Source organism: Netta rufina, assembly GCF_964035555.1.
Source record: "Netta rufina genome assembly, chromosome: 9".
In the NCBI taxonomy this organism is placed as follows: Eukaryota; Metazoa; Chordata; class Aves; order Anseriformes; family Anatidae; genus Netta; species Netta rufina.
In genome coordinates this window covers 24,481,477-24,548,960 of record NC_140132.1, presented here as the reverse complement: position 1 = coordinate 24,548,960, position 67,484 = coordinate 24,481,477, and the positions used below count along the sequence as shown (strand labels likewise).

The window sequence follows — 67,484 nt, the reverse complement described above, 5'->3', positions numbered from 1 at the left end:
AAAACCTGTGCATTACATCATCGAGCTTTATTGCAGCACAGGTATCTGTGGTTTAGTTTCCTCTAACCAGGTAATATGTTGCATAAATCCGTCATATAGCACGTATTTGGTCTGGTGCCGTTCAGAATCGCAGGGTTTACTTGAATAATGTTTAAGAGAGCAGCACAAAAATGGGTCATTGCTGCTGTTTGTCAGCAGAGGGGGATAATTCTCAGTCTTGCTCTATGTCGAAGCTGTGTGGAGCTGTTCTGCGGTGTGGAGATGCTCCAAAGGTCTTGGTTTTCTGCAAACCCTGTCCTGCTGCTGTAGCCAGAGGCCCAGTGGATGCCTATGGCAATTTCATGGTGAAAGGGACCCAATTCTCTCTAAATTCCTGGGCCTTTTATGAGTCGCTGCTACCCCTGTTAGGGGGTTAGCACCAGATGCTATTTTCCAGTAGCCTTTAATATACAAAATAACCCAAATCATGATGCCACTTGAATCAGGCTGAACGAGGAGACATCCTTGATTCATGAAGTAGGATCCTCTTCTGGGTATTACGAGGGAATGTGCTCCTCATGCTAACTTCTGTTCGTTAACGGCTCCCGTTTCATGTTTATCAAACATCACAGGTTATTGTTGCTTGATAACCACAGAAACCAAAGCTTTTTCCTTATCGTCAGGACAACCTCAGTAGCTCAGCCTCTACACGGTCTCACAAATGTGCTGTACTGTCAGAGAAACCCTCTTTGCTGATTAAATCTCCGTTGCTCTGTGATGCTTGGCTTTTCTGCACCTCTTTTAAAGAGGGGTGGCAGACTTTGTGGGGTACCGGTGGGGTACCAGCACCTGCCTGTCTATCCCTGAGCCTGTGCAGGAAGAACAGCCAAGTCCTACAGGTCCATCCAACTTATCAGTCTCTTGTACTACATATTTTCAAATTTCCTTTTATTTTTATTTCTTTATTTTTGCGTGTGTGTGTAAAAGATCATGTCTGGTCATGCTGCTCAGTTCAGCCTTGTTTACGAGGGCTGGGGAACAGCCATGCCCAAGATTTCCCTTGAAGCCAAAGCATGGCCAGGAACCAGGAAGCCTTAATTTACTTCTGGTATGTTTGTTACCTGTACCAGGATGCACTGAAGTTCAGACTCAGAAATAATTGTTTTATAAAGGTAAATATTTGTTTGTCAGGTCATGATAGGAATCTTAGAGGTTATTGTACAGTAGCTGTTTGCTTTCCCTTAGTTTTGTAATTTGTCCCGTCTCATTTAAAAACCTCTGGTTCCATTAGTTGGCTAAAGGAGACACGGTGAAAGGTGCTGCCAGCAGAGGAGCCACGGTGGTGTAAACTCTGGGCACTGGCATCAGCAAAATAAATATATTGTAGAATTTATGTTTTCACATATTAGCACTTTGAGTTCTCCTCTGAGAGAATATGAGGATAGCAATATGCAGGTACAAATGGTTTGCACACCGAGTCTGTTAAAAAGCTGTACATAAAAATTGGTGTTGACATTTCCTAGGCTTTCCTCACTCTAGCTGGCTGGAAACAAAACCAATCAGAGAAAAAGCCAGAAACAGTTCAGTGACCTTGCTCCAGAAGCAAACTTGAATTCCTTGTCCTTCAGTTGGGATGTGCACTGCTCCCCCTCCCTCCATCACTGCTTTTGTGGCTGGAAGCAGAGAGCAGGAGTGCATTGGAGGCACGTTAGGTATTTCAAAGTGGATGGAGGAGACAAAGATTAATAGTTCATAGAGAGAAGGAAACTCAGGAATGGAAGAGATGGAAGGAGGATGGCAGGAATGCTCCGGCCTCCCAGGGCTCTGCCAGACCACTTAAGTATTTTACCAATAGGTCTCACACCAGTGGTAACATAGGACATTACTGAAGTAGCAGGTTTGGCAAATGCAATGGCACTTAGTCATTTATTTATTTATTTATTTTTTCTTTTTGCTTGTGCCAGTCCTCTCTGATAATATATGCATTTTATAATTATTCATCAAGACAGATTCTCAGGAAGAGGTGTTGCAATTTCAGTGGGTTGAATTTTTCTTCCCACCGCTCCCATCACGCTGGCACAAGCATGACAGGGAGATCTGACACATCCCTATTAAAAGATGTCTGTACAGGTATTGCTCTGCTATAAAATTGCAAAACTGGAGCTTATCATACATACGATAGACTTTTGATGTAAAGGCACAGACTGTAGACTGCTCTTTGTGCGTGGAAACTTCCATGGCTGCTATGAATGCTTGCAGCTCATGATTTATTTAAGAGTGCATGCATTTATATAAAAGAAAACCTCAATGATGCTGGTTTTGTTATTGAAGATTTCTTGGGAAAAACAGGTCAAATAATTGTTGCAAAAAGATGCTTACGCCAGTGCTCGAGTCCTGTTTTCTTGTATTGATATTTGAATTGAGTGGCTTTTAGAAGGTACAATAATTCCGGATAGAAAGCTGATGTAGAACTGAACTCTGAAGTATTTTGGTGCCACCAAAATATGTTAAGCTTTTGGATACTAAGATACCTGGACTATTGGAGTGCGAATTAGCCACATCTATCCAGGTGTGAACGTTTTAATGCAAGGAGGACTTGGTGTTTCTCGATGTGTCCCCACAGTACGTGCGCCACAACACTGCAGCTGACCAGAGTGCTGACTGTAGGCACGCTCACCATGATAGTGAACTAATTATGCTTGATTTCATCATGTTGTGATTTTTGTTATATGAGAAGAGATACAGGAAAGGGAAGCAAGAAGTATTCATCTGTGATTTGGAGAGGTTTTGTCAGGATCTGAGTATTATCTAACTGCAGTGAAATATATGCCGTGTACATGATATCTACGTGATATGTACTGCCTCTGGCAAGCCACCAGGATCCATGGAGTTGGATGTGTTTCCTTGCTTTGCACCATCATTTTTCCAGCTGTTACTTCATAAATCAGTCAATTGTTGCGCAGGTGGCAGATAATTAAGGTATATGGGCTAGCAGGCTTCTGTTGTGCAATTCGTGGCTGTGGGGAATGCAAAGAACTGATACAAGCTCTTTCCTCTGCCAGCCAGAAGATGGGTGAGGCCATGTGCTGTGCCTTGTCACCCTGTCCTTTAATTACATTGCTGCAATCCCATTACAGCCCTCTTCAGTGTTAGGAGGCTTTATTCTGAGCTTGGCCTCAGTTGTTTTGTGTCAAATACTCCTTGATGTACATTTTACTGGCAATTTATCTTCCTGTTCATTTTTTTCCCTTTAACATCTAAACCTCATCAAGATTCATGGCATGTAACTCATCCTTGAATATGACCTTGAAATAATGAGCTATATCTGATCTACTCCCTGATTATGAAGCAAAGATAGGAGCTGTCTGAAAAAATAACTGAACCATCACCCTGGCTGACAATGTCTATTCCTGACACTGCCACTGTTTGACATCCTTTCCTCCCCTCCTCCCTCTTTGCTCAGTCCTTGTAAAAAAGCAGACCGATTTTTCTTATAGATTTTCCAGATTTACCCTGTTTCTATCTCATAGATATTTCTGCTCTCCTTTCAGTCCTGCTGCTTAGTTTTTCTCTCCTGCCTGCCTGTTTATCAGCAGCAGGCTGGACATGCTTCTGATGCAAAGGGTACACATGCATCCTTTTCATTTCACTTTTAAACCAAGACAAATGGCTCTTGGTAGCTGAGGAAGTAGAGCTTATATTAGGCCGCATGAAGTGATTTCTACAGCCTATTTCTAGCTCAGAACTTCTTTGTCCAATCTAAGGTGGCCTTCATTATCCCAGGCTCCAGGACTGCTTCACTTTGGGCTCTCTGGTGGAACACCAGACTCAGCACAGTTTATCAGCTATAAACTCCAGTGACGTAGCAACTACTGCCAGCAGCTTCTGAAATAAGGGTGGAGCAGACACCAACGATGACAGGAGTCTCGGAGTTAATTCTTACCTCTGCCTGTGAATCACAGCCTGAGAGCCAGGGAGTTCCCATAAAATTGCCAAAAGGTATTTTCATAACCTGGGCTCTACGAATTCAGTGGCAAAGTATTGCTTCCTCTGAGGAATAAATAACAAAATTGGTCATGCCTTGAACTGAGCTATCTTCATTTAGCCCAGGCCAAGATTTCCTCAGTGTGTGTTGGGAACAGGAGTGAAGAGGAGGCTGCTTTGTTTTGGTTCTTGATGCTGGCTGGAGCCATGGGATGAGGCCTGTACCTCTGCCATGTGCTCACACCCAGCCCTTCCTGCCTTTGGGGACCCTGCAGGTGTCCCACGTTCCTTGTCAGCTGGCAAACACTGCCATTACACTGAATTTTAGCCTCCTGAGATATCGACCTAACAGGTCGGTAACTTTGACTCCCGATTCCTCGGCTGCCACAGGCCTGAGGCAGGCTGCTCGCTGTGTGAGGCTCCGTGTGGGTGGAGCAGCTGAGGTGGAGTACTTCAAAAGAAGCCTGGCTTTCCTACTGAATCCCGTTTTTCACTTTCTGATCAGGCTTTGGTCAGAGGGAAAGGCTGATACGGTCTCTATGAGGCACTGACCATGCTGCCAGCAGGGCCATGGGCACCGGGTGTGCTGTGTCCTGCAGTCCTGCTGCCACATGCTCTTGTCCCTATGGGTGGCCTTGGCACTATGGGTGGCCTGTACTCTAGAAAGGAGAGGAGTGGCTCTGCTTGTCACATTTTATCACTGAATTCTGCTGCTGTCAATACCTAGATGCACACAGAGAGCCCAGATTAATAAATTACCTTATCTTGGCTAGGAAGATATCTGGGGTTGCCAAACAGAGGGAAGTAGATTCCATGCAGAAAGCAGTTTGTGGTAGGATAAGAACGGTGGCTTGCTGATATAGTGTGGGTTTGGTATTTTAGGAGTAAATAATGAAGATAGCTCAGGTAGGAGCTGACACGCGAGGGGCAGCACTGCTTTCAGTACAGCATTGGGTATTGATCCTTTTGTGTGAACGTGACAAAGTCCTCACAAGGTCAGTAGTGTTTAATTTGAAAATTAGCCTTTTCTGCTTCAATTTCCAAATGGTCAGCCTGGCATGCTGCCACTTGTCCACATCTCTGCCCTGGGGAGTAGTAATCCAGCGGTGAGATTTGGCCAGATTTTGGCAACCGCATCCTGATGCCGTGTGAGTGTAATTTGGTTCTTACGGCTCTATTGCCTGCCAGCACACCTGGCTGCTCTTCTTGTGCTTAGAGAGCCACTTTCACAATGGCTTAAATATTTATTTTCCTAGCTTCCAAGTAGGTAAGGAAATTAAACTCTAGAAGTGAGGCATTGCCTTGGTAAGAAGTGAATGGAGACAAACACAAAATGTCGTGTTCAGGGTCCTCCTCAGCAGGCACTGTGTGATCACAGAAGAGTCATTTCACAAACAGCTTCCCAGTGATATCCCACCAAGCCTCTACAAATCTGCTAACAGAGCACTGCCAGACCACCTTGCATGATTAGATGATTTACCTTTTTGCGACAGTTTTGGATGATAAAACTTTAGGGAAAAAATTTACTTGAATATCCTTAGAATTTCAGAACTTCAGAAACATGGGGGTCTAGTTTTTCAGGGAATTCCATGTAGATAAAATCAGATTCCCACATGATGATGATGGTGATCTGTCTCCACAGGTGACTGCTCTTAACCCAGATTCCCTGAGGATGTGTAGGACAGTAAGCACTTCCTCACCTGCTCCTTTGGGCTATTTTGCATCATCTGTAGAAAAATCAAGAGGAAGGATGGGAACATCGCATTCACCACTGAGTTCAGGGATTTCTCTTTCATTTGTTAGGTTATTAATGAGACAGGAACCACTGACGACTCTCTAGGGGTGTGAAAAGAACTGGGAATATCACACTTAATATACATTAATGCTACATGTTACTGCTGCTCACGTTAGCTGAGTTTGCTGGCAGCTGGTTATCAACGACATCTACATCCCATGACCACCTTCTGAGCCAGAATCTGCTGCTACCCTATTTCAGGCCCTGCATTTTAATTCACATGATAGAAGATACACAACAAAATAATGTAGAAGAAAACCCAGCAAGATATGCAGTGGTAATGATGCTGATCCCTATGTGTCTTGTGTAAGGCCACAGCTAAGCAAGAGGTCCAGGGAAGCTTTCCTTACTAGTCTTAATAGCAAAGGCTGCCTGGAAGGGCTTCAGGAAGCTGCTTCTTGGGGTTCGTTGTCTGGACACGTGCACATGTAGTCACCCTCTGCAATGGATTTGGGAGCTGAGCCATGAAATTGGCCGGGAAACTTTTACAGCAGGATAAATGCTAGCTTTGATTAAACGAAATTAAGAAAATGAATTTTAAACAAGGGAGGTATGGTGCTGGCCAGCTGAGCTCAAAAATTTCTTGGTGCTTAATTTAATGATGCATTTGTACTTTCAGGGTGAGTGCAGCTGGAACGGGTTCATTTTCCTTTCTGCTTTTGTTTCATTTATTGCTGTTGGTTCTGTCTGCTCTCAACGTATTGCCTTTTTTTTGTGTAAAAACTTCCAGCTGCTGTGATCAGCCTGAACTACAGCTAGCATAAGGTAATAAGGGAGCAATTAACTACAATTAGTGTGGAGAAATAATGAAGCAGGAGAAATGAGTGTCCTGCCAAGGTGTTTTCTATGGAGCCCGTCACTCTTCACAGCACAGTAGTTGCCCGTGTGCCACACGTACCGAGCTGTGTGCTGGTGTTACTGGCAGAGCTCTGAAATGTGCACCCTCCTGCCATGGCTTCTTGCTCTTACAGCAAGAGGTGCTTCCATGCTAATGCTCAGATGCAATCTGATGAAAAACACTTTTCATCATGTATGAACGGCTTCACCTGTGGGGAAAACGATTTCAAAACTGGAGCAGCATTTCCTAAGGTGTGGTGTGGTCTCAAGCTGTGGACAGCAGTGTCCTGCCTTCTTCTCTCTTTCAGTTGGGGAAAAAATGGTTCTGTGCTCTGCTGTGGCCAAAAATGCTTTGGGAATCTCCTTCTGGAACCCACTAATTTCGGATAATAAGTAGGTGTGTATATATATATATATATATATATTTTTTTTTTTTTTCTAGTAGAAAGGAGTGAAAAGGGTTGGAAAAATCTCAACAGGCTTTTCAGCAAGGAGAGGTTATTTTCAGCCATCTCTCTACATCCTTGACTACCTCCTGCCCAAAAACTCCTTTGAAATCTAGTAAACAAGTTGAAAAACACACACAAAAGAAGTGTTTTCAGTTAAGTCATCCCAAAGAGAAGCAGCTGCTGCTTTCCTCTTTCTTCCCAGTACCTCCTGCAAAGCTAAACACAGATAACAGGAATAATAAGGAAGAGAAGTGCTTTACAGGACTCCCACCATGAGAGGTCAGTGGAAATTCCCCCTTCTTGCCTGTTTGCTTGTTCTGTTTGCTTTAAGTGTTTAAACTGCAACATTACATCGGGGTGTGTGCTCCTTAAGATATGAGACCCAACCTTTGCATACCTATAAGAAAGTGTTTTTCCTTGTACTGCTGAAAGCAGGCCAGTTGGGTTTGATGCCGTTGGGAACAAACAACCTTTCTGGGAAATGAGAAAAATAGAAGAAGGAGGCAGTGGAGGCCGTCTGGGCTGCAGTTACCACGCCCAGGATGAATTTGTGATCTCGAGGAATATGGGCCTGGCAAAGAGCACAGTCAGGACCTTGAACTTCTGAAGAGCGAACTTCCAGCTATTTAAAGACCTGGGGGATGAGATCCCCTGGAACTGAGCTTGGCAAGGGATACAAAACACAACAAGAAGGAATTCTAGACGTACATCGCTCAGAAAAGAAAGGCCAAGGAGACTGTACCCCCTCTGATGGATGAGAAGGGGGAACTGGTAACAACAGACACAGAGAAGGCTGAGGTACTCAGCAACTTCTTTGCCTCAGGCTGGAGCACTAATGAGGGTGACCATTGCAGTCCACACACAGATATATTTAAGGAGCTCTGAAACCTCACCCCAAAACACCTGCAACAAAATGATCTGTTTGCCATAATACCAACCTGGATTTGCATCACGGTGCCTACGAGTAAAGAGAAAACAAGAGATAAAAGTCATGCACTGAAGTATTGTTTCCAAAGAATAAAATTTTATTGTTTTCGGAAAAAACTGCATACACATGTTCAGATCTGTTCAACCTTCAAAACATGTCTTCGTTTCCAAACAAATGTAGGAAGGCATCGTTCTTTTAAGCACTGCAGCTTGAAAAATATATATATATTTTAATCCTGTAAGTGTGCAAACATCATTTGAAAGCTATTTACATTTTACACCTCTCATTTTAATAACAGCAGCATCAGCTGTTAGATACATGCACTGTGTAATTCATGTGATTTGGCATTGGTATTTGATTTGGATGTAGAGTGAAAAAGCAACAAACCTTCCATTGTTTGAGAAACTTCCCACAGGCAATTAAAATAAACCTCATTTCTTCTTTATAAAGGGGATGTCTTTAAGCACTCAGACTTCCCTGCAGTTGTTAAAATGTTACTTCCACTCTATTTACTGGATCATCTTCCCCTGGTGCAGCATGCACTTTGCTTGCCTTAGTGAATGGGAGCAGAAAGAAAAGATGTCTCGGATTTTCTCGAAGGTGGCAGGAGTGCAGTGACACAGACACAATTCCGTTTCTTTCTGTCCTTTTCAGTAAACTGCAAGATTACCTATAACCTGTTTTTCTTTTTACTATCTTAGACAATCTAAACAGATGCAGCAACCTGCACACAAAAAGTTGGATTCAAGTTACTCTCTTCTAATTTCCTCTCCCACCCATTAAAAACCAGAAGTCAAAAACCAGATATTAGCACTCAGACCACGCTCTGTTTTACTCATCTTACATCCTCTCAGCACAACTTATTTTGCCCCAGCACTCTGTTGGCAGAACTTCTTTCTGTAAAAGCAGCACAATGCTCTTCCTCACAGCCATCACAAGCAGCCTTTGCTGCTCCCTGGATGCCAGCACAAGTCAGTTGGGGTGCTGGAGGTGTATAAAGCCATACAGGTAAAAAACATGCAGTCCTGCCTGCCTGCCTTCTGTTACAACAGAGAAAGTCCTGGAGATGTTAGAGACTAGAAGATGGTCTTGAAAGCAGGGGACTCCTCATCGTACATGAATATTTTGCTTAGAATGAGCTGGTTTAATACTAGGTAAGTGTTGCATTCCAGATGACGTGTTCCAGTATCGCACAACAAAAGCAGGCCTGTGTTTAATTCAGCTGGGACCGTGCAGCCAGCAGTCAGTGCATTATTCTGGTTGTCAGCTATGGTAATCAAGCAAGCCATATTGTGTAAGATTGAGTAGGATTTTCACAACTGCAAAACTTCTTCAGAATAAATACACAGAATCATAGAAGCCATTGCATTTCACACGCTGCTAATCACTACTCAGACAAGTTCAGTTCACGATGTTCACCGTGCTGTCGGGCTGGCCTCCGAATATCTGGGAGAAGAACTCAAAAGCCAGGCGGACGTGGATGGGGACGAAGACGTAGGCAGTGTACACCACCATAGCGAAAACAGTCACGGTGATGGTGTGGAACATGGACTGCTCCCAGGGCTCCAGCACGTAGCTGCAGGTGATCAGCAGGTACTGGTAGTACAGCCAGTAGATATAGTCCTTCACGTGCTTAATATCCATCTTCAGCTTCCAGTGACCCTGAGAAGATGACCTGTAACGACAGGGAAGTCTAGATTGCACCCGCAGTGGAAACAAGGACCTGGAAATAAAAACTGGTGGTGTGGCCATATTTCAAGTCCAATTCCATGTGTAATTGTTACATAAAATAAAGTTTGAAAGGAAACAAGGCATCGGTACCACCGACAGCTTCTACTGCTCTGGAGGCAACCAACCTTTAGCTCTGGAACTGCTGCCTGCAGTTATTAAAGTTGTATCAGTTGGGCTCTGGCTTCTGGCATTCCACTTAGGAGTATGTTTGGCTATTCATTCTACGTAAGAATTAAAACCCCATTAGCTTGTAAAGGCGCAGGGTTCACGTGGAAGTCAGGGCAATATGCATTTAAAAAGGGAAGGCTTTGGGCCAGCTTGCATCCCTGTGGATGGCACTCTCACGCTCCGGACGAAGGATGAAATGAAAAGGGCAGCTCTGTAAAATCTGCTTACTTCTGATAACCGTTTGGTAGTGCTCTGCAGTTGTTGCGGGTGAAGACAAGCTAGGAAGGAGGGGAAAAAGTGATCTCAAAGAGCATAAGAAGTTTTTTCAGCTCTTTCCAAGGCAGTAAGATACATTACAGATTAGAAGAGTGTTTAGTGGAATTTACACATCTAGGAAGGAATTTCCTCTCAGTTAACAGCTTTATGCTTTCGTTGTTCCCATCTCCACACACAAAGGAGAACGGCTGAGCAAGTATTAACTAGGAAATGGGTTTTGCCTTCCACTCTTAGAGAGCTTGAGGCAATGGGAGGTTTCTGTCCCTCAGGGCCATAAATACTAAGCTAACACCGAGAAATTTGCTGCCTGTGATTGCAGTAATGATGGACCACTGGCATAGGCCAAATAAATTACGGTGTTCAGCCATTTGCTGCTGGTAGGGGCTGTCTGGTGTATTCTCTCCGCAGTAAGGCACTATGTGGGTGTTTACCAAAGGGAAGACGAATTACAAAAACCCCCAAACCACGTTTGTTTTGCAGCAGCTTCCCTCTGGTTCCCTCTGGGCACCACCTGCCCCAGCGGATGCACTGCTGCGTGCAGCACCTTGACAGCTCAGCTTCGTCCTGGCGCTCAGCTCACCTCGCAGAGAGGCTGTACGACAGATTTTTGCCCCCTTTCTCTGGGAGGGCAGCAAGCACAGGCTCACCTGAGCTGGCAGCCTTTCGGGTTGCTCTGGCTCCCCACTTGCCTTCCCAACGGTGCCGACTGGGGAGCTTCCTGCCTTGGCTGCCTCCTTCACCCATCCGCTGGCTTCTCTCCCAGCGTTTCTCTCCCCCCTTGGCTTCCTATCCAGCCCTCCTCCATCTGCTCCCTGCTTGCTCCTCAGCTCTCGACACCCCCACGAGCACGACCTCTCTGCTGGCAACAAGTGCAGGAACGCAGCAAACGCTGTGCCCGGAGAGGGGGGAGGCTGGTTTGCCTTAGCAGATTTCCACGCGGAGAAGTTTCTGCCCTTGCCCTGTCCAGCCTTTACTTTCCACCCGCCCCTCTTCTTCGGTGTCCTCCAGCCCTAACCCATCTTTTTCCCCTCCTTCTCCCAAAGCAGCCCCTTTCCTTCCTTTCCCTTCCTTCTTCCCCTTTTCTCCCAGACTACATCTCCCTGACTGAGATCCCGCAATCCTTCAGGAGGGCACGGCCCTTCCTTTTTAACTCCCACAAATATCTGTGCTGTGAAAAGCCTCAGCTGCGAGGGCGCAGGCTGGGGAGAAAGGTCTGCCACGGGCTTCTGGCCTGGCCTGAATGGAAGACGATTCCCTGCAGATAAATGGTTTTAAGGCAGAACTCGGGAGAGGCCTTAAAGCCTTGTAAATATTGCAAAGCCTGTAATAAAAATGACACAGCTGGCAAACTGTGACTCACCGGGAGCCAAAAGTGTCTCTATTTATACCGCCTGCGAAAAGAGCAGCGTTTTTCAATGAAGAGGTTAAGCCCTTGCCTATAGAACCGGGAGCAGACCGATAAGAGCCCTCTTGTGCTATCTAGGATCGCGGTGTTTGCGCTGGGGTTATACCCGTGCTGCTCAAACTCATTCCTTGCTTGGGTAAATAGCTGGGGAGCCTGGCCAAGGAGGAGTACCTGCCGTGCCTGCTTTGCCCCGCCAGGTTAGCGGGGGGCTGCAGGGAGCTTGGGGGCAGAGAAGAGGGGCTCGAGCAGCTTTCTGCCTTCACCGGCAGAAGGAAAAGCCCAGGATAACACCAAAAAGTCCCCAGGCTCATCGTGCCAACCCCAGAGCAGCCCAGGCTGCAGGCGTGGTGCTGTCGCTTGCTAGACGCTGCCCTTTTGGAGGGATACGTGAAGAGGGACGAAGTAAATAAGGAGCAGGCTTCCTGAGTTATTCCGGGGGCATCTTTATGGTTTCTCCAGCCCGGGGACAGCGTTTCAGCCCGGCTCTGTCACCGAACCCCAGCAACAACACCCAGCCCGAGGTCGGGCTCTTCCAGCGCCCCGCAGCAGCAAGCACCAGGGGTGTCTCGGGACAATGCAGTTCTCCATGCATAATTTATAGAAGGAAAACATAGATGGGAAGGAAAAAAAGTCCTCCTTAAGCAGCTGCTTAGGCAATGAGATACAGGAACCCTGTGTTACAGCTGCCTTTCCTGACCCTATTCCCTCCGCATCAGCTCGGGGCCGCACCTCCCGGCTCACCAGGAGTGGCTAGGCAAACTTCTGAGGCTAAAAATTCTGCATTAAGAGGGCTTCTGCTTACATTTTTTAAGCGTTAGTGGATTTTCTCACATCAACGCTGCAGTCAGCTGGAGTTCCAAGCGGCCGGGGTGCTGTGCTACTTGTCTCTCAGTTTGCTCTACGCCATAACGTAACGGGAGGAGATAACTCCCTGTTAGGCAACTCCAAATTAGCAATCATTTGTCTACAAATTTGAATTTAAGCATCCAGTTGTGCTGTGGAAATGCCTTCCTGTTTAGAGGGCACAGGGCTGTTACAGCCAGCTCTGGATGAAATGAATAGAATTCGGCTCCTGAGCCATTGAGCAAGAATCCAGTTATTTTCAGCAATTTCACCTCCAAGGAAAAAAGCAAGAAGAGAAACCTGTAAAGCAGCTTTTATTGGCTTAAGCGGCAACCTGATTTTCTTGCTTGTTGACACATGTCTCTGATTAGAGTGCTCGGAAAGATAAATCATCACCCCCCAAAAAATTCCAGGTTTCCTTTAGAAGCATGCCTAATCTCAACAAAGAAAAAAATAAAAGGAAAAAAAAAACAACTCCAGCTGTAGTTCACAGTGCTACAGGTGGTGTTTGGGGGTATGACCTAAAGATGCCAGCAATAAGGATTTTGCTGTAGCTTTTCTGCTTTGGGTGACAACGTTTTGGGCCCTCCGTTCACACCAGTCCCCAACTGGTGGCCGAAGGGCACCTGCCCAGGTGCACACACTGGGAAATTCCTGTGGAAGGAAACAAACATTCTTGCGGGGGAACTGGGACAGACTGGTTTCCAAAGAATGCTTGACAAATGCCTTCACCCTCACCGGGAGAGTCTGGCTGGCTACACACACAGAGAAAAAGGGTTTCCAACATATAGTCTGCTCCAGACAGCTTTGGAGTTGGGGAAAGCAAAAGGCTGGAGCTGTGGGTAGCCCCACCATCACTGTGAAACACAGCCAAGTGTTATGAACTAAGTAGGAAGGAAAACTGACCAAACAAAAAATCGATCCCAAATATTGCAAATATTTAGCTGGCTGAACATTGATTTACGCTAAATAATTGCTGTGACAGCACAGGAGCAAGACGTGGTCAGTTTTGCAGACTCCTGAGGGACTGCATCCGTGATGAAGCTTCAGAAAAATCCTGCCATGGGCCCCGAGGCTTATATTTGGCCTCGTGTGCAGGACACCCACAGCATGCATGCTTCAGGGGGCAAATCCGACAAGGCAAACTGCAATAATTAGGTACGTTGTCTAATTTCTGCTATTAGAAGTACGGGTAGCCATGCCCCATGGAAACTGAAATCAATATCCAGCCTGCAAATTATTTGTCTGTAACTGGTGCCATCTGTAAGCCCACTGTGGCAGTTCTTTCTTGCCCTGCTGGTACTCAGACAGCCCCTCCTGGCTTTTCCAAGGCCCCCCTCATGCTGACATGGCTCTGGGATGACCCCATTGATTTTATGTGGGCTGACATTCCTGAAAAGGCAAGTAGAAGGAGAAAGGGATGCGCAGTCCCAGTCTGACGTGCATCTGCTTTGATGTGTTTTATCCGGCGAGCACCACGCAGTGCATAATGAATGAAACACAGGTCCAGTGGACCAGTAATCAGGAAGAAGTCGGGAGGAAATTTAGATGAGGCAGCAGCTAAAAGTGCGTGGAAAAGCCAAATGCCAGCATTGCCTGGGGACACCGTCTCGTCTGTGCGTCCCTATTGCATCTGTGCTGCTCTGGTTCCCTGTATGCAGCCTGGCCTGGAAAGTTGCCTGCTCCCTGTGGGCAAGCCGAACCCTGGAGTACTTACACGTGGGTGTTTAAATGCACCCTAAAGCTTGTTTTTCCCAGGGAGGTAATGCCAGGTGGAGAATGTCAGTGAAAGGAACAGCACTAACCCCTGCACGGCTCCCGTTATGCACAGTTATGCGCCATTAACAGCACCTTTACGTATAGACCTTAATCAATACCCTCCCCTCCTCAAGTTCTGGAGAGAAAACACAGCAGCTTTGAGGCTATTTCTGGGATCTCTTCCTCAGCACTCGTCCTCCTGCATCAGCACCTCGGCGCACGCTTGGCCACGCGCTGCTGCCGGCTGCTGTGCTGCAGGAGCGGCGCTGGCAGACCCCACGCAGGTCCCTTTCTGGCCACCACTCAGGCAGAATGAATGAAGCTGAGGCCAGGAGATGCTTTCCTACTGCCCGTGACTCAGCTGTGTGCATGCTGGTGGACGTGCTCCAACGGCACCTCGGGCCTTTCTTGGAAAAAAATCATCTTCCAGGAATGGGAAAATACTGCGGGAGTGGAAACAGTGGCAATGGCGCTTTCAGCCCCGTTTCTGCTTCAGCACCTGCAACGTGCACAAGACCTAGGAATCCACCATCCATCCCTTGGCAGAGAAGGCTTCGTTTTACCTTTGGCAGCTTCCAACAAGGCAGCGAAGCAGTAGCCACTTGGCACCCAGCCGTGGCCGTGCCTACCGGTGCACAGACACACCTGCAGCTGGAAGCTGTGGATTCCCACCAGCATCTCTCTGTACCCGGTGGCAGTACACCTAGGGAATTTCCAAAATGCAGCTTTGCAGGGTGATCTCTGCAGTTGGGCAGGGATGAGGAAGATGCAGCCCCTCTCTGCGACAAAAGCAGACTCGGGACAGCTCCATCCTGGCTCCTGCCAATAGCTGTCTCCAGGCCAGGTTAAGTTCTCAAAGACTCAATTTTCTGTTCTTCCCCCCTCTGAAGCTCCTGCAGATGCCCTCCTGCACAGCTAGCTCGTACTTACGATTTACAAGCCCCTTCCTTTCCAGCTTTCTCTGGGCTGAGCATGCTCCGGGCTCTCGTCCTCCCGTGGTGCCAGGACCCGCACCTCGGAGCCGAGCTGGTCTCTGGCGATGGGCACTGCTGGGAGAGAAACACATCGGCAAGCTGAAACCTCGGCACAACTCCTCTCTGAGTTTTCTGTGTAAGTTTATTCACATTAACACAGTTTATTAACATGGTTTTGAACAGAGCTGATTCCCAACGAGCCCCCAAAATCTGTGACAAAAGGCCAGCACCGGGTCTAAATTGCAAATACTTCAAAATGTAGAGCTCTAAAGAACTAACTTGTGTATGAGGTATCTTATAGGGGTTTTGGCCTTGCTCTAGAGGGCAGACCGAAGCTCCCACAAGATTTTTAACATCTGGGCCATTGGCTAGATCCTCCAAGGGAGCTTAAAAGGCTTGGGAGCTCAGAAGGCAGTGAACACACATTGTGTGCTTCGCAGAACAGCCAAGATGCTTTGGGTTCTGCAAACTTTTACTTTCATTTACATTTCTTATTTTATTTGGACTTCTTTGGTTCTCTGAGTCATTCCAGAAGCAGCTGGAAATAATAGCTGCTCTTGTGCTATAGGTAATACGAGCAGGTGAACACTGTCATGCTCATGGCAGGGACTAGGGGAAAACAGGCACCGAACTCTTGTGCAAGCGCATATCCCTTGAGCACTAAGGAGGGAAAGGAAGCAGTGTTGCACCACACTGGTTATCAGCCTGGAAGGTGAAAAGAAAAACGAAGTGAGACACTGAGACAGATATGAAATGAAAAGGGAGATCTGCATTTTTCAGAAACCTATTTAATCCCACAGATCTGATAAGGAACAACTCCCTTGGCAGGCCACTTCATCCCAAGGAGGAGACGGGTTTGAAGGCAGCTAACTACTGATACAGCAGAAAAGCCCTTAAATGTGGGACACAGCAAGACCACCGTGGATTTTTGGAGCGGAGGGGACAAGCAGTGCTCCTGCTCGGTCAGGCAGCAGGGCACAATAAGGCTCTTCAACATTGCAACACGCCGCTGTGCTGACTGTCCCCAAAAGCTGGGTTGAATCACATTTAACCAGATGGCCCAGGTGAGCAGAGAGGAGGAGGTCTCCTTGAGATCTGACTCGAAGGCACGTGCCGGGTACCCACGCCTGAGCGGAGAAGCGAGCGGGGCTTCTCCTGCCGGGTGCCTGTTTGGGGAACGCTCCCGCACTCAGCTCCACGCCTGGAGCGTGGCGGGGCTCAGGGAGCACGACTGCTACCCACACACGTGGGAAAGCTCGGTACAAGCGGGCCCGGCAGAACGCACCACGGGGCCATGGATGGCTTTTCCTACAGCATGGCTACAGCACCCACGTCTCGGGGTGCCGTTCACCGGGTTGTGTGTGGTTGTGTGTCCTGGCCACGCTCCTGGCACTGGGTGACCACGCACGTATTCTGCAGGCACCCTTTCACCCTGTTGCTGCCCACCAAGCAGCACCTGAGCTCTGTGCAGGACTCACTCCAGGGACTCGCAGAGCCTCTCTCGTAGCACGGCCACGCTCACAATACCCAAGCGCCAAAGAACGAAACACCCAAATCCCTCAAGCACCTGTAAATACACAGCCCACAGAGTGCCGGCCGTGCTGATGAAGCAAAGCAGGGGCTCGTAACGCCTGGCACCCTCCTGCCCTCTGGCACCGCTGCATCCCACCGGGGGGGCCGGCAGCGCGCAGCAGCTCCTGGAGAGCCACGGGGTGGAAAGCGGCGCGCAACGAGCGCTGCACCGCAGCTCGGCAGCACCTCCACCTCCAGACCCCTCCAACCTCCTCCTCTGGGACCCCCTGACTCGTTTTCCCCAAGCTGGCTGCAGCAGCAGCAGCTGCAAAATCGCTCCCTGCAACAAGTCCGGGGGCCGGCAGCCGCCCTTCAGCTGCCCGCTGCCCTGCGCGCATCCCGGCGCTCATCCTGCGCGCTCCGCTCCGCCAAGGTCACCGCTCCCGGTGCGGGGACACCTCCAGCCTTCCGGGGGGGTCCCTTCCCCTTCCCTTTTCCCCTTCCCCTTCTCCTTCCTTTTCCCTTTTTCATTCCCCTTCCTCTTCTCCCCAGAGCCCGGGGACCCCGTGCGCACCGCGCCGCCCTCACCTCCGCTCCTCTCCGCTCCTCTCCCCGGCGCCCTCCGCTCTTAAATCCCGGCCGCCCCGCTCCGCACCGCTCCGCTCCGCACCTCTCCGCCCCGCTCCGCACCTCTCCGCACCGCCCCGCCCCGCCGGGCCCGGAGCCGGGGCGGGGGCCGCGGGTCAACGCGCCCCCCCCGGCGGCCCGGCTCCGGGTGGCATCGGCTGGCGAACCCCGAGGGAGCCCCCCTGCGGCCACCCGCGGGCCCGGCGAGCTGCTGCGGGGCTGTGCGGGGCCGGGGGATGCGGGGGGATGCAGAGGGATGCGGTGCGGTGCAGTGGGATGGGGTGGGATGGGATGCAGGGGGATGCGGTGCGGTGGGATGCGGGGGGATGTAATGGGATGCGGTACGGTGGGATGCAGCGGTACGGGATGCTGTGGGGTGCTGTGGGGTGCTGTGGGGTGCTGTGGGATGCTGTGGGGTGCTGTGGGGTGCTGTGGGATGCTGTGGGATGCTGTGGGATGCGGTGCAGCCAGGCGGGAGCGCAGCTCGCACTGCGGCTGGGGGGGGAGCCGCGCTGCGGGGAGCCCGCCGCAAGGAGGGGACTGGTGGCGGAGGATCAGGGGAGGTGTTGGCAGCACAGAAAGAGAGGTGCGGGTGGGCAAAGCAGAGCCCTGTGCTGCGCAGAGCCGCTTGACAAGCAGCTTGGGTTTTCCGTGCAGCTTGGGTTTTCTGTGCTTGTTCCCTGCTCGGTACCAAGAGTGCTGCAGCGGGCTGCTCGCTGCCGAAGAGCTCCATGAGCTTCCCGGCGTGCTCACGCTGCCTGCTTCCCCGCAGCAGGATGCAGGTGCAGCCTCTCTCGCTGAGCAGAGCGATGGCAGCGCTCCTCTGGCCGGGCTGATTCTGTCATTTAGGGTTTTGGGGTTTCCTGCAGGGGTGTGGCACTTCTGGGTGGCTCCTGGTGTCCCCCCCGCTGCGGTGCGCGTTGTTCTGCCTTCCAAGGCAAAAATCCTTCACTTGCTTTGACCAGAGGGTGCTGAGAACACCCCCTGAGCACCAGTGGGGCCAGGGCTGTCTGTGGTGCTGGGTCTTTGCCCTGAGCAGGTCCTGATCCCTGTCCATGAGCAGGCAGCTCCCACAGCTGGAGGTGGGCTGAAATCACCCCAGTGCCACCGGAGGCACCATCACCTCTGGGTGCTGCACCCAGCCCGAAGGAGCGTGGGCACCCATGGGTGCATCCTCAGCCCCAGCACTGAGCCACCCACCTCCCTGCCCCACATCCCACATCCCCCCCAATCCCATCTGCCAAAAAAGAAGTTTCTTTTGCCAGTGACTGCAGCACAAGGTGAGCACAACTGCCTGGGGGCAATGCAGGGATGTGGCTCCCCCAGCAGCACCCCAAGGTGTGGCTGGCTCCTGTCACCCCACCACTGCCACTGTGGTGTCTGCTGAAGGCCATAAAGGAGCTCAGACTGTTTCAAAGGCCAGAGGTAACGACAGCTGCTGAAGCTGCTTTTGTATAGGAGCACGTTTTAATGATGCTTTAAAAATGCTCTTTCCTTGTTTGATGTCTTTAAAGGCGCTTACACAAACAAAGTAGCACCAGCAGCAAAGGGGCAATCAGGATGTGGTGCTTGGTGCTTTCGTTCCTGGCTCGTACCCTAAGAACCTTCTTCCTTCTGCTGCTATTTTGATGGATGTTGTCTGCAGAACTGATGCTGGCTTAGTCTTTGATCCTAAAAATACTTACACAGAGGCTTTGTTTTAAACTACCAAGTAGTCATACCCCACTCTAGCTCCCTGGATGCTGGTCGGATGGGGCTCGATATGAGATTTTTGCCAGGGATGTAGTAGCAGGTGTGTATCCCTCACACTGATTCCTTAAAAATACTTGCAAAAGCACTCTTGGTTGTCAAAACTGAGGCTGTGGTTTGTTTTATCATGCACTGGTGCTGGGAAAGGGAAGGTTTGTTCCCTCCACCTGCTCTTTTTCCTTGAGCTGCCTGCTCCTGTTGCTCTCCCCCATTCACTGAGCCAGGAGAAGCCTGTACCAAGCTGGGCTGCCCCTTGTCCCTGGGCTCAAATCCCCCAAAGCTCCCAATGCCTTAAAAACAGACCTAGAACATAAAAGAGAGGTGATATGGGTAACCTAGATCTAGCTGTCACCTTCCTTGGGGTTGCCATCCCTTGCTCCAAACCTGTTTGAACCCCAAAAGAGTCATGCTCTTGGTGTGGCCAGAGTCATAGCAAAGTCATTATTTTTATGAAGTATATAAAAAAAAAGTCAGTTTATTTCCTTGTCTAGCTGGGGTTAGGTGCTCTGCAAGATCTGCTCCCTTCCTTGTTTCACCACTGGGGATTTGTGTTAATTACTGCTGGGGATCCGAGCGTTGGCCTTCTCTGCTGCAGGACACGTGCAGATTACCCCCTTGAGACAGGAATAACGCAGCGTACCTGCCATGAAGGCTGGCTCAACAGTTATAAAGTCAAAACTGCACTCTTTGAATATTCCATGAGTCTGGAGGCTCTGTCACACCCTGCTGGGAAATACCACTGGGCAAGGTTGGTTTTTGGCTCCACGGCTGCGTTGCACACCACGGCAGGCTTTGGTGTCCAGGTGTGCGTTGATCCCGTTTCCTTCTGCCAGCTCCTGCAGTTTGGCTCCTGCCAGAGGAAGCAGGGATTTATGCAGTGCCCGGACCCATTGCTTTCTGCCACTTATTTCACTCATATATACCAAGCTTCATCCATCCCGGAAGGTAAAGCACCCGGCTGTGAGGCTGCTCGCTAGGGATTAAGGCAACCCTTTGAGAGCACGGAAACGCGGAGGTTCTAAAAATAAAGATCTGCACTGGTTAGCTGTCTGCGTTCCTGTCATAATCTATGAGCACGTTTGGTATTTGCAAACTTCGAATGGCAAATATTTACCCAGTCATACCGAAGTACCGTGGTGATGATTTTATTAACTCCACGACAGGCTCTGCCCTCTGCAGATGGGAACTTGTGCCGACACGGGGCAGGCCCAGAGATTCCCCTTACTCGTCTGAATAGGTACAATTTACCAGAAGTGCAGGAGCAAAATACCTGCAGGGTCCTCTGCGTGCTGGAAGTGCACAGAACCACAGCACCACAGCGGGGCTGAGGCTGGAGGCACCTCCGGGTCCCTCTGCCCCAGAGCAGGGCCCAGGGGCAGCTCCTGGTAGCTCCTGGAGGTCCTCAGGGAGACCCCAGCACCCTGTGGCACCCAGGCCAGGCCCCAGCATCTGCACAGTAAATCCAAAATGAGGTTGCACTGCAAACAGTAGCATCCTATCACTTGTCACCATAAATACCAACACTAATGGGTGCCGTGGGCAGACTCCAGCTGGGCGATGCTGCCTGTACCCGGGCCAGCGCAGAGGGGCTGGGTGGCATGGGAGATCTGGTGCCACGCGTAATTAGAGGATGAACGATTAATCAACTTGAGTACCAGGGCTGGGCGGGATCTATACTCCTGTGTGATTCACCTTGTCTCATCACTCCGTGCTCCCAATGAGTCCTTCTGAAAATATTAAATTGCTACAGCCGGTCTAATAGTCTGTAAAAGCAAGTGCGTGATCTCCCGTCACAATCTGAATCTCATAAATGACCTACAGAAGGTCTGAACACGACCATACCCAACCCTCCCTCAGATATCAGGTGTGAATATTTGTCTTTGAGGATTAAAAATACCTTAAGGGACCTTAAATATCAGACCCTAAAGCTGTCCCAAGCTGGGACCTCGTGGCTGAGGGCACCAGAAGTTGGGGCAGCGGGCGGGCAGCAGCTGATGGCACCTGCTCCTGGCACGGCGTCCTCGGGGCTTTGGAGGAAACCTGTTCTTTGGGGACTGAATGCTTCCCTTGAGAGCACAGGGCGATGTTTAGTGGGGTTGAAAGCCTTCCCTGCTGGCTGGTGGCTCCAGGCAGTGGTGTGGCTCCTCTGGGTCACAGCCAGTGGCTGGAGAAGGCTTTCACCGCCGTGTACACACACGCAATTCCCTCCTCTATCTGCTTCATCTCCTCGTGCTTTCACAATGCTGTACGGGTATAACCAGCCTTGTGAGTAATCCTGCTTATTCTGATACCAGTTTTCCACGGGAAATTTCTGAAACCTCTGGTGTTTTCCTCCCCCCTCCCGCAAACCCCACTTTGTCTTTCAGCTCTGCCCAGAGAAACATGCTCTTTTTAAAGGCTGCTAGGAGAGGTGGAAAGGAAATCCCTCTGCTCCTACACCATTAAAAGATCTAATAAATACAATATATTTAATAATTTATTTATAATATTAATTTAGTACTACTGGGCATTCACCTTCATTATCCTGTCGGAGATTCTTTTGCTGCCTCTGCTGCTGCTGTGAGAGGTGCAGGGAGGGAGGGGAGAGCTGCAGGCAGGGGCTCCTCTTGGGGCACCCCCAGGGGAAATTAGGAAAAATATGCCTGGGAAAAGGCGGTTCAGTGGGTAGGAGATAACCCTGCTGGGCACAGGGTGCTCTCTCTTCAGGAAGTCCTCTGGCAGCACGGGCATGCTCGTGGTTTTGGGATGCAGACACCACGTGCAGTGCACCTCACTGCCTCTCAGAGCACACTGAGGTGTGAGATGGGCCTGAGCCCATGACGCTGTCCTCCTGCCACCTCTCGCCTGTTAAACGCGGAGTTGTGTTTTTAGGATGGTTAATTTTCACCCTGCATGGGCACAAGGAGTCTGCTCCAAAGAAACCAGTGGGAATCTTTCCTCTGAATTTAATTTTCATCCAGAGTCCCTCACATCTAGCTTGTCTATCGGAAGAAACAATGCTCTCCCTCCCCTGTGGCTCCTTAATACTGTAAATACCCCAAACTCCCAGCAAGTTCTGAGGCCTCCACACCGGGCAGGCAGCTTTGTTCCCACCTGCTCACAGGATTACAAGCTCACAGCACGCGCCTCTTCTAAAACACCGCCACTCCAAGTGGTGCAACCTCGCTTTGTTACAAAACAGACACTTGCCAGGACAAAGCATCTGGGCTAAAGCAAAGTAAGGGTTTCCAATTCTTTATTTCCAGGGGGCGTTGCAACACCACAGCCCATCGGTGTTGTGCCACGGGAGCTCTGCGGGACGGAGCTGGCTGCTGCGGAGATCTGCAGGCACATCGCCCCATCGGGGTTATTCACCTGGCAAGTTTCAGGCTGACTTGTTTCACAGAGCCATCCACCTCAGGAATCAGAAACACGGCTTGTTGCTTCTTCATGTGCCACTGGCTGTGCTTTCCATGTGATATCCCTGAAATATCCCAAGCCAGGACTCATTTCCTCTCAAATGATGAGACTGGAAAAGGTTAAATGCAATTGCATTTGGGATTATTGTTATTTCCCTCCTCGAGCCGGAGTCTTTTTAGCACAAGGCTCAGAGCTGACTTTTTAAAATGAAATCTGCAATTTTCTGCAATCACAGGGTTTTAAGAGATTAGGCTTTAAGAATACTAAATATCATAAGTCTCACAGCAGAGCTGTGTAGGTCAGCAGTAGTGGTACCTGCCCTGCTTCTTGATACCACATCTCCCTTTAAAAAAAAAAAAGGTGCATAGGCATAAACCCCTGTTTTTAATTAAATTCTGCCTTTCATAAGGGAACATGGAGGTGGATGGAGATAGAGAGACCTTCTGTGATTGGTGAAATAATTAGATGAAAAATGAAAATATTGGGCTTTCTCAACAGGGCAGGCATAAACTCTCTTAAAAAACACCACCTGCCCTCTGCTGATTAATAGGCAGCCCCTGTGCTGGTGATCCCTGCGTCCACCTCTGGTAAATGTTGCCTGTTGTAATTGGGAAAAGCTGTCTTGAAGCTTAGCAGCCAGCCAAGTCGGATTTACTTGTCAGTGCAAACTTAGGGGAACTTTCTGTCTGAGAAGTGCACCTGGTCCAGGCTCAACTGCTGTGAGCAGTTTTCTGGCTGTATTCCTGTTTTAATGGGCCCGATTAAAACACATTGCCTTAACATGAAGCGACACAAGGTGCTCTTTGCTAGAGAGTTTTTTTGCTGGTGTTTCTTGACGGGGCAAACGTGAGGTGAGTGGGGTGCTGTGGGGGCACACAAGGCCTGCTGGCAAAGCAGAAGGTGGAGGCGAGCCCTTTTCCCGTCTTGGAGAGAGATTTCTTTTGGCCACGCAGGGAAAAGACAGGCTGATGTTGCTCTCTAGTGGAACAGCCTGTGTCTGCACCATGAAACCGGCGGTGCCAAGGGATGCTGCTGAAGGCACCGGGAGGCCCCCCACTGCTGCAGGCCTTCTGCTGGGTCTCCCCTGCCCTCCTGCAGGAGGAGAGGGCTGTTTTCCCCCGGGGATGCTCCATCTGCAGCACAGCTCTGCTGGGGCAAAGCCTCAGTCACCACCAGCTGCTGCCAACACCTTGCAGCTGGGAGCCAGGCCCCAGCCTGGCCGTGTGGGCACCTGAGCCATGCTGTGTTGCAGGCAGGGTGGTGATGGCACACCTTCATCCCTACCCTGCCTCCAGCTCTGTTTCCTCTCCACCATCCCAAACTTCTTGCTCCCAAAGCCGTGTCCCAGCGGTAGCGGCTCGGAGCAGGGGATGGCACCCTCAGGAGCTGGCAGGGCCCTCGCCTCTCAGTGCTCAGAAACTGCAATTAATGTTGTCCCTTCATATAAAACTGCTCTGACAGTTCCTCTCCTTGCCGTGATATTATCCAAAATCCAATTTTATAGTCCACAGTGTGAGCAGTTTTAAAAAGTAAATTACGGGTCATGACTGTTTATAGAAGTCAATGTGATTTTTATCAGGCTATTCACAGGCAAATGTTTAGCCCGAGAGAAATAAATATTTCCAATCAGTCGGGTGTCTGTTTAAACACGATCAGTTATGTATTTGGGTAAATAACCCTGCTAGTTTGCAGCATGCTGAATGCAGGACGCACTTCCTTTGGGTTTATTTTGTCCTCCAGCCATTCTGGCACTTTCCCCCCCCACCAGCAAATATCATCTTCCCTGAAGATGGCACTGGAGAAAGGCAGGGAAGCAATCCCACCACTTGCTGTTAGCAAAGGCCCAGCTATTGAGGATGGTTTTGTCTCTTTCTCCTGAGGCACACTGAAGGAGAGCAGCAGTACACCGGAGGAGCAGGGTTTCTGTGACACCCCCACCCCGAAGCACAAAGGGAGACCGGGGGGAGCAGGGAGCCAGGTAACTTTATCACTTTTTTACCTCTGGCCATCTCCAGTTCCCAAACGAGCACAATGGATGTGTTTCTTAGGCAGAAGGTGGTGACAAAGGGATCGCAGTGGGGCCATGCTCTGCCCCTGCTTGGTGGCTTGCTGTGTCCCTTTGTGGGGCGGGTGGCACCCTAAAGGGGCCTCAGGATCTGCGACAGCTCTGGGCTCCACTTCCCAGCTCCCACCTAAATAAGCACACGCTGCTGATGGCTTTAATCTGCATTTAGGGACTCCTGAGTGATTGACTCAATAGGACGTAATAGCTATCATAAAGTTCTTACAGTTCTTAAATAACTCCCTAAATGCTTATTTATGTGAAATGGCCGCTTTTGGGTCTTTCTAGTCATTATGCTTTAAAGTGCCATAAATCTCTATTTAGGTGTGATCGCACTGCCAGCCAGAGGGTGCAGGAAATTTAAAGCAACACATGGTGTAGGGCTTGTGGGTTACCTTGTCATAGACTGATAGTTTTTTTGTTTGCCCATGTTACTTTCCCCTTGACAACTGAATCTCAGTAACACTAAATGCAATTAGACTTTTAGGGGGAGATTATTTTATCCCCTTGTAGCCAATGAAAATCCCTGTAGCAGTATTATCATTTTGAGGTCAAGCATTGGGTAAATATTTGAGTAAATTTGAGGTAAATTTGAGGTCAAACCCTACAAACCCGCATTCAGGGCTCAGTCTGGAGGCTGCGTGTAGGGTGTTAGGGTGCTACGACACACAGAGGGCGTGAGAGGAGAACGAAAGCTGTGCCTTGACTTGATTAAATTATCTACTGCACTGTGTCATGTAGAAATACTCCCTCCACTAATTAACAACCTAGCAGGAAAAATCCATTTCAGTCTGGTTTCTGTTTAGCTCCACTGCTTTGTGAAAATGAATAGAGGAGAGCAGAACACAGCCCTGTTTTACAGAAAATAAAATTAAAGGGAGGCGGGGGAGAGGAAGGAGGGCCTCTTCTAAGAGATGTATGAAATTGTTGCAGGAAATGTGAGAAATGTTAATTGTTTTTTATGCAGAATTCCCTTTTGACATTTTTTACCCAGCTCCAATACAATTCAGTTCCATTTTTACCCACTTCCCACTCTGTGTGCATGTTCTCTTTTCCAGTTTGCCTTCTTGATACCTAAGCACAAAGATTTAAAATCACTTATTACTACAAACCTGGCTCATTTTCTGTGCTCCTCAGTTTTTCACTGTTTCCCCTGGTACTGTATTTCCAAAAGCGTTACCTTAGTTTATCAGTCCCCTTGTGTCTGCAGGCCTACATTTTCTACTTCCATTTGCAAACAAACGGCAGTGAGGCCTACTGGGAGGTGTTTTTTGACTCTCCTTTGACAATCTCATTTTAAAAATTCTCGATTAATTCAGTACAGACAGGATTGGTACAATTTGGTGTGTCTCCTCATGCTGTGGCACCCAGCACCCAGGGCCTAGGAGGGGCCTCAGGGAGCTGAGGGCCTCTGGGGCCATGGTGCCGTGGCCATGAGCAGGCTGTATGGCTGCAGGTGCAGGTTTTCTGCTGATTTCAGCAGACGTTTGTCCAAGTCACGGCTAGTTTGGGAGCAACAAATGCAGAAATGGGCTGCTGGCGGGGAGCTGCTTGTGTGGGGAGCTGCTTTCAGGCCTCCTCCAGGGAGCTTCGCTGCCTTCCCTGAGATTGCTTTTGGCAGGCCCCCGGGGGGGCTCCTGGTGGCCCAGCAGTTATCAGAGGAGCACAGCTCTCCCTACCCGCCGCTGGTGTCGTGCCGGTAGCAATCAGCAGCGCCGGCACAGCCTTTTGTCACTTGTCAGCTTTGCAAATCTCACTCCAAACCAGCTATCTGCAAATATGCAAAGCTGGGAATGTGCTTGAAATGTACTTTGAAGGAATGTTAACAGACTGCATGCATCATTTATATTGGTGAAGTGTGGACTCTAGATCCCCCGAATAAACAAAGTGATTAATCTAGTGTTAAATCTTAATTTACACTCTCAGCCTATGAGTTTCCCAAACTGCTTCAGTAACTCAATAAGCACTGTATAATTTAAAAACCAGCAGTTGTCACATAACCTAATAATACTATTCCAGCCTGCTGCTGTTCAAGCTATTCAAGAAAATACACCAACCCAGGATTAAAGCTGTATTTCTTGCTTAAGCTTTAGTGTGCTGCAAATATTGCATTAAATCGAAGTCCATGAAAGAGTAACTCTGGTGAATATGGAGGCAACATTGGAAAATGCAGCAGTCTTGATTAAAAATGGTTAATTTTACCCCATTGAGTAACTTCTGTTGCTAATGACAGGATATAGTTATAAGTGATTTGACTGTTTTTTTAGGTAAGTAGCTCAGGTTATGGTAAGGCCTGATCCTGCAATGCATTATTTGTGCAAGTGATTCAGTGGTTAATAGCTTTGGGTGAATAAATTTTCAGTAAATTCCTATAATAATTCACTGTGAGAGTTAAACTGCAGGAAAATATTAAATAAAAGTTAACAGTGTGGCCACTAAGATTTTACATATATACATATATAATATATATATACATATATACAATGCTTACGTTCATCCCCAAGAGCAGCCTGGAAGCCACTTGGAAATTTTCCTGTGTTACTGGAAAACACACAGCAAAATTAGTTATAAAATGCTGGAAACGATTATAACTTTTGTCCTTCTTAACTTCTTATATTGTTCAAGAAAGACAGTAACAAGTAAATGCAATCTTTTCCTAAGCTTTTTAAAGTAAAAGGTAACTGGTAACACTCAAAAAAATAATTAAACCCTGTGATTCAAGTACACACTGTCATTACAATGCAGATGATTAAATGAGTGCATGCCACTTCAGTTCAAATTGAGAATGCAAATTACCATTTTGGTAACAATTTCCAGTTAAAGAAATCCAGTGTTTCATTCGTCTTACCATTGCAGAATGAGAATGTATTAGTTCAAGTATTTTTACTCCTTAATTCAATAATTTCACTGTTGCAAAAGTACAGTAAAACATCCTTCTTTTACTAGCTTTAGCATTTTTATGGATTTCTCCACACAGAATAAATAACAAAGTCATCAGGGCAGGCTGGCATACATCATACATCCCAGTGGGCCAGGCAGCCTCTCCCCTCCTGGAAGACCTCTCCTTTTCACACGTCTCCTTGCCAGGCTGCTGGGACTGACTTTTCCTGGAGACCCCAATCTCCCATTTGGTAGGGAAGGGGTCTTTACGTAGACACCATCCAGTTTGGCTTCTTATGGTAGGGAAGGGGTCTTTACGTAGACACCATCCAGTTTGGCTTCTTAATAAGAATTAGCCCAAGACTTTAATTCCACTGCTGTTGGTGTCTCCCCCTGTCTGAATAGAAGCTCTTATGGGGAATGACCAGTTCTCGCACTGTAAGATGCTCGTGATTGTATTTCTGATGGCTGCAGGGTACCACCGGCGGGGCTGTGATTTAGGAGGTCGCCAGCTGCTTCCTTCCTCCTCAGCCATACTGGTGCAAACCAACCACTTCTGTAACAACTGCATAGAGATGCTTTAGATTTACACCGTGTGACTGAGATGTTGTGTCGTCCCTGATTTAGGTCTAACCCACAAGTGTTTCTGTCTTTTATCTGCAATTTATATGCACGTGTCCAGTCTTGTCAGCAGTTCAGCTGCTGAAAACACAGGTGTTTTTAACTTCAGTTTAAAACATTTAATCCAATTATGGAATTGAAAATGGTTATTATTTAATGGTTATTATTTTTTTTAAGGCCTGCTTGAATTCCAGAGCTGTGCTCAGTTTTCAGCAGCACCGATGGGCAGCAGGGAGTGCTGGTGCAGGTCCTGTTGCAGGGGCTGGGACGAGCGTCTGCCCTGTGCAGAGCAGCTCTGCAAAGCTCCTGACCGGCTTCTTTGGAACAGCCTGAAAAGCTGGTGAATTGAACCAGCCCGGTATGATTAGTAATAGACTTTCCTTAATCAACTTTTTATTGCTGAAAGCTGTAGACGATTGTGCAGGAAAAGGTAGCTTTGCGATTCCAAATAAATCATGGAGGCTCACAATTCCCTCAGCTTACATTAAAGAGAATTGATTGTTTTCTCCAGCCTGCCCGAAACAAGCAGCCTTTCTTGTCTGGCAGCTGAGCTCCGAGTGTGGTGGTATGTAGTAAATTCAGACTGATTGAACGAGACGGTTTCTCGCTCGTGTTTCACCAAGACAGGGCGAGGAAAGGCAGCCTCGCATTCCCACATCTCACACCGCATTGCACCGGGCTGGGAAATCTTGGAATAAATGATGGCCCATGTTGGTGTCCCTGGGGAAGGAGGTGGGTGCTGTGACTGCAGGGGGAGAGACAAGGAAAATCAACTAAATCCAGAGGGTTGATCAAATCTTGTTCTTGTTGTTCAAGAACAACATTACAGTAACCCTGCCATTTTTGGGTACCTGCAGAAGAGCTGGGGTTTGAGCGCTAATGGGGCCATACAATGCTGTGGCATGAGCAGAGTTCCTAATTTTCCAAAAAAACATTTTTTGGCTAAAGAACCAAAGAAGTCCCATGTGAAGAGCAGCGTCCCAGGCTGGGGAAAGCGCTTGAATTTCCTTGGATATCAATGTCACCCTGGTCCTTTCAGGGGACATCGCCAACCGCCCCCTCTCCCCACACCATGCGTGCTCTCATTGGCCACAGCAGCAGCACTTACTCAAATAAAACAGATTTTCTCCAAAAAAAAGGTTGTGTCTTTCAAAGTGCCATTGAAGGCAGGTCATCCTGGGAGTGGGACCGATTACAAGGTAGGGGACAATGCACATGGTTCATTTGGTGTTCAGTCGGGATATTTGCAATGAACTCGTAGACTTTAAGACACAGGGGCAATATAATTTGTCTCCAGGAAAGTTACTGCCATAGCTGCATGAGAAACTGTTTTTTTTTTAAAGCTAGTGTTTTAAAAGTTTAATTCTTCATATTTTGTGTCCACTGTGAATAATAATCTTTCCTAGTGGGGGGATTCAGATGAATGGCTTCAGAATCACTGGTGGTGAGGTGATACAGTGAAAACACCCTAAATACCAGTTTTATTAAAATGTATTTCTATATGTAAGAATAATTAGTTTAGGAACAGGCTTGCCCATTGTAATTAAAACCTGTCTAATGATTCCTTGCTCTGAGCAATTTATTTTCTAAACAGACTGGTAAGGTATATTTTTTTGTTAGTTATATTTTTCCTGTACTTGATGGCAATCCATCCACCTGGCTATGCAACAGGAAAGCAGTTGTTTTCAGACTCGTTGCAGAAGTGGTTTGCTTTTGTCTCTCCCCAGCAGCTGGCTGACCCTCCCAGTCCGTGGTGGTGGTTCTGTACTGGTGGTGGGGTTTGGCTGCTCTCTGCCTGCGCTGAGCTCTGCCCTCCCGCACCTGGAAGCTTCATGGTGAGGCTGGCAGGGGCTGGTTGGGATCAAATGCAAGGTTGTGACAAAAAATAGTGCCTGGTGTCCCGTCCTAATCCACCTTGCATAGTGAGAAGGGATGCAATGATTACATGTGATAACTTATCTTCCTGGAGCCGGTGGGGTGAAGAATGGGACAGATGGCAGCAATGGGCAACTGTGGTCACTGAGCATTTTTTGTGGATAATGTTTGCTGTTAAATTATTTAGTCTTGTAGGGGAATTGCCTTTTTATGTAAGAACATCATGAGCTGTTCCTCTAAAACTGAATTCCTGAACATGGCAAGGTTTCAGTCCAGCCCCCAGACACCCAGCTCTGGGTGGGCCCGTCCTTTTGCCCTCTGGATGGCAAGAACAGTCAGCGTTTCTCCCGGTGGCTTTCTCATGTAATGAAGCACCTCCGCTGCTATAGGAAGGTTAGGTTACAGGTTCAGCAAGAAAGGGAGTCTGTTCTGTTTGTATTTACGGGCCGACACACGGGATTAAGAAAGAAACAAAGATGCTTTATATGACAAGTCATCTGAGAGGCGTCATCTGTCCTATAGGAAAAAACAGGCAGTTCTTACCTTGCTCTTTTCTTTCTGGTTCAGCCAAACCACCTCTTTAAAAACTAAAAGAATGGACCTGAGAATTCGCACTAACAGAATGTGCAAGTCTGGGAACCCAGTCAGTAGCAAAGAAAAAAAATTACTTTGAAATTTTTGAATGCTTTTTTTTTTTTAATGTTTGTTTCATTTATTCTTTTATAGCATACGTTTTTTATGGCGTGTGGTTGTGTTTGGCTCTGAAATCATTACTGAATTTTTCCTACTCATATGAATGGAAGAGACATCATGGTGGCAGCAATCGTGCTGCTCTCAGGGGTCCCCTGATGCCCCTGGGAGCACTTCCCAGAGCTAACAGGAGCAGCCAGATGGCAAGTGCTCTGTAGGGTGGCAGGCAGCAGGGGTGGGCAGGCAGGGGATTTTCCCAGTTTTTGCATTACTTTCCCCATAAAAAGAGATGCTGTGTAAGGCCACCTGCCAGGCAGATGGGCCCAGCACTGCCACAGGTCATATGGCTTGTGTGTAGGTCAGCTGTGATGCACATGGCCGATGGTTCTCATGCTAAAAGGAGACCAGGTGATGATCTGGATTAAAAAAATTGGAAGTATAATGAAAGGGATGCAGGGAAGAGTGCAGGAATGAAGAGGGTGAGTGCAGAACACACGGGCTCTATGGGGATAAGTGGGTGCAGAGGGTGTTGCGTGCACTTCGTTATGGCCTTCCCCTTCTCCTACAGCTGCCAGCATGTGGGGCTCTCCGGTGGCCGTCCCTGTGGCTGTGATGCTGCTGGTGGCAGCCATGCAGGCAGCAGCAAAGGTCACCCCGGCACTGAAATTCACCAAGCCGAAGCCATCCCCTCTGCCGGGCGCTGCCGACCCTTCCCTCGCCCCCCTCGTGGGAGCCCCGGGCAGAGCCCAGCTGCCCTCCATGAGCCCCGCGGTGCGGGCGGCCACCACGCTCTTCCCCTTCGAGAACGACACCCTGGACACGGCCGACTTCTTCTTCAACTGCTGCGACTGCTGTCCCCCCACCAGCGGGCCTCGGGGGCCGCCGGGGGAGCCGGGGCCTCCAGGTGCAGACCACGATGGATCGGTTGGCTCACACCAGGCATCTCAGCATGTTGGCTGATGTCTGCAGTGCCAAAATCTAATGGTTATAACGAGCAGTGCGCTAGTCTACAAATGCTCGCTTTGATAGCACTGATACCGGAGCTAGGAACTGCTCAGCTGGGGAAAGCTGGCAAAAATGGTGAAATAATATTTTTTTAATACAATGTACTCGAGCGATTTGCACTTCCGTTGGCTTCCACAGCTAATAGAAGTTATATGGGCTGTGGAAGGGGTTTGCGCTCATAGGGCTGATGGAGAAGCTCTCATGTCAGATGCGTTGTGCTGGGATGGCTCCAGCTGACCGAGCCTGCCCTCAGACAGGCACCAGCAGCTTTGTGATCCTGTGTGGATGAAAAAGTAAACTAAAAGAAAGCTGAAAAGAAAGCTGGCTTGCTCGCCTTTCCTTGTGCAGCATGGAGCCACCTGCCAGGTTCCTCTTCTATATTTGCAGATTTAATTCTTTTTAGGGAGAGGGGCAATTACTAAGCTATGGGAGCTGCTTGGATGTGCTCAAATATTAAAGACAGATTACTTCTGATGTTTTATGAATGCCTGAGCCCCTGCAGCTTTGAGGCAGCTGAAAGTTGGTTTTAAAAAATGTTTAACTGTAGCCAAGAGCAAAAAGGAAAGCTGTACGATTTGGGGATTGCAGCAGCAAAAGACAAGGGCTGGGGAGCTGCGTACCAGATCAGGGCATCCTCGCCAATGCCAGTGGAAGCTGTGCTGTGTTGTCTCTCCTTTGTGCCCCTCAAGGGTTTCAGCTGCAATGCACAGAGGGCAGGATCAGGCCAAACCTGTCTGTCTCACATTTGGTTTGCATCATCTATAGGACAGCAAATAAAATAGCCAGCTTTTACCAGGGTGATGGAAACAGGGTTGCCCTTGATGCATCCCCTGATGGCATGTTGCTTAGCTGTTATCACACATTTTATCTGTAAAGTTAAACCTCTGAGTTACTAAGATAACTTTGTTGATGTGATTACATTACAGGTCCTAAGGGGGAGAAGGGAGATGCTGGTGTGCAAGGTGTGCCGGGAACCCCGGGACCTCAAGGTCCCAAAGGCTTTAAAGGAGAAAGAGGTAAAGCAGACGAACTGCTCCTTTGGAAAACAAGTGCTGTTGTCCTCAGCAGATACCACAAAATTGTAGGAAAAAATATTTTTGCAAAGGAAGCAGATTATGCTGATATGGATTGACACCTTGTGAGATTTAGCATGGCATGAACAGAGGGACAATAACTTGGGTGGTGGTGAGGTATGTGCAGGTGGTACAGGAAAGCCATAAAGCCATCTTTATGGCTGCTCATAAAGATCCCACTCAAAACTCCTTGTTTTTGAGGAGTTTTTCCCTCATTTTGGGGCAGAAATCCGACATGAGGACGATACGGAGTTGTCTGCACGGTGGTGCTTGGTGCTGGGCGATGCAGCTGGGGGTTGTGAGGTCTGTTCCGGAAAACAAACGTTGCTCCTTGTGCTCAGGGACCCATGCAAAATGGTACCAGTCACTTTCTGTGTAATGATTTCTGCGCTGCAGACAGTGTCACAAATGGCATATTAATGGTGCAATGTCCTAGGAGGCAAAGGGGAGCAAGGCGAGCGAGGAATAAGTGGAAACCCTGGTTATCCAGGCAAGCCTGGGCTGCAAGGTACGTAACACGGGCTGGGAAAGCCATGAATGGTGCGTTGGCCTGTCCCTTTGCTGCTGGTGATGGATATCCTATCCTACACTAATGGCTGTAACCTTTTCTCTGCCCCTGCTCTGTCCTAGGTGAAGCTGGAGTGAAAGGCAATAAGGGCGGCTACGGCTTCCCCGGCCTGAAGGGACAAAAGGGCTCCAAGGGGGACACCTGTGAGAATGGCACCAAAGGAGACAAGGGAGACAGGGGGGACGCCGGGGACCCGGGGGTGGATGGAGAACAGGGTGACAAAGGGGAGAAGGGGGACACGGGGGACAAAGGGTACTGTGGGGAGCCGGGGGGGAGAGGCCAAAAGGGGGAAAGAGGGGAAGGAGGGATGAAGGGAGAAAAAGGCAGCAAAGGAGAGATGGGGGCTGAGGGCATTCAGGGAGCGGAGGGAAAGCAGGGAGAAAAGGGTGAGCAGGGAAGTAAGGGTGACAAAGGGGACCTGGGACCCGCCGGCGTGACGGGACCCTCGGGGCCCAAGGGGGTGGCTGGCAGCAAGGGGGGCCGCGGGGCGCCGGGCAGGAAAGGCTCCCGCGGGGCGAAGGGGGCCCGAGGGGACACCGCGAAGCTCCTGAGATCAGCCTTCAGTGCCGGCTTGTCCAAACCCTTCCCTCCGCCCAACGTCCCCATCCGGTTTGATAAGATTCTGTACAATGACCAGGAAGATTACAACCCTTCCACCGGGAAATTCAACTGCAGTGTGCCCGGGGCGTACGTCTTCGCCTACCACCTGACGGTGAGGGGCCGCCCGGCCCGTGTCAGCCTGGTGGCCCGGAGCAGGAAGGTGGCCAAGGCCCGTGAGACGCTCTACGGGCAGGAGATCGACCAGGCCTCCTTCCTGACCGTCCTGAAGCTGAGTGCGGGCGACCAAGTATGGCTGGAGGTTGCACGGGACTGGAACGGGGTCTACGTCAGCGCTGAGGACGACAGCGTCTTCACGGGGTTCCTCCTGTACCCAGATGTCCTTGAGATCCTGCTGTAGGTTTAGAGGGCAAAGCTGTTGCTGAGGATCGCGCCTTTCCCCCCTCCCTCCAGAGGAGAAACGAGTATCAGTTCAGCGACTCTGCAGTGTATTGGTTTAGTTTCTAGGTTCTGTGATTTTTTTACAAAATGTTTGTGAAAGAGTGATTTCTTTTAACTAGCAGCCCCAAGAAGCGGCACATCCTTCATGCAGGTGCTGATAGCTAAGAGAATCCACTGCCCAAAGGCCTGCAGGACCAGCATGGGGAAGGGGAACCCGAGGGGGCTTCACATCATGGGCTTCAGATTTGTAACCAGCATCATCAAATTACGTGATGAAGCTCCTTATCCAACTGAAATTTTAATCAAGCCAGCTGTGGCAATCCTTGTATGGTCAAAAATCCTCTGGCCATCAGTACTGGTAACCATTGGAAGGTCACAGTTTTGACAAAGGTTGTAGAGTTTGATTCATAGAGCTTAATCCAACACGAGCACGAGCAGTAGGTTTCGTCAAATCATGTGAAAAAATATACAAGTATTTTGTCATTGAATCATAATTATGTAGTACTTTAGACTGGCCATTATTTTTTTTTTTTTCATAAAAAAAAATAAAGCTGAGATCCCATAATTAGCATTCAGTAGCATTGGGATTTGCTTCTCTTCTCAGGCAGTCACAAGCCTGGGACGTTTTCACAGTGATGTGATGAATGCTGGGTCCGACCCCAACACGGGCATGGAAATTGGGCTACTATTTCCCTTGCTCCTACCTTCCTTGCTTAAATTACCACCATGCTTGCCATATGCTATTTGAATACCATCATAAATCGTGTCCCTCATTTCTTCTTTTTTCCACAGCACCAAGGTCGAGTGTTCCTGAGACTTTTTATATATGCTGAGAAAATTAACACGGGAGAACCGCTGTTAAATTTTAAGATAAAAACAAAGCAATTTTAAAAGGTTGATCCTATCTATTTGGTAAATGCAAAGGGTGCTTCAACTCATCAGCTTCTCAGCCCCACTTCAACATCAGCAATTCAAATATGAGATGAACCAGCTTTGTCAAAGAGTTGATACTTAATTCGGTGCTTAATCTGAGTTAGCTCCTATGTGATTCAAATTCAGAGTACCAAGTATATAAAAGATGCAGATTTCAGTTTATGAATTCCCTGGCAGCTGTTGAATATTGAGGAAAAACAACAAGTTATAATAATAATTTCAGATTCCTGCTGTCACAACACCCTTAATTCTTTTGTTGTGCCTTCATGCTGCTTCTCCTACAGTCCCTGTAACAGATGGTGGTATACGGACATCTGACTAGCAATTTTCTCCTCTCCTGCTGAAGTTTCTTACACTTTCTATATAAATAACCTCTACAAATGCTCCTGAGAAAGCAATGCAAAAATGTGGGGTCTCACAAGAACCTGCTCAGATCTAATCCTCTCCATAAATTAATTGCTTGGCTGTCAGGGGAAAAGAAGAGCTGGCAGCACCACACAAGCTGGAAGAGCTCCTGCTTCCTTACAGACATCCCTGCACAAAATATACCCAGCCAGATTAGGGGGCTTTGGGCTGCTTAAATCCTGTGGAGGTGCCCTGAGAGCAGGTTAATAGGAACAGCCGGAGACAATTCAGGCTACACAAAGGTCTGTCCTCACAGACCTTAAGGAAGGATATGGGATGCTCTCATCACAACCCCAGTCACTTCTGAGCTCCCATAATGGATATGGGAGAGCCATAATGGCACTCTGAGCTGGCTTCTATGCTACATATATATTTGTCATTAACTTAATACCAGTGGAAGGTATTTCTGCTTGAAACCCTGACTGGGAAGGCAGAGAAGCATGCAGGACAAGCTACTGAAATATCACGCAGCTCCTTCATATGTATAAGTGTCTTAGGGTCTATAGCTTTGCCAGTAGTACTTTGAATTTAAAGCGTGCTCACATCCATTCTGTGTTTATTTTGAAATAATTTCTTTTCAGATTTAATTAAGACACATTAAACAAGTATCTTGTGAAGTTGAGCCTGTGTAAAGCACAGCGAACAGTAGTTTAGATAAATATAGATCTTTGTAGAGAGGGAGTTATCTTCATCAAATATTAAGTAGAATTAACAGTAATGCCTGGAAAATATTGTTTCTCTACACTGTTATCCTTTCTACTTCAGAGCCTTGGCAAAACCACACGTTGTTTGTTAGTCCTGGTACTGCTAATCAGATCAGTCCACAGCTGGGCTCATGAATTGCCCCAAATTAGTCAAAAATTTCAATGCAAACACATGCACAAACCTCCTCCTTTTACGAGCAGAGACTCCTGGGGCTTTTTTTTTTCCTGTCTTCTAAAAGTTACGTGAAACCTGCTGAAAGGACTTGGGGCTGTAGGACGGGCATGGAGCTGCCTGTGGCACCAGATGCTGCAGCATCCTTGCACCTCCACCTGCTCAGGTAGTGTCCCTGAGCAAATCTGGCTGCAAAACTTAACTCAAGCCTTTAATTCTCTCTCTCCATATTTTTTTTTCTCTCTCTCTCTCCATATATATATTTTTTAACCATGGTATTTGCAGTCTCCCTGCTGTGGGGTGCTCTGGTGAAGCGTTCTGCTCCAACAGCTCTTAACTGAAGCAAACTGTTCCGGGGGAAAGTTTTGGAGAATTAAAAATTCCCTCATTTTCATATGGCTTTCCTCATTTTTCACGCCATGTCAGAACAACAGTGAGTGAATTGATTGAGGAGGTACTTTGTCTCATTGCATGCCGTGGCTACAAATGCCAAAATATTTGTTCCGTTTCACTTGTGCTTCTACTTAGTATAGATTTATTTTGTGAAACTAAGTGTCTCCTGTCTGTGTTGCAATGAAGCAGTCTGACACTGGTATAAGAGAAAATAAATGCTCATTGTGCTAATCAAAGAGCAGCTGTTTTCAATAACTAAGAAAAATTATTCCAAACTGACACAAGGACATAAAAAGCAGCTGCTTCTTTAATGAGGATCTTGAGGGCTAAATCTACAGAGGAACTTGGGTACCTCGATAGCAAAAATGTCCCGGAGCCCCATGTTAGACAAGCAAGGCCTCCATATAAAGCCTGGGAGGGGTGAGGGATAGCAGATGGAGGATGGGAGGCGCTCTGAGCGGTCGTGACTTGCTGCAAAATTCTTCTTAACCTCCAAAAGCAACGTGTGCTGATGGGAAGGAAAATCACTGCTGATACTTTGATAAAGACCCTATCTGGTGCAGCTTTGCTTTATGCCATCAGTTTCATCCCCAGGCCCATGAAATGTTCGGCGTGGTGTCAGGTCAGAGCTGAACTTGCCCTTGCCTGGCACAGGTTGTGCTACAATCACATGCACCCACAGTACAAACCTGTCGATGCCCACCTCCCCTCTGGATCTTTTCTTGCCTTTCCATCTCTGAGGTTACACAAATGCCATAATATTAACTCAATTTCTGTAACTGTGTTGGCAGGACTGCGGATTTTGCCCAGAGGAATGCTGGAGGCAGTGTCCTACAGGGAGTAGCTTGGCTCTCCTGGTGCTTCTTGCTCATGGTTTTTGGATTTCCAGGTGCCAGTGTTTGTGAGCAGCTGGGCTTGCTTTCATGCCTCTTACTTTGTTCACCTGTTGAGCTGGGCTTGCCCCAGAGTGAGGGCCACCTGCAGAGCCTTAGGGTTGCTGTGCTGGTTGATAAAAGGGATAATGTGGCCTGGGTGGAAGGCTTTGGGATGGTGTTTTTGGGTGGCGGAAAGCACCCAAAAAAGGAAAACACTTGGTTGGGTCTTCCCCATGAGATTGATGTGCTGGGTCCTTGGCAGCAGCTAGGTAAGTAAGTGCTTGTTCTTACTGGCTGGTTTGGGTAAAAATAGATGAGTTTTAGTGACTTCAAGACAGGAATTCATAATAGGTTTGGAAATACAATATAATAATCCCACTTCAGGTATTTTAGTTGAAATATATCTCACCTTTTCTTTTGAGACATGTAACTTTGCTGGTATCTGCTTGGTTGTGGAAAGAATCCCTTTTGGAAGGAGAAAATATGCCTTTCAATGTGAATTAAAATGGATTATAGTGTGATCACTGCCAGTTATCTAGCATGCTTGTAAAACGCTGGAGCTTCTTAATAGAGGATATCTATCAAGCTGTGTGTAGGCTGATATTGTTTTCTAGATATAGCCACCATTATTTATTCACAGTAAGAGCTCTATCACAGTTTTATGTGCCCTATCTGCAAAGCTGTACCTCTGAGACTAGGGTTTCAGAAGTATTATGTGAGATTGTTTCAGAATGGCGCGATGCAATGATTTAATTTCAGGACGGAATGTGTTTACTCTTGCGTGGTGTTACAGGGTTTGGTTTAACAAGAGCTATGGTCTTCCATAGAGGTGCCTGGACTTAGGTGCATGTATTAAATGTTGCAAAGTCAATTTTAAGGGTAAACTCGGATCACTATGTCCATTTTAATGACTTTTTTGAATTGTTCTTATCTTCTCTAAGTCAATCCTTTTTGAGTGGAGACTTTCTGTCTTAATAAAGAAGATATCTGGGTAAAACTCTACTTGCTGCAGTCAGACCTTTCTTTTTTTTTCTTTTTTTCTTTTTTTTTTTAGTTCATAAAATTTGGGGTAAAACCTCAAAATTCTTATTTCCATAAGATAAAGTTGAGGATGGATAGAAAGTGAACTGGATTTATTCTGGCTGGTTCTTCTCAGTTCAAGCTTTGTTTCACAACCCCCAGAACAACCTGCTTGAGGCTCTTTAGACTTTAAGTTGAATTAAAATAATAATAATAATAAAAAGGAATAAGTAATCTTAGAATTAAAGTCTTTGAGATGTCTTCATGAAACAAATATCTTGTTTGAAATTAATGAACCAGCAATGATGAGCTCCATTACAAGCCATGATGTGTTGTGTTTAAGGGAGCATGCCTGACTCAGCTGGGCTTTGTACACCTTTAGATTGCGGTCGTGTCCTACTGAAGTAAAGTGGGGAAGTTTTTTTAGGGGAAAGAAATCAAAGAGGGGGCCAGCAATAAGTAGGACTCCTGGTTTTGTCTTGGTAAAGGAAAATTTGGAGCCGAATTTCAAATCCCCATCATGCCTCTGGGGGATAGGGACCAGGTGTGACTTGGTTGGGCTAATGTGCTTGGTGTTTTTAGAAATAATATACAGGAACGAAATTGTCTTGGGATTATTTACTGCAAAGAGTGTGGTGTTGTTTGAAGAGTTTACAGAATAGTTTTTTGGGTAGCTGTCATGTTTCATGTTTCTTTTTTTTTTTTTTTTTATAGCAGGGACTGCAAAACGTGTTTGCTCTTGGCTCCTAGCAGGTCCTTGGCTGCTTTCCATGTCCTCCCCAGCCTGAACTGCATATGTAACACTTATGTGCATCTAATTCAGTGTTACGCTTTTAACCAAAATATTTCAGTAAACTGTTGTAATTCTATTTCTCTACCTCTCCTTGCTTTCTTGCTTTCCAGGTATTTTTTTTTTTTTTTTCCTGAGAAGGCTCTTACCCAACAGTGGCATGTTATGGTAATGGATCACTTTTCAAAGAGTTATTTTAGTGAAATATTTTACATGTCAAGGCAGTTCCAGAACGGGAAAAAAAAATATTGCTCTGTGTAGTCTGGAAAGGGATTTCTATACATGCTGTGTGTGTGAGCCACCCAGCAAGTCCTTAATTGCTTCTGCTAGGAGAACCAACTTTTCCTTCCTCTCCACTAGTGATGCTGAAAAACCTGGGTTGACTTGGATGAAAATCAGAGTGTTTTTCCTAAAGTTTCTCCTTACTCCAGATTGCAGCATAGCAGCCAGGCACAGAAGGGGTAGGATGCAGTCTGAAAACTTATTTTCAGTTTCCCTTCCATGTTTCTGGTGGATGCTGTTTGGAACAGATATGTTTAACTTTTTGGCAGCCCCTCCAAGATCCTGCCGTGCCAAGCCCTATATAAATGTGGAAGGCTCCTGTTCCTGCTGCAGGCTTTCTCTTTAGGTGTTTGATGGGAGATGAATCGTCTGAAACAAGAACTTCTTGCAAAAGGGTTGGTGCACATGGACTGCTCTAGCCCAGTTCTGCTTCTTGCAGGGAGCCAGGCAGACCTCGGGGAGAGGAGGTGACCAGAGACAGCTCTGTGTTTCTTTCTCTTACACTGATCTGGTAAGAGATCAATGTAAATGTTTCCTTTAGTGAGGATTTAATTGCTCCTCTCATAGGAGGAGCTATGAGGCAGTGGGGAAACTGCTGGTGCATGCCTGGTAGAGGTAACATCCATCCTTGCTTTATTTCTAAACCTTCCCTATAGTTGCATCTTGCTCACCTTTATTTTCTTTCTATACCTTAAGCCTACTGCTCTTCAATGGGGGGAAAAAAAGAAGTTATTGGTAAGTCAAAGCTACTTCTGTAGAGTTTATTGCTGCTCAGAGAAGGAGCCGTGCTGAGTCACCAAGTGGAGAGAAAGGGCTGGAAAACTGGAGTTTGCTGTGAGGGCAAGGTCATAAAAGCAAGCTTAGGGGCTGATTTTAGTTGGGTTGTGATTCAAATGAGCGATACTCTATTTTATGGTGCCCGTGTAATGCTATTCTGACATTTCTAGTCAGCTACGTAAACTTTCATTGCCCCATAACAATTTATTAAGCTAGAGGGTCTTTGCAGATATGTGGCCAGCTTAATGCAATTGTCTGCCATAATTATTCATTGGTTTGGTATTGAAAGGGTACCAACCTAGTCAATAAAGATATCTGCTTATGATCCTCACGGTCTTGGCGTTTGTTCCATTTTAAAGAGTCAATAAAATGTTAGAATAAAACAATCACTTTCACAAGCTAAATTGTTGTTTTTCCATTTTGACTCTTGCCCTTTTTCTGTTGGTATTCAGCTGCATAATACAGAACAGTAAATTGGCTTTAGAGGTTTAAGATTGGGGTTACAGAGAATAACTTCATAAACACAAACTGTAAGGATTTACATTCAGAACAGCTGTGGCCCTAGAGAATGCCATTGCTGGAGGAAAAAAGTTTGCAGCTTGTTCCAGAATGTTTTTCTCTGTAGCAAGTGAAGAAACTCAATCGTCAGAGGTAAGGTTGAGAGCACAAGAGATGTTTCTGTTTCTTCCCATTCACAACAAATCTTACAATTTCAAGTATTTAAGTTCATGGTATCAAAACCCAATTAAAAAATGCTGTTAAACCTGACAAATCCTCTCAGAGCTTTCAGTACCTCTGTGGCATGTGGATTGCAGCTCCTGATGGCACTCCTGAAATATGCCTAGCAGGGATGGTTTGGGGGGCTTTGCTCTGGGATCAGGTATGGTGGTCAGCCGCAATAGCCCAGGTGTGTGTGATGGTTTTCTGTTTTCCTACCAAGTCCACAAAAAATAACTGGAATTTGATCTGCTTCCTGTGCAATGCATTCAGTATTTAGAATACGCAGTTGCTTAGGGTGACTGCCTGCTGAAATGGGGACAACTTAAAAACCTCCCTTCCTGGTTACTGCCTTGCCCTAAAGATCGGAGAGTGTGTGCTTTCTGCTCCCATGGGGATGAAGGGGCAGGTGCCTGTGCTATGCTGGCAGCTCTCATTGGCAGGGCATATGCAGTCCTGACTTGGGCATAAACTCTGTTTTTTTTTTTCTGAACCTTCCATTTCCAGTGGGTAAACTGAAGAAGATAGCCTTGTAGGATGCTTGTAGATCAAAGGGGAGGCCGTTTGCTCTTTTCTATTCCTCCATTGATGTTGGAGGCATTAAGTAGGGGGGTTGAGGAGCTGGGCTCAGCTTCTTGTGAGAGCTCAGCAAGGATTTTATTCATCCATAAAACGGAGCAACATTTTCCTGCCTCAAAGAATAGCTGTGGTATTATCTCTAGCACCATCTGGGAGGCACTGATGTTTGAGGGAAGAAGTCTCAGCACTTGTGCTGAGATGGACCCTGAGTATAAGGGATGTTGAGTGATAACCAGCAAAGCATTTTGATGTCTTCTCATAGTGGGAACTGGGAAGGCCAAGGGGGGAAAGCAAAACCTGGATATGTGCAGCCGTGGCAGCCTGAGACCAGGCAGCCTGTGCCCAGGGCTCCTCTCGTGGGTTTGTGCCAGGAGCTCTGGAAGGTTTCTGCAGGGCTAGGAGAGCTCTGGCAGATGAGAGGACAAACCTCACCCTCCATCAGCTGTCTTGTCCCCTTTAATTTAAGCAGTTCTGCTGTCAGCTCTGTAGCTCACTTTCCTGCCTTTTTTGTATGTATCAACGTCATCTGCCTCGCTCCTCTGCTTCAGGAGATGGATCGAGGGGCTCTCATGTATGTAATGAAAGCTGATGCCTCTTAAATTGCAGAGCTGCCCTGCTTTTGATAGCTGGTGAGCAGGAGGGCAGCGGGGGCTCCCTTGGGCTCTGCCCGTTTCCCCACTGTGACAAGAGGAGCACAAACACCTGCCTGGGAGCCACGGCCGGAGCCAGATCAGAGGAAGTGAACGCCACAGATGAGAACTTTTATGAACTCTTCTGTAGTTTGTAATGGGTACTTGGGAGGCCCTAATTACACAAGAAAGCTTGGTATAGATGCAGCATTTTCACCCTTCAAGTAAAGCTCTGCTGCTTTTATGGCTTTGCAAGTAGGCTGAATGGCCTGGGAGCATCAGGGCCTGATCACGACCACCACGGCCCATGGTCCATCTGTCAGAGGGCTTAGGGTCCTTCCAGCATGCCATTACCTGCTCTACACAGTAGATTAAACTGCCCCACAAATGCAGCTGCAGGTAGCTCTTTGTGGCATGTTCCTCTGCTTTCCCACAGAAAGTGTAATTAACATGGCTGCAAATGAGCTCTTTCAGCAGTTTTCCCCACTGTCCCATAAAATGTGGAAAAATATGGGTCAGTGCATTTATTAGCTAGACCCTCTGAATGTGCACAGCTCTGTCGGCTCCTGGCACTTAGCAATAAGTCCTCTGCTCTCCCATTAAAATGCAAATTGCAGGAGAAAATGTCTTCAGGCTGGTGGGTTTCTAACTTAGCTCTTCTGGTGCTGCATGGGAAGCTAATGGGAGAATTTTTCACAATCCCCCTCATGCTGAAAGAATTGGCTGTTTGAGGCTGATATTTAATTAGTTCTGCTTCTCCTGGATAATAAATGGGGAGAAGGGAGTTGATGCATGTGTTACTTAACTTCTGCCTGCGATGATGACTTGAGGGAAAGAGCGAGCAACTATGAACTCGCCAACAGCTTGGCCAGGGCTGACACAGATGTAAGTGGAGGTTTCCATCTCTGCAGTGTGCTAAATATAACTGAAAGGCGGATGGGAATGCCTCTGATCATAAGCAAACTGCACCTTTAGACTGTTCTGCTCCTTTCATTCAGCTCTGTTCCTTGACTGATGTTGGCAAAAGGATGCTGGAGCCCCTCGCCATATAAAATGAGTGGTGCTTTGGAGAGTCCTGGCGATGAACACTCAAATATTCACATTTATGAAGAACTAGATTTCAAGTTTAAGTAACTAGAATGATGCATTTTCTTAGACCAAACAATGTCTGGTATCATGCTTGGACTGAAATTATTTTCAGTCCAAGTATTTATAATGCTTTGATACTCTTGTTCTTGGGTCACTTCCTGATACCTGTGCCACCCACTCAGCACAGCTCCGTGGCAGCAGGAGGGAACAAAATACTAGAGCAGGCAGGCTGAAAGGTTGGAATATTTCTGCCTTTGCTCAGGACAAAAGCTTGGGTTTCCTTGTCTGTGCAGCCTGCCTCTCTTACTCTGATTTCCAGTGTTCAAGCTCCCAAAGTCCTTAGGCAGCCAACTGTATATGATTTAAGAGAAAATTTCAAGAGTTCCTCTTCATAGAGAAAGGTTAGTTTTCTGGTCAAAATGGGATGTGGGCTGTATTTAAAAAATGTATGCTTTCTGACCAATGTTTTCTTCGAGACACTGAATGTTGATGACACTTACCAAAATAATAAATTGGTTTTAACAATCATCACAACTTCCATCTGGAGGTACCCAAAGAGAAAAGCTTTGTCTATTCAAGCTATGCCAATGTGGATTTTGGTTTGGGCCTTTCCTTGGCTTTGTTTCCCAGGTAAATCCTGTTTGCGGTTCTGATGCTATCGCTGCCCCGATGGGTGGGAAATAGCTGCCAGACTAGGAAGTAGCTCAACCCTGTCAATTTACCAAGTAGATGGAAACAGAGCAGGGACTGGTGTAACTGTCTTTCACTGCCAAGTGTAATCCAGGTGTCTGACGGGCTCCTGGAGAGAATACTTAATGCTCATGGAGCCCTTTCTTTCTTCCTCGCCTTCTGCGAAGGGCAAATGTCAACGTTATCTCAGTTTTTTATCTTGGTGTCCTCTGTCTGAACAAGACGGTAGCCTCTGACTTACTGGAATTTGCATCTGTGGATCTGGCAAACAGTTTCTGGACAGGTGCAAAGCAACGGGGTCTGGGAGGAGGACCTGCAGTGCATATGCTATTTCTAGACACCGTGTGTTACATATAATCTGTAATGTGAACTGAAGGTAATGACACAGCACTGACATGAGAGATGATGAAATCCTCTAGACCATCCTCTGCCTTGGCAAGGTTGCTTGATCTGAAATGTTTCAAAGAGAAATGACTCCAGGAAAGCTATTAATTGTGTAAGGGATCGTGCTCTGTGACTTTAACGCCCTACTAATTTAAATATTAAACTCTAGGCATTAATGTATCCTGAATATCTCACCCCATCAAGCTGCTGATGTGCAAGGTAGGGTAACTCACCTTCTGGGCACAAGTCCTACCAGGTGGTTTTTTGGCTGACCCTGGTGAGCACACACCATGCAGGGTGGTTGTTGAGCCCAGGGAGCATCATGAACAGCCTAGGGGAATGGGCTGGGGGCACATGGGGTGTGATGGCCTCTCTCTTCTGCAGCACAAAAAGCCAGGAAACAAATATAGGGACCTCTGTGCTACAATGACTAATGTTCAGTGCTTAAGATCTTAAACTGTCACCTTCATTTTGTTAAAAATACAGCCACGCAAGAAACAAATGTTTACTAGTCACTTGCACATAACTGCTTTGTTTTGTCGTTCTTCATACTCAGTTTATAGCTGTTTGTATTCTGCATGCCCATGCTCTTTATTTTTCTTTTTTTTTTTTCCTGAGTTCTCTTGCTATCCAGATTTTTCTTCTCCCCAGGGTATATCTATTTGTTTGGATGACTAACTTGCTTCTCCTGTACAGATCTGAATTTCTAAGTTGCTGATCCAAATCTCTCCAATGATAAGTCATTGTCCATCTGTTTGCTTCCTCCTGAGCTTGCAGTGAGCTGCAAAAAGGATCAATGTATATATAGTAAGCATGCAAGTTAGGATAGACAGATTTAGTAACAAACAGCCTTGTGTTTTGTTCTTTCCATGTTTCTGTTGGTGTTTGATTTTTATTTTTTTCTCTATTGGTTTCTGCCTCTGTAAGCTGGTCCCTTGGTTCTGTGGCAGTTAATGGGTGATTCTTGTTCCCCCATGCATACAGCTCTGTCTGGTCAGGCTGCAGGGATGGTTAATGCCACTTCCCAGCTACTCATTAGGTTTTCTTTTTTCGAGTACTGGGTGATTGACCTATCCCATCACTAATAACGGGCTTTGTTTTCCATCCCTCAGACAAAGGAAGTCAAGACATGGTGAAATTACACACACGCACAACCACTTGTGAAGAGGGGTGCTTCCCATGTTCTAGTGATGGCTGGGCCATGCTGAAGGTGGTTTTCATTCAGGTGAGGTTCATTTCTGGGAGCTGCTTTCTTCCCTACCTGCAAAACAGGGCCAAGAAGAGCTCCTGCCTTCAGGAGTCTCTTTGTGAAGGAAGATCCAAGGTGAGCTGGTGTCTGGAGGGTGAGTGGCCTCCAGGAGGCCCTTGCTTCTCCTGTCTTTCTTGCCCAGCTGCTGTGACAGGGATTGTGACACATGAGATTAAGGAAAATGCATTGAACTTGTTGTGTTTTCTCAGATGTTTTATAAAGCAGTGAGGACAAAAGAAAAGAAACAGTACAGCTTGTACCTGTAGACAAACCTGTTACCGTTAGGCAAATAGGGTAACTGTGCTCATCTCCAATGGGTAGCCATGTCCAACAGAGTGCCCTGGGCTGGATACCAGCTCTCAGGGAGGCAGTCCCCTTTGCTGGGCTTATTTTCTCAGTATTTGTGCCTGGATGACCTTCCGAAGAAGGTTTTTCTGATTTCCCACTGTGGTGAAGACCCAGGTTCTATCCCTGCTTCTGGGCAACTTTGTCCCAAAGCTGCTGCTTAAGCCTGTACCTTACAAAGCCTTTCCTAGGGGTTGTATAGGAAACAAAAGCAGCAGGGCCAAGGGCAAGCCAGGAACGTTGCCTGCAAAACAAGGTAGCTGAGGTGTGCTTGTCTGCTGTGTGTGGGGCTTAAGCAGGAGATTACATCTGCTGCGAGTTGTTTGTTGGTTTGCTTTAGGAACCAGTTAAATTTTTTAATTATCTGAACATGTGTTACCGACAGAAAAAGCATAATTTGTTTCTGGATGATGGGATTTCTGAGCTATAAGCAGCTATTCAAGTGATACACCCATGCATACCATCACCCTGAAGTACTGAGATTTAATAGTTGCATTGCTGTTGTACACAGCCTCTTGTTTGTAGCACTTCATCTGACTGCATCCTTGCAGGTTCATGCCTTGTATTTCTTAAATAGTTAATTGAAATGTTAAAATCCATTTAAATAAGCGATGGATCATGGCCCTATTTGCATTTTGAACAGCTTTGTTTGGACTGAGCTAGCTGTGCTGCTGTATTTCACCTGGCTATTGCCGAGGCTGCCAGGGAAGGGGAGGGACAGCAGATGGCAATGTGGTGCCACAAAAGGACCAGCACATCGAGGAAATCCTCGTCTGGCCTACTGAATGCCCTGAGAAATCAAGACGACAGATGCCGTGTAGGACCTTCCTTCCTCACGTTGGGGCCGTGGGGAGTTGGCTGGGGCTGTAGGGATGGAGGCCAGGTAGGACCCTCTGCTTGCACCAGGCTGTGGTGAAGGTAGGCTTGAATTTATGCTCCAGAAACAGCACAAAAGGTAAAGCTTGGGTCCATGTGCAGCTCCCTGTGGAGGCTGCGTAAGTTTTAGGGCTCTTCCACCCAGCTGAAGAAATGGGTGCTGAGGGCATGCGAGTATGGTGGCCACAAACCGGGGCCAGAAATTGCTCCTGAGCAATCTACCTGGTCCAGAGGTCCAAAGGCATTAGCAGAAGTTACCGAATAAAAGAGATGGAAAATGATACCTGAATGGCAGTCTTGGCCCATCTGGTGGCAGCAGGAGACACTACAAGTAAAGTAATAAATGCTTTGTTTGTAATGCAGGGTGTGTGTGTGTGTGTGTTTTTTTCTTTTCCCCCTCCTGGAAAGATGCTCTATGAAATTATTGTGCTTTACATTTTTCAAGAAGAAACTTCAGACACTGAAGTTTGAAGCCACACCAGAGGCTGCTTCCCAAACCCCAGGGCTGGGCTTGAAACCGGGCTTTTATTTCTTAGACAAAAGTAATATTAATTAATGTAGGAGCTGAGTGATGTGGGAGCTGGGCTGGGGAGCAGGGAGGGACTGTGATGGGGAGGTGAGAGGAGGTCGGTTCCCTCCTGTAGGGTCTGGGCTGTTAGCTTCTGCTGTGTTGCTCAGCTTCGAGCAAGCATAAGTGATACTTCTGTCTAAAACACCTCTTATACTACAGACTTCTTTTCTCATTAGGCTATAATGTGAGGATTTCTTAAACGCTGTCAGCAACACTCACACCAGTCTAAGCTATTTTAGAATAGCAGTAATTATTTTTCACTAGAAATATCTCTTACAGTAATGTTCTCTGAAATGTGCTGGAGCAGATGGGAATAAGAAGAGATGAACATATTGTTTTTTATTCAGCATAGCTTAATGGAAGTAGCCTTTAAAGTCAAATGGTTTAAAACTGATTTTTACACAGTTTCTATGTATGAAAGAACAACTTCTGTCTCATCAGGACACCCAAATGACTAACACCAGCAAAATGTCTCATTGTGAGAGATTAAATAAATAGTATGGGCATAGGAGAGACAAAAGTGTTATTAACATCAGCAAGGAAATAAATTAAATCGTGGTGAATAGGCTGAAGCCAGATGTGAGGATCAGTTACAATGAAGAAGGCGTTAAAGTATGTGTAGCATAACGCAGCTTGACCTTTACTGAGAGACCACCTCGACAAGGTAGCTGAGCTTTCTTCATCCCTGAGGTGGTTGTTTTTACAGTATTTAATCACTGGCTTTCAAATGTCAAACAATTTTAGGGGGGAGAGGCAGTGTGTGCCACTCAACTTCTTAAAAACAGACTTGACCATGATCAGCAGCTCGGCTCTGTGCTTCTGAGCCAGACCTCTGTGCACGTGAGGGGTGGGCAGAGGGTCTGGCATGTCCCCCTGCATCCTTCTATCAGATGCTTTGACAAGGATGTGCTGCTGATTGCTGTTGGGGTAGGTGCACAGCTTGTTTGGGGGCTGTTGAGTGTTTTAGGTTGGAAGATGCCCCTGGAGGTCTTCAGCCCTCCACCCAGCTGAGGCAGGGTCAGCTTCAAAGCCATAGCAGCTTCATCTGGCTCCTGTGGTAGCACCTGAAAGAAGTTAATTAAGATGATGGGGGGAAATGAACTTTTTTTCCCATGCTTTCCTGTATGCTATTTGAGAGAAATTTAACCGTGATATGGGGAGGAATATCTTCATTGACTTTCATAGACAACTGCCTCTTTCAATTTAGGCTTTGACACTTGTTAAATATCCCAATGCAGCATCTTATCAACATTCTTGTTGTTTCCATAATATAACTAATAGCTGGCTGTTTGTACAGCATAACTACTCAATTCATACCTGCACTTCACATCAGTGCGCTAGGTTTTGGGGATAATAAATCTATCAAACAGGTGCAGTAACTGCTTGCCTTTAAGCTTAATAAGATTTATTCATGTGGATTTACTCTGTGCAAGTAGTAGTCACAGGCTCTATTGGCTGTAGCTTTGCTCTGTTATTGTATAAAGATACCAAGGCACAACAAATACCACTCGAAAGCAGAGGGCTGGAATATCACGGTCTCATGAAGATAGAACAGTATTTGCCATCTTTGGTGCATTGAATATTCGGTGCTGAATACGGCTCTGCTGTGAGGGTTACCCACTGGTGAATCCAGATGAGAGGAATTTGGGTGATGAAAATACTGAGGATAAAGAGATTGGAGGCGAAAATGCTTGATAGATCTGCAGTTCTGGTTTTATGAAGAATTTATTTAAAAGCACTCTTCCAGAAACTACAGTTTAGACAGACTTTTTCATTGTGTAACTGGGGAAGTCTGCTGTGAATCTTGATAATACTGGGTGTACTGATCTTTGTCTGTGAGAGCAGTGTTCTCCCCAGGTTGTATTTGTTCCATTTTTGATGCTTACATGGGAATTAAGGGTAACTGCTCCTTGGCAGGAGGACAAAGAGCTTTGTGGATGTGAGAGGAAAGGAGTGCCCTGTTCTGCTGTGTGCACCTCTGAGCAGGCACATCCCAGCCTGCGGTGCTGGTACGGGCACATCCCAGCCTGTGCTACTGCTGCTGTGATCCAAGGTACCTGGCCAACAGCTTCCCAGGAAGTTTTACAGTCCTGTAGGGTGTGTGACCCTGGCACCAACGTGAAAACTGTAGCCTATCTTTTTGCACTGGAGACAACGTAAAGAAGAACAGAAATTTATTTTTATTCCATCCCAGTCTTCATGCTCTCTGCTAGGAGGCACTCTGCTCTCCATGCCATTAGCTTCAGTGTGCAGTTTTTGAACCCAGCTCTTGCAGCCTGCCTTGCCCACTCTTCCCTCTGGGAGAAAGGGCTATGCTGAGCTATTAATTCCAAGGCCTGTCCCACCAGACTGGCTCCCGTGCCATTTAAAAGCAGCAGAAACTGTTCTGGATCCAGCTATGCAAGGGGTTGACTACAGCCCAAATCCTGGCTCTTGCTCCTGAATTAGGCTGTATAAAGAGAAATGGAGTTTCAACATTTATAACATAAACAATAATAATGAAAAAGTACCCGGAGCTATTAAAGCAGTAATCACAGTTACAAACAGCCATGCCACGGTCTCTCTTGCTATTTCAAAGTAAAACTATCCATTTGTTATTCACTGTTGTTATCTGTGTTTAACTCCAATTGAGTGGAAATAATTGTTATTTGTAGTTGACTCAGTCACTTTAAGGAAAATAACTTTAAAAAACGCATCTAAATATATTCTTTCATAGGCTCATAAAACCTTCCTTAAAACTTTAAAATAAACAAACACGTATGAGCTGCTTTTCCCTGTGGAGACCAAGTTCATCTGCAACACAATTAGAATTACAGCATTTCCTGGCAGCCAAAAAGAGTAATCAAGAAGTAAAACTAGAAAGATCTAAGGCGTAGAAAACATAATTTAAAACAAAAATAAAGCACTTCAGTGAAAAACAAACCTTACAATGAAAACAGTTTTTGGTAACAAACTGTCAGATCGGTCAAACAAGGTATCTAGTTAGCATAGGCCTTATCTTTGTTTTATTTTGAGCTCAAACTACAGGAATCTCAACAGTTCCAGCATCTGAAGTGAACCCATGGATAACAGAAATAGTCCAAATTCAGTGTAGAAAGCAGCACCTGGATTTCTGGCTTTTTGGGAGAGGTGTGCAGCCTGACATAGGGAATCCCCAGCCCTCGGTGCCTGTGCCAGCTGCTGACCTGCAGCACTCCAGATGTGCGCTGCCCTGCAGGCAGGCTCCCAGAGGCTTCATTTCACAGAGCTGAAATTAGAGGAGTTTCTTAATGCCACTAGCTTTGCTTTGATGGAGGTGGAAAATATTTTCTACTGTCACTTATATTTCAGCACTTTGTTCATGCATATTTTTAGCAATATTGTATGATACGGACCTGTTTTTACTGGATAAAGTGTCTTGGTTTTTGTAGAAAAGCTAAATGTGATATTTTTCTCAAGTTGCTGTAAAAGATGCAGGTGCTTCTACATCAGATGAATATGCAGAGTAACCTGCTAAATGAGCCCCATGCTGTTCTACCATAATCCCAACGCTGCATGATGGGTCTAGGACTTCATTTGGGCAAAATGAGAGGGTGACTGAAAATCGTTAAACAACTTCACCCTAATGAAAAAATCTCTCATAGTGGGCAGCTTGAAATATGTAAAAGTTATTACCAGTCATTGAGGTATTATTGCAAAAGTTGCTTCTGAGTGCTGTGTCACTAAGTGACACTAGTAAGTCAGCCCTGGTGAAAACACCAAGGTTTAGTGGGGCAGAAATTATACTTCTGGCAAATGATGGGGTTTTCCTGTAATGCTTCAGGAGCACCTGGCAATTTCCTGCCCCTCCTCTGAGGAGGATGTGACTGGGATGGGATGGGCTGCACCCTGGCTCGGTGCTCTTATCAGCCCAAATGTCTCTAAGGCGTCCTGGCTGCGCAGGGATTTATGGTGAATCGCTTTCCATGAGATTTAAAGTGACTTCAAATCTGCCTAAGATTTAAAAGACTTAGAGCAGGGAAGCTTTAGGGATTTACAGTGTTTTTGAATTTGCAAATGCTAGAAATGCCATTATCTGAGCAAAGACTTTATTAATCAAAGTAAATAAAACCATTTTTCTTTCCACCAGAAAGCTGTAGAGCAGCTCCTGAACTTCTGGGGAGTGTGTGGTAAAACATGCGATGAACAGAAATCTGTAATTCCATGCCCTGGATAACAAGGAGCTATTTAGAGCCAAATTGAGCCATATCACTCAGGTATAGCTCCAATCATTCGCTGGATCCTCTCCATGTGCGTAGCCTGTTACAAGGACTGAAGCCCGAGGGAGTCCTTACTATCAACATGAATGAACTTTGGAGGCAGAAGGATAACATTTATCTCTGTGTGGCACACCTGCCCTTTGAGGAGGACTTCTCCAGAGGGCTCGGTGCTGGCTCACTTTGCGAGGCCTCCCCAGTAAATCTCCCTCCCTGCAACTGGCTCTGGGCTGTTGCTGTGCCACAGGACCCGGTGGGACCCTGAGCTGGCCCCGTAGGCTCTCTGTGGGGTGATTTTCCCCTGTGATGCAGGCTGCTGTTACTGGGTTGTGCAGGGGAAGAGTTGGTGACGTGCGATGCTGGATGGAGCGCTGAGCAGCATATGGCTGGTCCGCAGGGAGCCTCGCGAGTGATTTGCTGTGTGCGCTATGCAAAAATGTTTTGTTTCGACATGCTGGCTTCCTGGATGGGGCTGGTGGTGGGCTGCTAACTGCAATATATCAGTGAGCTCAGTAAGGTTGGTAATTCTGGTCTGTGCCAAGCTCTGAGGACACTTTGACAATGTGAGTGGCTCTGCAGTGCTAACCCCTGGTGGGTGCTCGGTGCTCCTGGTGCATGTGGCCAACATGAACACAGGTGACCCCAGAAGAATCAAAGTGAGAGATATTAATGGGTAGTTCTACCTGAAGCTATCCAGGGTATGGGATCAAACCTTAAATTGCTTTTTGAGAAGTGCTTCTGGGCCTGGGCGGGCTCACTGTGACACAGGCATTGCGACCTGCTTTGGGGTGGCACAGAAAGGAGTAGGCTGACTCCTCTTCTGCTGACTTTTGCTATGTTGTGTGCTTATAATCCAGCAGCTCTCTTGAAACTTTGTCTGGCCCACTTCATGCTTTGAGCATTTACTGGAGTTTGTTATGTATAAATTGTTTTCTTTTCCACTGCTGACTCTCCCCAAATATTCTACCTCTTATTTGTGCATTATCTTTGTCAAAGCATTTCTCGACTTGACACCTTCTGAGGTTTGTCTCCTATTACAGGGGCTTTTTAATGCTTTGCAGTGGGAGCTCGCCGTGTGCTGGTTTTCCTGCTCTTGCTGATTACTTTGCTTCTTACTCCTGACAGCCCTTCAAGCTCCCCTGAATGGAGGTGTCTTCATGCCGTTTGCTTCCTCGCAAGCAGAGTCAGCTTTTTAATACCAGGGAAGTCTGAAGGGAGACAAAATGCAAAGGATGACATTTCTGAAGAAGAAAAGATTTGCATTTTGTCAGTTCTTCCATTCAGTGTAATGTCAGTGTTCAGATGCAGCAATGATTGATTTTCTCTGCCGTTAAAGTCTTCCTTATGCTTCTGAGTAGGACCACCAGAAATCCAGCTAGAGCCATTTGCAAATGTTTTTTTTTTTGCTTATCCCTTTCAAAAAAGTGATTAAAAAGTAAAGTGGTTAAATAACCCATTCTGTCAGTTCTTACAGTGTATCATGTTTCTGTGTCCCTTTGTACATCAGCCTTTACTGAGCTCTGTTAAATTGTACCCATGCTCTAATGATGAGCTCTCCTTTTTCCTTCTGAGCCATGGACAGGATATTCTTGCAGTTTAACATGATTGAAGTGTGCTGTAGTCTCTATATCACTATTGCAAAGTACTTAAAAGTGATACTTAAATCTTGCATATCTTAAATTATCTTATATATAAGGATAAACAGTCAGTTTAAATAAATTTCACCAAATCATGCAATGCATGACAGAGCAGGCAACAGCAGAAGGTCTGCTTTTAGCAGGTAATGTACCAGCAACCAAATGGGAGTGGAGTAGTGGCTCCTGAAGGGCTTTGCTGTTAGGCAATATACTGATTGATCAGACCAGCTTGACAAGTCCAAGGTAAATTCAGTTGTTTGTAAACTTAAACTAAAGCCAGAATATGTTCTGCTATTCTGTTTTATGAATTTAGAAGAGACTTCTAAGATCATCTAGTCTAGCCTTTAACCTAGGACTGCCAAGTCCATCATTAAACTGTGTTACTAAGGAAATGGTGTGTTGGATTTGTTGGTGAACTCCAGGCTGATCCATAGTGGAATTTTTACTGCCGAGATCATGCAGATTTACTCGGTGTCAGCTCGCCTGCTTTATCCTATAGCCTGCGTGTATCTGTATCTAAAATGACCCTTGAGGTGAATGTATAATGATTGTGAGGAAGTTATAACATTCTCTCTCCAAATTGTCTGAGAACACAGTAAAACTTTTTGAGTTCACTTGTAAGTCAGTGTTAGCTTTTAATACATTCTGCAAATACTTTCTAGCCAGTGGATTTCTTATGGACAATTTGTTGCAAGTATTTGAAATCCATATAATGCCTTTTTCTTTAATCACTGGTATAGATTTATCCTTGGGCTCTGCCTGGGGCATGACCTAAAGCCAGCAGTAGCTGTTGAGTTCTTCCAATGCCATTAATCACTAGAAAAACAGAGTATGTTAAAGGTCTGATTTTGATTTTACTCAATCCTGTTGGTTTGAACAGGGTTACAAAGACTTGAAGGATGTTGCATCTTCTCCAGCAACTTTAAAGAGTATGCTCCTATCTTTGGACACATCATTTGTAGCTTATGAAAGGCGAACTGTAGGCTTTTATTACCTAATCAATGGTTCTAATCAAGTTTTATAGGAAGGGTGGATTTATTTTATGTTTTCATAAATTCTTCTCATTTTGTCTATCAATATTTACAAGATATTTGAAAAGTTGTTTGAAAAAGAAACCCAATTCTGTCTCATGTCTAGTTTGTCAACTGAAGTCTTAAATCTCTGTCCATGTTACATTAAAAGCAGAATCAAGGAAGTGTTTGATAACTGCCTATTAAATCTGCTCTCCTAAATCAAATCAAGACTGGAGACATCCCAGATGGAAACTCATCTCATTCTCATAAACACACTTCATGCACACAGGCACAAGGCATGGATACTAATGAATCACTGAAATAAAACTCCGGTGGAAATCAGAAAACCCATGGTGCTAAGTCTGTTCCCTGTGCCCTTTTTAGCACACTGCAGTTCGTGTCTGTACCTGTTCTGTCACCGAAACAAATAACACGGGGTATGAAACCTTTGAGCTGCGACTAGAAAGGATGCAAATTGGATTTTCAACCTCAGACTCCATCCTTAACCCCTTAAAACAAATGGGCATACTTTCCTTGTTGCTGAGTACTAATTGAATGAAAATGAAGTTATCTAGAGGATTCAAAAGCCCTTTGGTGACCCTGGGGAGCCAGAACACTGCAGTTCTACCTGTTCTGAACAGGATACTATTTCTTTCCTTTATTTTTACTGGAAAATGATGGCAAAACTGAAACAGAGGGTGCAATAGTGAATATGACATCTGAAGTACAGTAGCTAGACTGCAGGGTGTTTGAAGTCTCTAGCAGTTCACTGGAAAACAAACTGGAGCTCTTGCTTGGGAAAACTTTGAGGTAGATCAGTGCTGGTTCCAGTGTTTCAGAGGTAGCACTGGGGACCAGCTTCCATCCATGTTAAAGCTCATTGCCTGCTCTCTGTGCTCTCTGTCCTTTAGAAGATGCCAGGGAACAGGAGTTATTTCAGCAAGGGAGCCTAAACCACTGATAGCAGAGCTGATTCTTGCATTAGCTGGTTTCCAAAATTATTTCTCTGACCTCTCTAGCTTAGTTTCTAGAGACATCTCCTTAGGCATCCCAGATATTTGGTTCCAAATTTCATAATATTATACATATGCTGTATGGATTTCTGTAAACATCTGTGAATAAGATTATTTTTGGCTTTAGTAAGATGCTAGGAGAACATCTTGTTTTGAAATAGTGGCTTTAATGAGGCTCTGCACAAAGGAAGAGAGAGGTATGTGCCCTAACACAGCTGGGTTTGGAGCATGGGGGCATTTGGGGCTTTTTTTTTTTTTTTTTTTGTGAGGCTTGAAGCAGTTGAGTTGAACATGTAAAAGAAAGTTTATTAAACTTTTTAAATCTTATGAAATCTGAATATCAGTGCTTCCTCTGAGAAAAATATATCTAAAGTTTATAAAAATGACTCCTGTCATTTTTAACAGACCATGAGCTGTTACATCTAGGCAGAGTTGGGATAGGTATGCTGAGGATGTGAGAACTCAGGAATTAAGCTCTCAGTCACCCCCTTGCACATGCAGAAAATTTAATCTGCCACCCAGCAGCAAGTGCAGGATAAATGCCACAGAAGGCTATCAGCTGTATGTACAGCCTGCTTCTGTCCCCCAGGCTCAGTCTGAGCATGGGAATGGGGTGGTCTGACCCTGAAGGATGAGACATACCAACCTGGGTGAAGTTTTTTTCCCCTTAAGGTACCACCATGGGTGCTGTGATGGAGCTGAGAGCCATCCCTGATGTGAGCTGGTACCACACAAGCAGGTTGAGCCTGCATATTGTAGGGCACCTGGGCTTCCCCAGCCCAGCGTGATGGGGCGGGAGCGCATGTTTAGCCAAACAGGCAGGTATTGGTAAATCTTGTCATTTGCAGAAAATAACTATTTTTGTCTCCTGTCACTTGAAAATAAATACTACTTACATTTTTTTTGTGTTGAAAGTAGCTTTTCTCCCTCAATTATGGTCTTTGTGCTCTATTTTCTGATGCAGTAGTTACGCTATTTTTTTCCAAAGAAAGATTTGGAGTTCGTGTTGGTACAAAACATGGCCCTGAATCTCTGCTTGTTTGATGCTTTTTGTTTCATACAGGGGATGTTACAGGAGATGTTTCATGGGACTTCTTGCAGAAAGACAGCGAATACCAGCCTTTGAATTGCCAGGTCACTGCCCACATACAAGCGGAGGTGTCTTGACCCTGAACTTTTTACAGCAGCAGAAATAATTTGTTTGCTTTCTGTAAAGGTCTGCTTCCCTTTTGTTTTGGTGGAGGATATCTGTTTATATGGACATGCATAATGTCGTGCAACTACTCAGACTGCTGATTTAGTTCAAGGACGGGATCAGGAGATGTTGCCAAGGGATTTGAGGTGCCCTTCTGTTGTGCAATATTGTGTCCTATTTTCACCGGAGCTTAATAGTTTGCAGACGTCTTGTATTCAACAGTTACTGCGTGTTTTAATTTATGCTGAAGTTCTAATTTATTCATGGTCAAGACAACATGGCTGGATTATTAAGCCTCCTAATGAGGATGTTTTCCAGGGGTGGCTTTATTTAGTGGCTGAGCAGGAGCTGCTGGTGGAAGCCAGGTGGTGACCTGTAAGGATGTGTCCACTTGTGGCCTCACATCTGAACCGGGCTGGGTCACCTTTCTTCACCTCCTCCTGCTGAAGTCAGCATCACCTCAGAAGAAACTGCTTGTGAGTAAGAGGCAAAGCACTGCATTTTTGTTAAATATATTGTCATGCAGACATGGGGAGTTCTCAGCTGTGCCCCCTGTAGCTGGTCCAGTAAAGCTGGCAGGTCCTGTGGTGGGCTGCCTCCAGCAGCGTTAGGGTACTGGCTTTTTCTGCTTTCCATGGCAGAGACCACAGAAAACCCTTAGAGGATATCCCTCACTTTAAAAGTAAAAACAAGTAAATAGTAAAAAACAAACAAACAAACAAAAAACAAAACAAACAAACAACAACAACAACAACAAAAAAAAACAAAACAACAACAACAGTAATTATTGCAATTTGGTAAATCCAGCCAATTCCTCTGGCTGGGGAAGCTCTCTTCCCTCTACTGCCTGTTAGGGATTGCTATTTTTGGGGTGGCTGTTGTTTATCAAACAAACAACTTTTTTTTTTTTGTACCCCCAAAGGATTCGCTTAAGTGCATTCCCATAAGTGGGGAACAAAAAGTGGAGGTCTTGAACCAAATAACGCTCCAAAGGAGCTGTGAAAGCAGAGGCACAATGCAGTACACAGCCTGCGCCTGCTTTCGTGCTGCCTTACACTCTCTGCTCACGGCTGCCAAGGACGGTACGTGTGCTGTGCGTAAAGCAGGGCAGGGAAGATGCTCTTATCTTCTGACTAGTAATTAACCCTGAAGCTGAGCTCCTTCTTGAGTAGGAGGCTGGAAGAATAGTGTTGGAAGCAGGTACTTATCTGATTATTTCTCTTTGGTTCTTCTTGACACGCTGCATATTTATTTCCAGACTATTTCTGGCTGGCAGGAGTTACTGATATTAATGATGGGTGAGACTTTCAAAAGATCCTGAATTTTAAAGCAACTTTGAAGCCAGTTTCTTTTAAACTCCCTTGAAAACTTCAGCCAGTACAAATTTTTTAAGCTTAAATAATTAAAGTCTCGCATCTGTGTGATCTTGTAGTTATTACTCTTCATTCCTAACTTTTTTGTGATCTAGACTAGTAAGTGCATTTCTGGGACAGAGGAGGGTGTTCCTATATTCCTATATTAAAAATTCTTAGGCAGGTCTGACAAGACCTTGGGAGAAGAGTCGTTAACTTCTATCATGGAGCTGGTGAGGACATTCAAAGGACGCTACATCTAAAGGGTGTAACAGGCTATCTGAACCAATTTTTGCACCAACTGACTCAAATTTCATAGAGTATTTAAAATCCAGAATGTAGTTTGGATTCTGGTTTTCCACAAACCTCTGTTTCTGCTTTTTGCTATCATAAAGGGGTAAATCTTTTTCATTAAAATGTTAAAGCGTTAACTCTGATCAGTATTTTGGTGCTCTTTTGCCATGACTGTACCACCTTCTTGACATTTGATAGCAAAACGTCATTGTTATCTCTTATTCAAAGATGAATTAATCTGAGCTTTGCTGCTATTTCCTCCTCCTTGGCCACTTGTCTGATCGAGCTCTGGTGATGGGGAGCTGCTGATTTTCCTTTATGAACAAAAGAAATCCTTCTGCTGAAATTAAATCCAGCTTGTTTCAAAGAATTGCTCTGCTACAATTAAGAAGGTGCTTAATGGCCATTTGATCCCTCGCTAATTAGCAGGTTAGGGAATGGAGCTGCTTCTGTTGAACTGACCTACAACTAACCAGGGAATGAAAATTACTGTATTTTGTGTCTGCTGGGGATGTGCTGATGGATGTGGAGCATGATGATGGACCAGATCGGTGATGTTTAAACTGCTGATCTCTGCCAGATCTCCTGTGTCACTGGGGTTTGGGTTATCTATTACAGATCACGCAAGTGAATACAGATAGCAGCAAGTTGGTTTTTGTTTAATTGTTTAGCTCCTCCACTAGAGGCCTAATCCAAAGCTGTCAGCTTTTGGCTAGTGATGGTTTATTTCTGTTCTGCTGAAGTCCCTCTTTGCTGGGTATCTAGTGGCTCCTGCCTCGTGGATGCTCAGCTTTATGGCTGAGATGCCACAGGCCTGGGGAGCTCAGGGCCTGCTGGGTCCTTTGGACTGTTTGGTCTTCAATCCCTGTGTTGTTCCTGGATAGAGAATCCCCATCTGACTTGATCACCTGCCAGAGATGATCCCCAGGAAGCCTCATCTTTTGGCATGTTCCTCAGTTTCCCTCCTGGTGCAGAGGCCAGGCTGGAGAAGCTGCTTTGCTGTGGCAGATCCCATCTCTTTGTCGAGCAAGGCTCTGTCTGAAAGAAGGACAGCTCAATTTTCCCCTCCTATTCTTTATCACCTTTCTGTCCAAGAGCTTCTACTGGTCCCTTCATAAGTATGAGGTTAAAGAAGATGATAATGTTGACATCCAAGAAGTCCTGCAGCCAGGGTAGGCTCTGCTCATCCTCTGCTCCAGGGCAGTACATGCTTATGTGCCTGGGCTTCACGGTATATAAAGTTGTTCTGCTGCTGACATTAGAAGTCCCACAAAAATGGCATAACACTTGGTAGCAATGCATATTCATCTTCTGTCTTGTTTTATAATGTGCGAAATGCTGTGGCTTAGGTGCCTGCCTCGGAGCAACTATAATAACTGCGGTCCTTTCAAAGAAATAATTGATATTTGCTTGGGGATGTCTGTGAGACTATTGTCTGTTGCTTTATTTATATGGGCTCAGATCCAATCGGCTCAGCCTGAGAAAGTGATGATGTTGTCCTTACAAAGTCAATATTTCAAAACAGTTTTAAGGGGAGGGAAAGGGGAGAATTAGAGGATACCAATATCCAGAGTGATGGCTTTTTAATCCTTTATCTCTAATTTAGCTCAACTATTGAGAAATAATCTTGTTATCCATAGCTACCTGGCTGGGTAGGATGACATTTGTTCGTTGTTCATGTCTCCAGCTCACTGCTCTCCTCATCTGTAATAACAACGTGTTCCTGGATACCTAATGGTAGCATGCAAAGTGTCTGATATCTTCAGATACTCTTTAGCAGAAGCTATGAATTCACATGTAATGAAGCCCAAGTGTCAGGGAGAGTCACTTCAATTATACTTCTGACTAGTATAATATTTCTGAAAATGCAGAGAGCTGCGAGAAATAATTGTGTTCCTTATTTATGTGGCAACTTATAATGGAATATGTATATATTTTTTCCCATAACATGATTTAGTCTCATGAAATGGATTTTTTTTTTTCCTGTGGATTGTGGCTTTAGCTGCCACTTTCTTCTGAGATGAGAATTTGCTAATGAGAGATTTTTCTTCTGTAGGTCGATTGCTTTTAGTGGCCCTCTGAGTTCAGTGGCATGACTTTAATTTTAACTAAATTTCCTAATGCTTTGTTCTGTGTGTGAGGCAGAAAGGCTTGTAGGACAGATAATGGATCATATGCAAGAAAAATTGCTGAACTCTAAAACAAATGCTGCTTTTAAGACATGTCTTTATTAAGGGTTTAGGGGTTGCCTGGTGTGCCTGGCACCATGGTAGTGTATGATGGATGAGTCATGCTGGAGCCCAGCCCTATTTGGGGGCTTTTTTGTAAAAAACACTATTTTGGTGTTTTTTACCCCCCAGTAGAACAAAGCAAAGTGTATTCTCTAAAACTTTTTTTGATGGACAGACAAGAATGAAAATGCATTCTGATCAGCAGAAAACTTTTCTGGCCTATTGAGAATATTTCTGCAGTTGCAGGAAGCACATGTTTTATTGAGGAAGAGCTGATATTTGGTGCTAGATTAGTCTATGGAAAATACTGTTGTGCTGTCTGACATTTAAACACAGTAATTTCAAAATCTTCTTTACAGGGAAGAATATTGGATTTATCTTTTAATATTGGTGTGGAAAGTTTTAACTCTGTGAAGCTCTGAGGCTGAAATTCGTTCATTTTATTTTAGATATAAAAAAAAAAACCTTCTTTAAATCTCAACAGTTTCTCTGCAGATGGATCCTACTGAAGGAACTTGTCTGATGTGGAGTAGTTGTAAACAAAAAAAGTGAATTCCTGTGGTAGATTGGCTTAATTAAAACCAGGACACCAGCCTGTGATTCACCTTATATGTTGCCAAGGTTATACCTGTGCAGGATATTTACAAATGCAGTGCTTACCCTGCCCCATGCCTGCTGGAAGGGAACATCAGTTCTGAGCCTCCTAAGCCAGAGCAGGGCTACCAGGAAACTTCTGTGGGACGAGGGTGGTGCTGGAAACTTTTTTTCCCAGTATTTAGGGAAAAATCCACATCTTTTTTTCCTTTTGCTACCTCTGAACTAGTACGCTAATCCTCTGCTCTAACACAGAGCCAGGAAGAGAAATCTTTGTGATCCTGTGAATTTTCTTTTTTTCATGTAGGGTTGTTTTCATTAAATATATATCATATGTTTAAACATGTCCAATAGAGCTTTAAGGCATCAGAAATGTCACACAGTGTAGGGTGGACCTTGTCAAACTTGTGAACTCCTTGTAGGTGTTGAGACAAATTCATTGTTTGGCTAAAGCTTGTACAACTCTGCAGACGTTGGGGGTTTATACCAGTGGTGATTTGGCTTCTGGTGAGTTGAGCATGATGCTTCTGCTTCAGAGGTAAATCTGGACCTAATCTAAGAAATGTGGAGGATATGTATTTTGGGAGGATGGTCGTTAATTGAGTATATTAAATAGTGTATAATATATTTTGGAGGATGATTTGTTTCAGGAGAATAGGACATAATTCATGGCTGTTCAGGATGTTTGCAACAGAAGGCTTTAGTCTTTGCTTAAGAGCTTTGTAAAGGAAACATTTTCCTGAATTTGAGTTGCTAACCCTTGAACGGACTCCTGCTGATCTTTACATACTTAATGCCACGGCATTTCCCATGCCACAGTCATCTAGTGGTCCAGGTTGCAACAAGCCCTGGTGGCAGAGCTTGTGTTGGCTGGGAACTCGTGCAACAATCTGCGTATGATTGAGTGCTTTTCTTATTTGGATTTGCATGTAGAAACTTGGAATTGTTTTCCATTAGGGGATATGTAACAGTTTACTTTGTGATCGAGCCTGAAGTGCTTTTGCATTCCAGAACTAGCGTTGACAGTCCTAACTGCTGCCATCGGTGTGTTAATTAGTACTGACTATGCAGAAATCAGTCACCTGTCTAAAGTAAAGGCAAGCAGAGGAATCCCATGAATGGTTGCGAAGTAACTGGGACATCAATCAAAGGCTCAAAGATTTGGAGATTATTCTAAATTTACGTGGGGTTGAGATCCCACTGGGGACCTGTACCCTGCCTGGGAGGCTTAATTAGCCGAACTGCCTGCCAGCAGCATAAAACAGATGGGTGCCTTCCTGCTGGAAGTTGGTTAATGCACCTTTTGATAGCTCCGAAAGCATATGCACCAACTTCTGGGCATCTTCAGCGATGCCTTTTGTTTGGCCTTTTATTTCCTTAAGGAGACTTTTAATAATGGGAATAGCTACACCGAAGAGTGTCGTACTTCTGAGTGCTCTGAGCTAGTAACATCTGCTGGGCGGGGGAATTCATCTATGGTCTGAAGCTGATGGATGGCTGAGTAATTTTAACAGCATAGCATCTCAGAGAAATAACTTACAGTTTGGGAAACGTGGGGGATAATTTTTAATGAATTGAGGCATAGAATGTATTAAATAATTTTACTTGAAAGTTTATACATTTTCCTAATTTTTTTTTTTTTTTTTTTTTTTTTTTTTTTAAGTAATAGCTGCTTTTCCTAACCAGTATAGTTTTGTGAGGCAAAACAGCCCCATCCTTGAACAAAGTTAGGTGGGTGCTTTTACAGGAACTGCTGCAACTAAACCATAAGCCAAAGACAAATGCATTTTTCTGCAGCCAAGATCTTGCCTGGGGTTGATCTGTCCTCACTTGCCCCAGCCCCAGGTTTCCCAGCTGCTCCACATGTCCCACTCTTGTTGCTTACCCCACTGGGACAAACATTCCCCTCTTTGACATCTGCTTTGAAATCAGGGCTGATGTGAGTCCCTGTCCCTAGCTCAGGGACAGCTGAGGTGAGGGTGTGCTGTAATCTTATGTGGTGATGAGGCAGATGGAAAGATTTTTTTTCTTTGTAGAGAGGAAGGTAAGAAAGTTTTCAGTGACTTCTAGTTAATTTAGCTCTTTGTATACTGGTCAGTTTTCTTGTCTGAGCTTCTATCTAGCTGTGTGATACTTTGCTGGCATATTTGTTCTGCACACAAACTTGGTCTTCCCTCCCGCCCCCACCCCCCCCCCCCCAAAAAAAAAGTGGAAACACAAGGGATTCTATCCAGTGTTTATATATATGTGTGTGTATATATATATATAAAATAAAATCATAGTGTTTGGTGTCTGACAGTCTAGTGACGAGCCTTGTATCTGCATTCAGGCATTTTGGAGGATTTCTGTGCTTCTCTGAAGCCAGCCCAGGATCTGTAGGAGCTCTCGGGGTCACTTAGCAATCTTCATCTTGTTCCTTGCTCACGAGAACAGATGGAGGCTGCCTTCGTGCTTGGGCTAAGTTCAAGCAACATCAGGAAATCAGTACAAAGGTAGATGAAGAGAGAAACACTGACATGTTCATTCCTGGTTTATAGAACTCTTTTATATCCCAGCGAGTGTTTTTCTTTGTGCTGTCCCTTGCCAGAAAGGCAGCCGTACCAGCTTTGTGTGGGATTCGGGTCGTCAGACACAAAGGATTGAATCTTCTGTCCTTGAGTAGCTTTGTATGGACTTTGCAGATTTTTGGTTAGAGTTCTGAACAGACTTTAATTTAGCCAAGCTGGCAGTTATATTTCATTTCTGAAAAATAAGAGAATCCTCTTAGAATGGTTTGTTACATTCTTCTGCCAGAAATCTATGTCCCTGAATTTACTGTTTTCATAGACCTATGGCTCTTGCTGCAATATTATTTTCCTGGCTTTTGATGATTAAAAGACTAGTAGCTTCTTAGCTTTACATCATGCTGGACGTTTCAAAAGTGATTTGTATTAATGTGTGCCTAGATGAATCTGTTTTCATCAAAACACTGATGTTTTCATGGATGAATAGGACCTAATTCTGCTTGCAGAAAACATCCCTATAAAACAGGGCTGATGCGATTGCATTGAGAAGAAACAATTGTAAATAATGGGAAGAAAATTCTGCTCATGGAAATATTTCTTGTCCAGAAGGTCATACGCATTGCTATTGGCTTTTAACTTGACAAATATCTGTACTTGCAGTGAACACAGATGGTGTTGCATTTTGTGAGCTTTTTAAAAGTAGCAGCTGAATGCTCTGGCTGAAGTTGGCCAAGTTTAGAGTAATTTAGTTGCTGAAAACACCCTTCTTACAGAATTTTCCTGTTGATGATAAGCTGTACATGGCACAACCATCCCCTCACTTTTTTTAAGCACAAGAGTTTATTTTTCTCCTGGTGTTTTGATGCTTTGCATTTCATCATGTAGATGTTGAAATTTTCAGAGATTAAAAGGAGTTGCAGGAAGTTATTCTTGAGGCTTCCCTTCAACAATTTTCTCTGACAATTCTTCTTTAATGCTATATTATGCTTGCTTTATCCTTAGTTTTCCTAGGTCTCCTTCCTCTTTCTTTCTTCTTTCTGACACTATAGCATGTTCCTTTCAATGTTTTTTTATAGATCAAAGTGCTCTCTTCTACCTTCCTGTCACTGTCTTTAAAACAGGTATTTCAATTAATGTAGACTGCAGCTGGAAAGAAAAGATGATTCAAGACTGCTCTCGTACCATGGTAACTTCATTTGGACACCTCTGGGTATCTCGCTGAATTCCCACTTGTTAATGTGCTGAAATTCTTTTTGTCACACTCAATTTTTATGGAAATCTTAAGGGATGAATCCAGACAGCAAGGGAAGAGCAAAGTGCCCTGAAGAAAGGGAAGAGTTTAGTGAGGTCTTGTTTGTTTATTTTATTCTTTTGGATGATGAAATGAATCTTTAATTGGCAGCGAGCTCTCTGGGACCACTGCTCTCCAGTCTCATAGGTCCCATGGGACCCAGCCACCTCCAAAGGCGTTGCTTGCATGTTCGAGTTGTCTGTGCTGCTGGCAGCCAACCTGCTGCGAGCTCCCTGGGGGGAATGCTTGTGCTCCCCTCTGCAGCAGGAGCAAAAAACTAGTCTTACTTCAAAAGAAGCTGCTCAGCTGAGTTCACTTTACTGCATCCAAACAGCTAACTAAAGTTTTGTATGTTCTCTCTATTAATTGATGCATCTTATCAAGCAAATCCCTAGGAAGAGGGTGGAGGTGAAATCTTTCACAGCTTTCTCCACGGTGGTGTGCTTCTTCGGGAAGTGGAGGCTGCTGAGACATCAGAAGTTGAAAGGGAGATGGATGCAGATGGTCCTTCCTGTAGCATCAGAGGAATCAAAAAGAATTTATAAGGATGTTCATCCCTTTTAATAAGCCGCTGCTTTTGAAAAAGCATCAGTTCTCCATGAAAGGCATTTTTTCCTATGTAAGGAAAGACTCTAGAACTTATCTGCATGGATGTGGATATTTTTTTTTTTTTTCCTTATTGTGCTCTGCCCCTCCAACTCATCTCCAGACTCTCCTGTCCCTGTGTCCTGCCTGGGCAGAAGGCTGCAAGGCTAAGGGTACAGGCATGTTTTGGGTATCTGCCTAGCAATTACCCATCCTGGGCTGTGACCTGTGGTTGTGCCTGCTTCCCGTGGCTTGTGCCATGTGTGTTTTTACTTCCCTTGTTGTAGGGGTCCTACCCCAGTCCCTTCCCCTGGCTGCAGTACAGAATTCAGGTAGGAGAAAAATGCAATGGCCTGGAGCTTCCCGAGCCAGGTTTAGCTCCTGAGTTGCATTTTTGGCCACCAGTGCTTTGTTCTGAAGACTGGAGCTGTGGATGTAAATGTGTGTGTGCATGCAGTCCCTTATGAAGAACTTTAATTTCTTGCAAGAGCGGGTGCTTCAAGGTACTGAGCTGAGAAGGCAGGGGCTCTATTTATAGCTGGTGTTAGAGCTTTGAGTATGTGAGATGTACAGCTGTGCCACGCGGGCTCTGCTGAGCTGAAAACTCTTGTTCGCAGCAGTAAGAATAGGGGATGGCTTTGGTTATTTAACTGCTCAGTTGGAATAAAGCAGCTGATGTCTACTGAGATGCTGCAGGCTCTGGTCTGCTCTGTGCATGTCAGCCCTGTGAGGTGTCTCAGGTGAACCTACTGAGAGCAGCACTTTGAGAAACCTGAAGGAGAGGAGAAACATCAAGGTGGACAGGTCTCCAACACCATCTGTGCTCACACCTCCCTCGTGCCACAGTCACACAGAGGTGAGGTTGCACCCTGACAGGAGAGGGGCTGCATCTGCTCAGTTTTATAAGCCTTCACCTAAACTGCTCTTGAATCCTGATTTAAAACAAGCAAACAACAAAAACATGTAGTTACTGCTTTATTTCTGTAGACATGGTGTCAAAATTTTTACAGAATCATTATGAACTTGTGGGCAGTGTAAATATCTATTGCAATTCCTTAAAATTGTTTTGCAGTTCGATTAGTTGCTACTTTGATCTGATGCAGTGTAAACAGGAGAGTGAGACAGTGCCTTTTCCCTCAAAGGCCCAGATAATGTTTAAACTGATAAAGACACGATTTGTTTCTGCAGCTGCTTTTGGTTTAGTTTGTCATCAAATATATTTATTTGTTAGAAAGCTGCCAGCAGGATTATGTAGTCTTTTTCCTTTTTTTTTTTATGCTTTCAAATTTCTTTTCATTTCACAAATACTGCAGGAGCATCACACTTGTGGTATGTTAATCTTGTCTTATGTTCAACGGAAATTGCATTGGTTGTAAGTAATCATAAACCAACAGACTTGAAAAGCTAACATTTTCTGGCTTCAAAGGAATGAAAACTGGTGATAAGTGAGGTTGTAAAAAGTCAAATTAAATGTTAATTGATGCAAGGGCACAAAGCAGGGAGGTACTTAGTTCAGATGCAGGCACTATGTTTATCTGTCTTGACAAATTGACCATGATGGTTTCATGGATGCTCTCGTTTCTATTTTCTTCATCTTCATTTACATGAAAAATGTGGTGTTGGGAAATATTGGTGGTTAGACTACAGCTAAAGCCAGATGCTTATTTAGGCTGGTGCGGAGCTGCAGGTATAAGTTGAATGTCACTGTACACACTTGAAGTGTTTTATTTTTAGGAAAAGTGATCTAAGAGGAGAAAAATACTGACTAGTCCCCATAATTTGCATAAGAAGAAAGGACATGCACATACTCGGAGAATTAAATTGAAAATCCTGTCTTAATCATATTACCTTTTAAGTTATGTGAATTTGCATA

The 67,484-nt window shown here is 45.8% G+C and overlaps 2 protein-coding genes across 3 annotated transcripts; one reads left to right on the top strand and one right to left on the bottom strand.

Moving 5' to 3' along the window:
- Positions 1–8,155: 8,155 nt before the first annotated feature.
- SPTSSB (serine palmitoyltransferase small subunit B) lies at positions 8,156–17,301 on the bottom strand. 2 transcript variants are annotated; one of them, XM_084292005.1, is made up of 3 exons: positions 17,228–17,301; positions 15,084–15,202; positions 8,156–9,647 (listed from the first exon to the last, which is right to left on the bottom strand). In XM_084292005.1, the coding sequence occupies exons 2-3, from the start codon at positions 15,125–15,127 to the stop codon at positions 9,374–9,376; spliced, it is 318 nt and encodes a 105-aa protein (XP_084148131.1). In that variant the 5' UTR covers positions 15,128–15,202; positions 17,228–17,301; the 3' UTR covers positions 8,156–9,373. The 2 variants fall into 2 exon arrangements, with proteins under 2 accessions (XP_084148131.1, XP_084148132.1); XM_084292006.1 differs by having other exon boundaries at positions 15,084–15,199; positions 17,228–17,272.
- A 13,817-nt stretch (positions 17,302–31,118) lies between these two features.
- Positions 31,119–34,146, top strand: OTOL1 (otolin 1; the record flags this gene model as incomplete). The annotated part of the gene is made up of 4 exons (XM_084292379.1): positions 31,119–31,446; positions 32,474–32,563; positions 33,057–33,128; positions 33,251–34,146. The coding sequence occupies 4 exons, from the start codon at positions 31,119–31,121 to the stop codon at positions 34,144–34,146; spliced, it is 1,386 nt and encodes a 461-aa protein (XP_084148505.1).
- Between the last annotated feature and the right edge of the window lie 33,338 nt (positions 34,147–67,484).

Bases quoted from the DNA above. Each gene is read 5' to 3' on its own strand.
- SPTSSB (XM_084292005.1), bottom strand. From the start codon at position 15,127: ATGCTCAGCCCAGAGAAAGCTGGAAAGGAAGGGGCTTGTAAATC. The intron at 9,648-15,083 runs GTAAGTACGAGC...CTGTCGTTACAG, and splicing joins AAGGAAGGGGCTTGTAAATC to GTCATCTTCTCAGGGTCACT.